The 72,089-nt window shown below is 39.5% G+C and overlaps 3 protein-coding genes and 1 long non-coding RNA gene across 5 annotated transcripts in view; all 4 read left to right on the top strand.

Moving 5' to 3' along the window:
* LOC135480745 (uncharacterized) overlaps positions 1 to 2,956 on the top strand; it is a 3,538-nt gene extending 582 nt beyond the window's left edge. Inside the window, exons 2-3 of the long non-coding RNA XR_010445959.1 lie at positions 932 to 986; positions 1,592 to 2,956. This is a non-coding gene — a long non-coding RNA (uncharacterized LOC135480745). The remainder of the gene's footprint in view (positions 1 to 931; positions 987 to 1,591) is intronic.
* Positions 2,957 to 17,169: 14,213 nt separating this feature from the next.
* On the top strand, positions 17,170 to 24,625 carry LOC135480532 (uncharacterized). The gene is made up of 2 exons (XM_064760387.1): positions 17,170 to 17,394; positions 20,699 to 24,625. The coding sequence occupies exons 1-2, from the start codon at positions 17,380 to 17,382 to the stop codon at positions 24,596 to 24,598; spliced, it is 3,915 nt and encodes a 1,304-aa protein (XP_064616457.1). The 5' UTR covers positions 17,170 to 17,379; the 3' UTR covers positions 24,599 to 24,625.
* Positions 24,626 to 24,920: 295 nt separating this feature from the next.
* LOC135480449 (uncharacterized) lies at positions 24,921 to 30,780 on the top strand. 2 transcript variants are annotated; one of them, XM_064760285.1, is made up of 6 exons: positions 24,921 to 25,586; positions 26,391 to 26,468; positions 26,665 to 26,823; positions 27,853 to 27,943; positions 28,532 to 28,566; positions 28,618 to 30,780. In XM_064760285.1, exons 1-5 carry the CDS (start codon positions 25,047 to 25,049, stop codon positions 28,552 to 28,554), a joined length of 891 nt encoding a protein of 296 aa, XP_064616355.1. In that variant the 5' UTR covers positions 24,921 to 25,046; the 3' UTR covers positions 28,555 to 28,566; positions 28,618 to 30,780. The 2 variants fall into 2 exon arrangements, with proteins under 2 accessions (XP_064616355.1, XP_064616354.1); XM_064760284.1 differs by lacking the exon at positions 28,618 to 30,780 and having other exon boundaries at positions 28,532 to 28,576.
* A 3,817-nt stretch (positions 30,781 to 34,597) lies between these two features.
* On the top strand, positions 34,598 to 56,601 carry LOC135480974 (sodium/mannose cotransporter SLC5A10-like). The gene is made up of 15 exons (XM_064760905.1): positions 34,598 to 34,681; positions 38,399 to 38,470; positions 39,684 to 39,788; positions 40,980 to 41,039; positions 41,596 to 41,700; positions 41,846 to 41,951; positions 42,324 to 42,404; positions 43,294 to 43,514; positions 45,304 to 45,439; positions 46,135 to 46,242; positions 47,836 to 47,986; positions 49,511 to 49,679; positions 52,112 to 52,327; positions 54,406 to 54,568; positions 54,962 to 56,601. Exons 1-15 carry the CDS (start codon positions 34,598 to 34,600, stop codon positions 55,171 to 55,173), a joined length of 1,989 nt encoding a protein of 662 aa, XP_064616975.1. The 3' UTR covers positions 55,174 to 56,601.
* Positions 56,602 to 72,089: the final 15,488 nt, after the last annotated feature.

Below are 72,089 nucleotides of genomic sequence, written 5' to 3' on the forward strand. Positions count from 1 at the left end.
TCAGATGGTAGAGTGTCCGCTTCAGGGGCGGTAGATCCAGGGTCAGTCCTGAGTTGGGTCACACCTAAGATTCTAAAAGAGGAAGTCGTAACTTCCTCGCTTCGTGTTCGGCATTAAGGGGATAATTAAACCAACGACTGGTTGACCGGTATCAGTGTAATGGCTTGGTCAGGGCGGCTTACTTGCCCTCGATAAGTCGGCTCATTGAAGCAGCACTAGATAGAAGAGCAGTGAAAATCCATCCTGCAACAAGAAGGCACATATTACATGCGCTCTAAGAACTCCCTTGTCGTCATATGACTGAAAAATCATTTAGTATCACGTTTAACTCTAAGCACTCAGTCACTCTTGAATGCATCTGCATGAACTTCCAGCGTGACTGCCTAGTGTATTTACCTGACATAATTAGTCATTGTTTGCTGAAGATTATGAAATAATTGATATCTACTCTAAATCTTCAACCTTTTCATCCACTGCAGCAGTTGTTTCAGTGAAATTTATGCATATAATTATTATGAAAAACTGACACTAAAAATGATTTGTTTGTGTCATTAAAGATGCAAGCTTCATAGTGGTGGGCTAATTAATTCTCTACTGCCTATAGTTCTCTCGGCCGTATGTGGGAAGGTCAGGCAGCTACCTGCAGATGGTTGTGGGTTTCTCCCGGGCTCTGCCGGGTTTCCTCCCACCATAATGTTGTCCGCCATGGTATAAGTGAAATATTCTTGAGTACTGCGTAAAACACCAATAAAATAAATAAAATAAATATAGTTCTCTCAAAATACTGGTTCCAGAGGGGATTTACAAGGTTGAAGAATTAAGGTGATTGAAATACCAAAAATGACATCACCTCAGTGTTAATTACTTGCACATATGTTGCTGTTTAAACCACATTTTGCTCTCATGCAAATATTAACAAATCTCATTTCAGAATGTCCAACAGTCAGTTAGAATTTTTCAAAATGCTGGATGAAAAAATAGAAATGGTGAGTACTAATGGTCACAAAGTGTAACTGACGCATATTTGTAAACGTCATAAAATATTAATTTTTATGCTGAAATATACATTTTTTTGAGGATATCTACCTTCCAAACAAACCTCATATCACATTTCTTTTATCAGTATGTCTTAGAATCCAGCAAAAATGGTAAACTTAGTCCTAGTTGAAGCTTAAGTACGTGTTTTAATATCTGCCTTTTGTTTTCAATCGCAATTCATACATAGTAACAATTCCATCTCAAGCTTGGATAATTCGTAGCTTCCATACTTTTACTGTTGGTACAGTGTGGGTACCTAGGTGACAATAGTCAGCTGATGACATTTGGTCGTAGAAGGTGGATTTGTCTTCCACCAGTATAGCATGTGACACGTGGGAAAGTTTGCCAAACAGTTGTCGCAGGTAGATGGATTACCGTGGCCACTCCAATTTCCTCCACCCATGTATCTGGCAATCATTGTGTTGGCGAAAAATTCTTTAGTTTTGTGTTAAACAACATTGAAAATAACATGAATGAAGTAATATCTGATCATTGTTTTTCTGTATTCTAAGCTGTATGTATTTATTTATTTTTTTTTTTTTTTCGTTTGAAGGGAAAAGACTACATTTCAGAAGAAGACAAGCTCCAGCCATGTAACTGAAGAAGGATGTTTTTATGTATGTCATATTTTCTACATTTTACAACTTTCATCATGGTGCAAGAAGCTATTTTCAAACATGTAAGGGGAGTAACTCTTTTCTTTCCAGGAAGTTTTCAAGAGTTACTTGCCCTTCACTGATATTACATTTTAGTATCAAAACAATGAGGCTTTAACATGATATGTGTGTGGCAGTGTGTTGTAGAGAAGCAAGGATTGGGTGGGTGATGATGTAATTAGGATTCCACTGGTTGGGTTTATTGGTAAAGTGAGTGAACTCTTTCTTTTTAAGAGATATGAATAAGAATCACTGGGTACCATATTTGTTATGGTGTACAGCTTGGGCCGCAGTGGTTGAATCTATTGCCTGATTTGTAAATAGGCAAAACTGCATATGTACTTTTAAACACTTTGGGGGCCTCTGTGGCTCAGTTGGTTAGCGCGCTAGCTTAGCGTAATGACCCAGGAGTCTCACCAATGCGGTCACTGTGAGTTCAAGTCCAGCTCATGCTGGCTTCCTCTCCGGCTGTACGTGGGAAGGTCTGACAGCAACCTGCGGATGGTCATGGGTTTCCCCCGGGCTCTGCTCGGTTTCCACCCACCATAATTCTGGCCGCCGTCGTATAAGTGAAATATTCTTGAGTACGGCGTAAAACACCAATCAAATAAATAAATAAATAAATAAAACACTTTGCTCTTTTTTTAAAGACTTTTGAAAGCCTTATTGGGGTTAATCACTGCATCTGTATAAGTATGAGCGAACAATGTCTCTAATGTTTGCTGTTTAAGACTGCCAGGATATGAAACCACCCCAGCGTTTTGGATTAAGATTCATTTTCATTACCCGGTCAACAGTTTAGCTACAACAATGAGTGAATGTTTCACAAACACGAATTGAGGGCATTGAAGTGGGACATCTATATATCAGTAAAGATAAAAAATATATATATATATATATTCAAAATAAGGACTTATATGTGGACGTTTGTAAACATTTTGTGTAATTTCACAGAGGTAAAGAAAATCTGTTTTACCTACTCGTCTCTTCCAACTTTTATTTTCATTTTGATGTCTTGTATTTTTTTTTTTTTTTTTTTTAACATCTTTATGTTAGAATGCACTTGTTGCAAAATCATGTTGTTTTATTTTTTTTGGTCAACCCAGATGTACAAGTTGTGTAGTTCTGATTCTAAAGACATGCAACTCCAGGGCATAGATTTACAGCAGTGAAAAACTTACAACTGTCATGTAAAAAAAAAATTAATGACATAAAATTACACAAATTTACATGTACTCATTTACGTGTACATGTAAGTATGCTACCACAGCTTGTGTACACGTACTGTATGCTGTGAGGACTTTCACAGCATACAGTACGTGTACACCATGACAATGCTATGGCTTACCTTTACACCATGGCAATGCTATGGTTTACCTGTACGCCATGGCAATGCTATGGCTTACAATATAAATGTTTGCAAAACAGTAAATGCATATAGCTTACCTGTAGCCAGGTGAAAAGTATTTTTAAGCAGCGTGAAATCATTGTGTGTTGAAGTTAATACATGTATATGCCGGAAGGTACGTGCCGTTTTGTCGAGCGCTTATAATACAGAAATCACTGGACTTTGTCACAGAAATAATACCAGTTGATAGTTATGCAGCTAAATAACATGCACCATTAGCAACTATTGGTGAAGTCCATTCAGTTTTACATACATGTTATGCTATAGTGACTGAAATAGGGAAGTTTCAAGCTGGAACTCTTTTATCACTTAAGTAAATAACGTCCTACTGTATCATGTGACTTGGTAAAAGTGTTAGGTAACTATTTTTTATTAAATCAACTATAATATGGTCTTCTGCAGCAAGTTTAACAAAAAGTTATTTAGAAAAGGTAAACTATGGAGAAATTTGAGGAGCAGAACATTTGTGAACTACTAAAGTTCCTGAAGGAAAAATGTCTGTTGTTCCTCTGGAACTCAGGACACAGGTCATCAGAAGTTGGCTAATATACTTGGTAAATCACATGTTACAGTAGGACTTCTTTGCTCACCTGTACGATGTATAAGTGAAACTTACATCATGCCCCAAGCATTGTTGCAATGTCCAATAACAGCTATAGGGAAAGCGATGTAACAGTAAATGTTAGGGGTGGTATCTTAAAAAGTACTGCATGTATGAGAGAGAGGCTCGATTGTTGATGTGTTCACGCCTTTTAGTATTCTGAATTTATGGAATCGGTGTTCAAGTGAATGTTAGGGTGGTCCATCCAAAAATACTGACGGAATTGCGCTGAAGTTATGCATACCTCAAACAAGGGAGATGTTTCAGTGTATCTGTCACCTACAAATGAGTGTTTACAGTGTAGCGGAGATGTTTCAGTGCATCTGTCGCCTACAGATGAGTGTTTACAGTGTAGCGGAGATGTTTCAGTGCGTCTGTCGCCTACAGATGAGTGTTTACAGTGTAGCAGAGATGTTTCAGCACATCTGTCGTCTACAAATGAGTGTTTACAGTGTAGCTAAGATGTTTCAGTGAATCTGTTGCCTACAGATGAGTATTTACATTGTAATGGAGATGTTTCAGTGCATGTCGCCTACAGATGAGTGCTTACAGTGTAGCAGAGATGTTTCAGCCCATCTGTCGCCTACAGATGAGTGTTTACAGTGTAGTGGAGATGTTTCAGTGCATCTGTCGCCTACAGATGAGTGTTTACAGTGTAGCAGAGATGTTTCAGCACATCTGTCGCCTACAGATGAGTGTTTACAGTGTAGCAGAGATGTTTCAGTGCATCTGTCGCCTACAGATGAGTGTTTACAGTGTAGCAGAGATGTTTCAGTGCATCTGTCGCCAACAGATGAGTGTTTACAGTGTAGCAGAGATGTTTCAGTGCATCTGTCGCCAACAGATGAGTGTTTACAGTGTAGCGAAGATGTTTCAGTGCATATGTCACCTACAGATGAGTGTTTACAGTGAAGCGGAGATGTTTCAGCCCATCTGTCGCCTACAGATGAGTACTTGCAGTGTACCTTTAGCAAAAAAACAGTTTGTATTTGAAACTTGAATACTGATATGACCTTTGTGTAATATTTCACTCATATTTCAGAAGTATACTGTATGTGTATTGTTTATTTTGAAATCCGCCATTTTTGAAACTGCTTAGGCCAGATTATCTTTTTTTTTTATTTTGATTAGATTGCTGAGATAGTGGTAAATTATTGATGACTGATTTATATGCTAGTTAGAGGGGTTTTTTTTTAATGGAATCTCTATATTTACAAGCCATATTTTTTTTTGTGGTTGTTTACTTTTTGAAAGTGTTCGTATGATTTTGTGTTTATTTCATCATGGTCAGTTTCATCTTAGTTTAATTGTACGTGGCTTTTAGTTTGCACATCATTCATGTATACATTTTTCAAGTTATCTTTCCTCGCATTGCTCACTTTTGTTTCTCTTTCTGATAAGTAAATTCAGTTAGGATTCGAATTACAATCCCCAGTTTCTGTAGATTTTTCAAAAATAATGGTGCACAATATGCTGTGGCTCGACGTTATCTGCATAAAGTAGATTTACAATTCATTTGGCTAATTATATTACAGGGTAACATGTTTTGACTGCCATATTTCTGTATAATTGGACAGAGGTAACCTTTTTTCTGTGGATTAAGTGATGCTGAAACAGTTTCGGGCGCAAAAATTGGGGCGCAAAAATTTGTAGGGTACCTGTGTCTATTTTGTAATTAGATACTGGTTTACTTTTTTGTGTTAGTATAGCAATGCATGAAAGCAATTGTCTCAGTATCAGCTTTAACTTGCCTTGGCCAGAAATGTACACACACACATGAATTTTGGCTTCTTTTAATTCATACTTGCTTTTGTTAATAAAAAGTCTCAGAATATTCTTTGCTAAAATGTACATGTATTATAAAGTAGCTTGAAGAAATAACTGTATCATATTGGGTGCACATGAAATGTAAAAAGCTGATGTACATGTACACACTAGCTGTAGCAAAGGAAATGTGGTCGGACATTTGTAACACGTTTTCTGCACTGTTCCACATGCACGCACATTTACATGTCACTTTATGAGCTTGGTCAGCCCAGGTCATAAAAATATTTATTTCTGATGATGCAGTTTTTCAGATGTTAATTGCACATCTAATACAAATAAGATTGTTGTTCGATGTGATAGATAATGGAGGGCTGTGTGGAATACTTTCAGCCTACAGCTGAGTAGTCTGTGGCCTACCCTTTACAGGGCATGTGTGGCTTGCTTTACATCACTGCCACCACTAGGAGATTTTGTAGAGAAATCCTTAACAACGCCAAGGTCACTGAGGTAACTTTGGGGAGGCAGGAAGGTCAGAAAACAACACAATTTTATTGATAAATGCTGAAAAAAAAGCTCCGTGCAAAGCCACCTGTCATAAGGCTGAGCCTAAAGAAGCCTGTTTGTGCAATGACATAGGCTCAGATTGTCAAACATGTCTAGTGGTGGCAGTGGTGTAAAGCGAACATAGAAAGTGGCAGTTAGGCTGTGAGGATTATGAGTATTGAGTGCAAACTGGCAACATATTCCTCCTTTATTGCAAGTCAGCTTGGAAACGAGTCACCATTGCATGGGAAATGTTACCCTATATTCAAATAACATTTGAAACATTTCTGTAACGGGGTCCTATTGACATCAATACGCCAGATTTGTTTTTTTTTTTATTAGTCATGACTTCCAAATACGAAATATGCAAGAATTTGGTTCACTGTATAAATCCGATTAAACATCTGAATCTCATCAAAATCATTTTTTTGGGCCAAAATTGTAATTCTGCTGGCTTACATGTATGTTAATCAATATGTCTCCACCGTTTATTACCCTAATTCTCCAACTGCCTCTGCAACCAATATTTTGTAACATTCTGAGATAACTGTATGGGGTGAGAACAAAGAAAACTATAGTTGCACAGTTTATGAAGCTTAATGACACAAACAAATCATTTTTAGTGTCATTTTCATAATAATTGTACACACAAATTCCTCTGAAAAAAAAGTGCTTAAATGGTTGAAAAGGTTGAAAATTTACAGTATGTTTGACGATTGGTATGCAAATGTGTTTTGAGGCCTAGATCAAGAGAAAAATGCTGTCTAGATAACTACAATGTACATTAACTTGATCGTGTGTTGCTGCATATGGGATATGTGCATTCTAATGTGGGCTTGGATGGACATTTTCTTGTTATGGGACGTCTTCCCTCATGTCCCTAGTGTAGCAGTATTGTACGTACTGTTCAGAGTTTTGTGACAGTGACAACATACATATTACACCCTGGGATACATGCTAGTATCATGGTAACCGCATGTGGCGGGACTGAAAACTAAAACCGAGGAGCCTCTCACCAATGGGATTGCTGTGAGTTCAAGTCCAGCCATGCTGGTATCCTCTCTGGTCATACATGGGAAGATCTACCAGCAACCCCTGGGCTTTGCCTGGTTTCCTCCCACCGCAATGCTGGCTGCCATCATATAAGTGAAATATTCTTGAAATGACCATTATAATCTCTCTGTGCCTGTCTGTCTGCGCATTCATCACGAACCAGACTTTATCCTGCCTTGTAATTATTATGAAGAGCACAAATTTTGTTAAAATGTAAGCTATTTTTTCTAGCATTAACGTACATTTGGGGAAACTGTTCTCTCAGATAACTTAAGCTTGGATGATTGCTACATGCTTCAGATCTGCCAGCAACTTACGGATGGTCGTGGGCTGTGCCCGGTTTCCACCCACCATAATGCTGGCCGCCATCGTATAAGTGAAATATTCTTGAGTACTGCGTAAAACATCAATCAAATAAATAAATAAATAAACATACTTCAGATAACTTGATTTTCGAAAAAACTTTAGATGTTCTCCATTGAGATACATGGAAGTTGAGTTTAGATGTTAGCTACATGTATGTTCTTGAATAACTTGAATTTTAGTTCGGAAATTTTGACCTTCAGTAGGCTGAGTTTGTATGTTCTTTAGCTATATGTTCTTAGATAACTTGGATGAAGGTTAAATGTGGTTGTTGGCTATGATCTCAGATAACTTGAGTTAGGATGTGAAGGTCATGTATTTTGCTAGATTATTTATACATCAGTGAAATCCCAGTCTTTCCTTCACTGATAAAAATGATATCTTCACTAGTTAGATATCACTTTTGTTATTACATTTTGCTATTACTCTGCTGGAGACCTTGACCCCTGACCCACAGTTGACCTTGCTGGGACTACATTTGTACATGCTGTCTGCTACATTCATTGTGTCACTTCATGCGGTCACCGTGAAATCTTCGTGGACAGCATCACAGGGCCGGGCATTTCCCTGCAGTATATAGTTCGCCAAAAAAAAGAGGTAGAAATTCTTCATGTGCTTAATTTTACGTAAATACCTATATTGCATTAGCATTAAACACCTTTGTAGAGTGTTTAATTACTTACAGACCGCGTTTAAAACTAAAAAGGTGTTGTGAGTGTGGACGTGAACGAAATTGCAGCGCGTATGAATAGAATCAGAAATAAGACGAAGATGTTGCTTATGCTTATTTTCTTTCACGGATGCAACAGATAAACTGATACGCATTTATATACATGTAGAGAAAATGTCAGGATATAAATAATAAATAGCATATTGCACAGTGAAGGTTGAATACCATAAATATTATTCGAGCGAGAGGGTTATCATTTCCACCTCTTACTGCAACAATATTTATGGTATTCAGCCTTCACTGCGTAAAATCCTCTATCTCCTGATCATGCAGATATTAGGTAGAGTTTGGTGGATCGCAATTGCCGCAGATAAGTTGAGTTTGGTTGTATGCTATGTATTCTCCATGATATGCAGGTTTGGCTGTGTGCCATTCTTTCAGATAAATTGAGTTTGGTTGTATGCTGTTCTCTCAAATAAGTTGAGTTTGGTTGTATGCTATGTATTCTCCATGATATGCAGGTTTGGCTGTGTGCCATTCTTTCAGATAAATTGAGTTTGGTTGTATGCTGTTCTCTCAAATAAGTTGAGTTTGGTTGTATGCTGTTCTCTCAAATAAGTTGAGTTTGGTTGTAAGCTATTCTTCATGATAAGTAGAGTTTGGTTGTGTGTTATTCCCCATGGTAAGTAGAGTTTGGTTGTGTGCTATTCTTTCAGATAAAATGAGTTTATTGCATGCTATTCTCTCAGATGGTTATACATGCTATTCTCCATGATAAGTAGAGTTTGGTTGTATGGAATTCTTGGCGATAATTTGAGTTTGGTTGTATGCTATTCTTGCAGATATGTTGAATCGACTGGTCTAGTGGCTGTTATGAATAAAACTTTGGAGGGCCGGATAGCTTGGAAAATATTTCTTTCCTTTAAGCATATGCACAAATTAAGGTAGGAATGGCAAAAATAAATGAAAATATTAAAAATTGAAGCAGCATTTGGCAGATGTATACATGTATTTGCTGCAGAACTTGCAGTTTATCAGATAATATGCAGTATTGTTTTTTTTTTTATTGTTTTATTTATGTGATTTACTGTTCAATGCCGTACTGAGGCATTTTTTTTTTTTAGGAGATGCTTGATTTTATGAATAGAGGAGGTAAGAATGACTGAGTAAACCACTGCCTTTTGGCATGTTCCTGGCAATCCTCATGACTTACAGTGATTATGTCAAACCAGCGAGATCTGAACTATCAGGGACTGATCACTTTGACAACAACAACATGCATTTTAGGTCAATCAGCCAGCTAGAGATTCTGATACACCAGAATACACGCCATGTTGGTATGCAGTGTACGCACAGGGTGTTTGTGTATATGAGATCAGGTCAATGTCAGTCCTTCTTCCAGTGATCAGCCTTTCAACACCAAAGATCATTTTGCCATATTTTATAAAGCAAATAATTCAGTCTTTAGGGTAGTCATATCATTTAGTATTACAAAGTGTATATAGGTATAAAAAAAAAATACAAGAACAGAATTCCATAGATTTTATCTGAAGCGATATTTGTTTATCGTATTTAAATACACTGTCCGCAATATAAACCAAAGCAAAATGACATTATTATTATTATTATTTTTTTTTCTTTATTTTACTTTTTTGTTAGTCATACAAGAGAGCTTTATCCAGAGTCTAACTCTATCTGTGAAGATTTAAGAAGTTGAGATGGTTTCATTTGAAACTAATCTGTGATACAAAGAAAATAAATAAAAACTTTCCATCAATTGGTATATATATATATATATATATATGCCAATATAATATACACACACACACACACATATATATATATATACACACACATATATAATTGCTCATGAAAACTTTGTAATTTATCTATGTCATATATTTTTATGTATATACAAGTCTCTGTATTCATTTGTATGTCTAGGTAGATGACTTTACGTCTGGCTTGATTTAGATTTCTTAAAAATTTTTTGCTCCAATGGATTGGAATGTGTGAATGTACAATCTCCGTTGTTTGCTTTTTGTGGTGCTTCGCATAGCTAGAATCATTGACTTACTGTATGGAGAGTTTAGCCTGTAAGACGGATTGTTCAACTTTTTCGCATGTTTGCAAGCTGTTTATCCAAGCACATTCTGAGGGCATTTTTCTGTGTAGACTGATAACATTATTCTTTTGGTGAAGACCTGAATTGGCCAATCCAGCCAAAGTAGTTTGGTCTCCAAAATCTAATTTAAAAAGTGCATCAAAATGACACTGAAAACTGCTTCACAGTAATGAAAAGAGGTTGATGAATTAGAGTGTGAAGTGCTGCTGGAACTGGAGTTTTTATTTATGTTGATCTCCTGTTGCTGAAGGGGGCCTCCGTGGCTCATTCGGTTAGCGCGCTAGCGGAGCATAATGACCCAGAAGCCTCTCACCAATGCGGTCGCTGTGAGTTCAAGTCCAGCTCATGCTGGCTTCCTCTCCGGCCGTAAGTGGGAAGGTCTGCCAGCAACCTGCGGATGGTCGTGGGTTTCCCCCGGGCTGTGCCCGGTTTCCACCCACCATAATGCTGGCCGCCGTCGTATAAGTGAAATATTCTTGAGTACGGCGTAAAACATCAATCAAAAAAAAAAAAATCCTGTTGCTGAAGTATTGTCTACTTGACTGAGGATGTTATACAGCCCTGGCTGTGAGAGGTTTTTGTGAAGTACAATGTAGACAGAGTTTATTCCCCGAATAACTTTCTGGTGTATATATACACTGAAGGCTTTCATGGGGAGGTTGAACATTTGTAGGTAAGATTAAAATGTTGAATTATATAACACACATCTGGGGGACACGAAGACTGCAATTGTTTGCTTTTTGTGCCTGGCACAAAGCTGAATTAGTCTGGCATGATTTCAGATTTTCAAAAAACATGACAGTTTTGGTATCATAACATTATGACATGGTTTGACAGCTGTTATCATATGTAAGAAAGATTTAACAAACAAATGAAGCAAAACAAAAATGATCTGGACACACCAAGTATTGGTGCGATCCAGTTTTCTGGAACAGCTGGTGAATTTGCTTTCAGTTTATGTGAGTGTGACAGTTATCATAGCAATCCGTTCTCTGGTCATTAAACCTTTCTGTTCCCTGGACAACAAAGCACAAACGCTAATAAAAGTTTTGATTTTGACATGAAGCTGCTTGATTAGATTGTCCCAAAAGTATATATACAGTTCATCTCTTAAGTATACACACCAATCATGCTGACTGCATCAATGTACTGTGTACAGCGGTGCATGTAGAAAAGGAGATTTCCTGTGAAGCCATTGGTATGTCAGCTGATGATTGGCTGTTAACCAGTGATTGTATCAACAGCATTTCACAGGGTCAAATTCGTGCCTGGCCAAATCAAGCTGTAGGGCGATAGTTGTACGCCATGAATCGTGTTCACGTGTGCGTCTTACCATTTTGAACAAATTTCATGTTGAGAAGCGGGATTTCGAATTAGAAGAACCGTATCCCAACCTCTCACTCATTGAGCATGTCACACACCCAGTGGCTGATCAATTCATATTTATTACCCGAGAACTGATTGGCCCTTATATATAATTGCTGTATATTCATTGGCTATTCTGACTCAGTGCCAGGAAAGCCGGCAATAAGTCCTTATATTAGACCTTGCGTAAAGAACAACCCAATTTTGTTGTTTTCACATAGAATGCATGTGCTAATCCCCGCAGTGTTTAGTATTTTTAGTAATTATGACTTTTACGCTTATTGGGGTACTTAGACTCAAAAAAAGTAAACTGTTAATTTTAACAGAAAGTGTGTTGTCTGATTTATGCTAGAATGTAATCTGCAATTGCAGTAGATTATTCTGTTAAATATGACAGACGTATTCTATTAATTCAACATAAAGATTGTATTAGACTAACAGGATATTCTGTTGAATACGACACAGTATTGTGTTATAACAACAGAATACATTCTGGCCTCACTCACACAACAGACTTTATGTTAAAATTAATACATGGATTTTTTTGAGTTTACTGGTAGGGTTATATAAAAGGTATTATTTATGTTTAAGCAATTTATTTTTTTTCAAGACGTAGGTTGCTTTATTTACATTGCTGATCTGAAAATACATATAATATAGTGTAACCTGTTATACATACCGTCAAATTGAGAAATATGGCCATTTAATACAGTTGTTCACATCATCCGGCTATATGTGTAATATCGGTGAGGTTTGTATATGATATAAGTTTTGCAGTGTATGGTATTTATCTTTGTTGCCATGGGCCATTGGGTGTCAGCTCATTTAAATATTTAAACACGTCTATCTTTTTAAGTTCAAGTGAAAAAAAAGGCTGTTCACAACTGGCTTTGTTCTGTTGTCATTTATATTACTGCTTCTGTTTCATTGTTAATTTGTCTTTATTATTGTGCACATATTGCTAAAATTATTTAAAATGTCCAAAGTTTTGTACATGGCTTCTCTTACCTGTAGTGCAATGAATTTTACCTAAGGTGTTAGTGAAAGGTTTCCATAGTATCTTAGCTCTGCATTTTTTTCTTATATGAAGACTAATTTTACATGCTTGTTGCTTGTCATTGTTATGTGATATTTTATTAAAGACTACATCATAAAATACCTCTTTTTTTCTGCGTTACGATCTTTCAGTGTGTTATTTAATTATCCTGAGTGGAGGCTCTCATTGATAGAGCAGGAGGTTTTGGACCAAAACGCCATATTCGCTGATCAAGTCAAGTTTTCTGTAGTTGTCAACAACATCGCAAATTATTGCCTTTTCAGCAAAAAAAAGACTTGTTTTTTTTTAACTATTTATGGTGTTAATATCATTTTGAAGTTTGAAGAAAAAATATTCGGTGGTATTATAAATATTGGGAATTAATTTTGTCACCGATTTTGAGCGTAAGCACGTGCATATACGTATGCATATCTTGTAAAAGGTAATAATTTGGTCTATTATAAAATAAAAGCAAAATTTGACAGGATTTTTTTTTTGCCAGAACTTCTGTATACACACTATGGCACACTTGCTAAAGACAATCTCTGTCTTCTGTGCATGGGATAAAGAAAAAAGAGCGTCTAAAAGGCAGAATGAGGAGATAACGTTAAATTTTGAGCCTGTGTGTGAGAATTTTGTTAAAAGTAAGTGTACTGGAAGACACTGTACAGCTACCACTGGCAATTGTGGATGATGGCGTCGCTTTTATTTGACGAAATCGTGCACAAGATATTCCTCATGTGGGACTAAAACACGTTGCATCAAGTTTCGCACTGTAACTCGAACCAAAGTTACAGTTTTGCAGTGACATAGTGACATTGACTCGACCAAAAATTAATCTGTTAAAGTTACCGGGAAGTCTGCTAAAATGTATTTGTTATTGCAGCAAATTATTCTCTGAGCATATTATCTGATACTAGTATTTAATAAATGAGAGAAAACAAGATTTATCTGATTTAAACTGCATGGGCGTGGATCGACTTGAGACAGAGAAAACTGCGCACAACTCTACGCAGTCGATCTACCCGAATAGCTCTTACGTCGAAAAGTTTGACAAAATTTTGAGCAAATTACGGCGTCTGATCAGATTCAGTTTCGGTGCGCGCAGGTCGACAACCTCTGGCGGCAACTGTGAGCAGATACTTTCAACAAGACAGTCATGGCACCTCTACATCATGGGTGGATGTATTTGAGTGAGTGAGTGCTTGGGGTTTAACGTCGTACTCAATTTTTCAGTCATTTGACGACGGAGGAATCCTTAGGGTGCATGTACGTGTAATGTGCCTCCTTGTTGCAGGACGGATTTCCACCGCTCTTTTATTTAGTGCTGCTTCACTGAGACGACTTACCGAAGGCAAGTAAGCCGCCCCGCCCGAGCCATTATACTGATACGGGTCAACCAGTCGTAGCACTATCCCCTTCATGCTGAACGCCAAGCGAGGAAGTTACAACTTCTCTCTCCCTCGTTACACCCCCCATGTTCATCATATGCTTTGTCTGTGCGTCGCAAAAGGTGTCGTACAAGCACGGCTAAGCCTCCACATATTGATGAGCATATTGTCCATCTCATCGGTCCACTCGGTGCTAACCATTTGCACACTGTAGCTCATGCATGTGATACACCACGTGATGCATCACTGAGAGCAAATGTGACCAGCTGGGCGCAAGCACGCGTAGATCGACGCAACCGGGTAGGCCTACAATTTGGTGCTTCAGGTTTTAGAAAAGTAGAAAGTGTAACTCTGAGCAACTGCTGACTCAAGGATTGTCTGTGATTGCAAGTGCGCGTAGATCGACTGAAACCAGCGTGCGATCGTTTACTCGCAGTTGTTTCCAGTTGATCCTACTTGCTCCTAGTTGCTTCCAGTTGCCAAAAACCCAGATGCTCCCATAGCAAGGTCTATCTACCGCCAACTTAATTATATTAAAATGGTAGTGACACAAGAACTCGAAAAGATTCGCGAATGGATGACTTCAAACAGGCTATCGTTAAACATTAACAAAACCAAATGTATATGGCCATTGGAACAGTATATCCTCTTTTTCCCAAGGACATTCCTCGACTTTCTATGCAAGGATCAATTATAGATTATGTTTCCGAATTTAAATTTTTGGGTATAATGTTTAACTGCAAATTTTCCTGGACATCCCATATCAGTTACATATGCAAAAAAGTATCTCGCAACATTAGCATAATTAACTATATTAAACTACTTATAAACAAACCAACTCTACTAATACTTTATAACTCCTTAATTTCCCCTTTTCTGAATTATGCTTGTGTTTTATGGGGTAACACTTATCCCTCTCACCTCAGACCCTTGAGTCTGTTACCAAAACGCGCAGTGCGTTCAGTGACCCTATCTAATCGACTCGAGCACACAGACCCTCTTCTTTAGATCTCTGAATATTTTACCGGTAAATTTCTTTTTCAGTCCTCTTTATTAATCGCTCGTGAATATATATATCAACCCTACAGGATACCCGTGAACTGCCGTAACATGTTTCGAAAACAATCATACACAATTATCCAACGAGAACACAACTCTCTTAACTTATTTAGAACCCCTCCAATCTTCCTACCTGTCTCTCTACTCAATTCGAAATAGGATCCCCAGGGAATTGAACAGGCTACGGATTTCTCTCAAATCTGTTGACTCACTTTCTCTGTCTAAGTCCAAAACAAAAAAGATTATTTGGTGAAATAATTCTGAATTATTTTCAAACATATAAAAGTCCCATAGAATTGCACCACAGCATTTCTTTTGGCAAGTTACACTGCTTTGTGTCTTTCTTAAATATGTAAAACGTTTACTCTGTTATTATTTAGGCCTACTTATAATTCACCTAAAACCAGCGCCATCTGTTATACTTGTACTTATATACTCGGGATAGATTAAGCCCTGCCTGACTTTATGCCGCCATGCTTTATTTTCTGTAAACATGTTTACTGTAAACATACTTATGGTGAATAAATACAATACAACACAATACAATAAGTTACGCTACGAAGAAACCGTGTCACCTATATATAAGTTTTGAGTTACTCGTAGGTATAAACAGAATTATACGTTACACATGAAAAAGTCGTCGTCATGCATATGGCTAAAAATTGTTAAGTATATAAAACGTAAACCCCCAAAGCATTCGTTCATATGAATGAAAAAACAAAACAAAACAAAACAAACAAAAAAAAAAAAACACAACAACAACGCATTAGGGCCTATTGGCTTTTGTTGTTGTTCTGTGGTCGTGCATCGGCGTTGGCTGTAGCATTAAAAATCAGCAGCTATACATGTTTCCAATGTTATTTATTAATTTAATTTATTTATTTCATTGGTATTTTATGCATGCCGTACTCAAGAATACTTCACTTGTACGAAGGCGGCCAGTGTTATGGCAGGAGGAAACCGGGTAGAACACGGAGAAACCCTGTTGCTGCAAGACCCTCCCACGTACGGACGAAGAGGAATCCACTGTTATTTAGGTACCCGTATACTCTGCAGTCTACATAATTGTACCTGGCAAAATTAGGTGTTTTCCTCAGTCGAAATCTGTGACTAGGGTCGATACCGTACCACGAAGCCATTTCTGACTTACATGTAGGGGCCTAAGTTAAAATTTGAAATATTGAAATTTTAGAGCCCATTTTTTGGACATTGTAGTTAAAAGTTTTACCACGTCATAAATGATATCGTAAGATAAACTTGTCAGCATTTCAACTTCCAGTTCCAAAAACTAAGCATTGTTAAAGAGGTTTTAGATTTTATCTAACCAATCAGAAATAACATATAGAATCGGCCCCGTCTGTTCTCTCCACCTAAAGTCTTATAAGAGACTAGCTGCTATACATGCATAGTACGGGTCATTAAAATATGCTTAACTTAAACGTAAATTAAACACAAATAAAATATAAAAAATATATATATTTATTTTCAGTAGGCTTTAAATGTCCTTTATAAAAGTATTTTTTCTTGTAACCATTAAGCATTTATTGTCTGACAAAACAAATTTGCATGAACATGCATGATGATAGATATTTTCTACGTGGCTTAGAAATATCAAAATTAACTAATATTGATCAACTGAGAACATAATTCCGTCCCAGTCTGCCTGACATAATGTAAGTTTGTATTCAGGGCGAAATTTAGAATGGCGAAAAGTGAAATTTTTATTCGTATTAGCGACCACGCTTTTACGCTGCCCCCTACCATGCCACGTGGTCTTGGCGCAGAGGGTGTGGCTTCATACATATTCGCTTACATGTATACATTACACAACATAACCCTTATTACATATATGGTAGTATGGTCTGATAGTAGCCATATAGGTATTTTTTACGCTAAAACGTGCGTAAAATTGAAGAACAATTTCGCTTAATAGATTTGAGCATTGAGAGTTGTTTCCCTTGCGCTACAGATATGTAAGTTAAGGTTGTCCCCCTTGGTCTGATTTCGCAAACACGAGACTTAAACACGAGCGTAAAAATCCATGTTCCGATGTTAAAGATTACAATGTCCATTTAGGCATGGATAAAGGGACATCTAGGCAAATCGACAATGTTTATGACTCGATAAAATATTTCCTATGGCGTGAAAGACAGTGTGGAATGTGATGACGTCATGGGTGACGCTGACAGTTGAGAACGAAAACGTTTGCAACGCGCAGTGGGGAATGTGTGCTACCATATGAAGGGATTTCGATGTGCGCAAAGAAAAGAAGAACATTAAGGAGCACACACAGAACTAGGAAAAATGGAGAAGAAAACTGTAAGTATTTAAGAAAGTTCTTTGTACATTGTAGTTGTTTGCATGCAAAGCGAAGGTTATTAGAGACGTTTTCAAACAACAACAACAACAACACTGTCAATTGACATATATGAATAAATTAATAATGACACCATTCCATTAAATATCAGATTATCTTTTTCATCAAAGATTGCAGCCCAGTGGTGTCTAGCCAAGATTTTTCCATTAACACAACATCATAACTGCAATGGTGGACCAGTGGCGTCTCTCATACGTCTAAGTAAAATTTTATTTATTGGTCCCACCCACACCCACTCATCCCACCGATCACCTCGTTTTTTTATTTGCGCAAGAATCAAGCAGGTCGAATTTTGTCATGAATTTTTATTTGAAAGACGCGAGGACTGTTGACTGTTATAATGGGTTTTGTCCAGAAAAACAGAAGGATGAAAGCTCTGATCCGTATTAAATTTACAAAAACAAAATGGGTACATGTGTAATTATTTTGTTAATATAGATGTACATGTACTTCTTATGTGATTTTCTGTACAACAGAAATACTTGAAATGCCTGCATGGTAATTGTCTTTAAACAATTTGTAATAATGAAATTAGTGCATCAGGGAATTTTTTTTTTTTTGCCGGTATTTGGAAGTGTCTTCTGGATAACATTTTAGTGATAAAATGAATGATGAATAACACTTTGAACAGTTTTAAGTCTTAAGTTAAATGACATGAACATTGATATAAAGTCTATACAGATTGTGTGTGTGTGTGTGTTTTTTTTTTGTTGTATGTTTTATTTGAAATTAAATGAATACATGATTGCATGTGCTATAGACCTACACATGTTTACTTAGTATGGCATGAAAATGCCATTGAAATTCAGTTCCAAGACAGTCAAGACGTGTTTCCAGTAGGATGCACCATGATATTATCTGAAAGTCAATAACTAAACTGTATTTGTGGCACTACCTTGTTTTTTTGTTTTTTTTTGTTTTTGTTTTTGCTAACTGCCTGTAAATCAAAGAGATGGTTTTGAGTAGTGTGATTTACGGGCTTTTCAGCTTTTAATCAAAATATTTTTGTTGAAATGTTGTATTAATAAATAAAATAAAATAAAAGCTAAATAAAATTTGTATTAAAACCAGAGAATTTCAATGAAATTCACATCATACCAGTCTTACAGTTTTCAATACATTATTGCTTATAAATGAAGTGTATGAATTAAAGAAAAAAATGTGCTTATGCTTAATTAAGGGTAGAATGGACATCTATTAATTGTATGAACAAAAGGATGTTATGGGTTCATATGGGTGACACTAAGTTTGGATGATGTATGTGGAATCTGATTACAGATACAATCCCCCAAACAAAAGTGACCACCCCCCTCACACCCCCAAAAAATTTCAGAACAAAATATAAAAATAAACAAATAAAAACATGAAGCAAGCAAACCATATATTTTTGAAATTGTATTCTTTGGTATCATAGGTAAGTTGGTTAATAAGTGTGATATAAAAAAGCAGGTGTGAATACTTGTAATGTCATTTGTCATTATCCGGGAAAGAAATGGATAATTGAAATGAATAAAATAACCGAAAAAATATTGAAAAAGAAAAGTTATAAGGATAAAATAAATTATTGTGGTCTGTGGTTGGTATAGATTTTTAAATTCTGTTGCAGTACATGTACTGGCATGCTTACTTAATATTTTTAGATTTTTTTTCTCAAGATTTTGAATTCACATACCATTGAAAAGTGTAATTAGTACAGTTAAGACTAAGAGAGCAGGTTTGTACAGCTTTGTCATAGGTGAGGAGGAGTTCCTATATGAGAAAGTGTACACTTCACCGATATACATAAACCAAAGAAGTACTGACACTGCCAGCTGAAAGTGCAATGTTTAGAGTAAACCAAAAGAATATGCGGCAGTCATTATTAATACAGCATCCAAGTTAGTATTATTCCAGAATAGGTTTGTTGTCTTGCTGAGCGTAGAATGAGAGGTACTTTTGTAATGATCATCATCATCATGGAGTCATAGTGAAAATGTGTAATGCCATGCTTGTACATGTAGTCCAGTTGAATCTGCACAACTAACATTTTCCACACTGAGTGAACTTTGGCCCAGCAGTTTGTTAAATGGGTATTGATTAGGCGAGAAGTAAATAAATTAAGCAACCCTAAGTGAAGGGTATAAAAAAATAATTTACCAGCGAAGTGTTGTTCAAAAGTTCAGCCAGGCTTAAATCTTAATACCTACTGTAGAAGTAGGTATTAAGATGCCTGCTTAATTAAAACAAAACTAATGAATCTTTAGTCCAGGCTAAAGTTAATACTGGGCTTAACTGTTAATACACTTTCGAACAACTAGACCCAGCTGTTGTTTGGCAGAGGAGTAAAAAAATAAAGCAACTCTTAACCAAAGGTATGAAGAAGCAAGTTCTTGTCCTGAGGTACTTAAACCAGAAATAAAAAACTTAAACAATTTCTATTTTTCAATGTAACCTCTCTGTAGTTCAGTGCAATTTTCACATTTCATATACGGGTATATGATCTAGATTCTAAAGTAAAACTATTAGAGTTGTTTAATTTAATCCAAATATGCTTCAAAAACAGATAATATCTTATGATACTTATGATATACTTATTTCTCTAATGTCTGTACGTTTGTATATATATATATATATATATATATATATATATATATATCTTTTGTTTTATGGCACGTCACTCACCATCTGTCTTAATAACATACTATCTTACATATCCTACAGCGACAATACAATCCAGTAGCACATCCAGTAGAAGGGCATTAATTTATTAAGACTGGGCATGACCCTAGTTTGTTCCTTAGTGTTATAGCCACTTAAGACCATCTTTAAAAAAAATTTGTTTTTGATAATAGGACCTTAGCAGGGAAAATAGATTCGGTTGGTTGGGATTTTGTCTTATACTGACTAATAAAATAGATAGGAAGTTTTGAAAACAGTTAGTATTCAGAGAAAAAATAAAATTAAAGTCCATCAAAATCCCAGTAAAATCTTATTGGAAGATTGTTCGTGTTATTTTTAATGATGGCCTGGTAACAATAATAATCAATATCAATATTTTAATGTAAAATTAAAATTTAAAATTTACAGGTATACAGTCTTAAAGTGTCTCAGCACTAGATGCAAATGTAATTTAGCACATGTAATATAATATAATGACATGGAGACGCCCATCTTTGCACCAAACATAAGATTAAAAAAGAAAAGCTTCTAGCAGAATTTGTTATGTAATCATGAAAAGATGTGGAAACTTGTTTACTTTTGTTTCAGACTACTGCATGTGATGTAAAACTACGGGGGCCTAAAGAGACAAATCAGCAAAGTGTGCCGCCTGCTTTGGGTGCAACAGCGACAGGGGTAAGACCCAGGTGGACCATCCCTGAGATCTACCGCAGCCTTCCCCTGTACCCGTGTTCCCTCAACAGACGGCCTGTTGTGGCCTACTCCTACAGACCAAGCCATGTCGTTCAGCATGATCGTAACACACCAAAAGAAGAAACAGTTAGAGCACAGTCAAACATTCGACCCAAAATAGCTCCAAGGCCTGCACAAATGTTGAATAAATGTGTCGCAGTGTCCACAAAGAGCTGTGATAGGAATGCCAATACACGTATTCAGGAATCATCAAGCACCTTCACAAATGCCCAAAATTGGGTTTCTCGCAGCAAAACTTTGTCTGGCATTAGTCAGCCTGAACATCCTACTCATGTGCAAATGCAACAGCTACCACAAAACGTGTTTTATATGTCACCTGTACCTGTACCTAATTTGCAGGCACCCCTAGGTCTCATGACTGTCTCTGGAACGGTACCCGGTAAACAGACATCAACTGTAAATGTCCAAAGTAATGTAGGAGACCCCAGCGTTGCATGCAAAGATTCAGGCGACAAAACTACTGTAACTTATAACCTGGCGGGTCCGTTTCAAATGCCTAAGTTCAGCAAAAGTGATAAACAGCTATTAGGTGAACAGACAAATTCCCCAAGACTTGTATTTGGAAACCAGTCCTTTCCTGTGCTTTCAGTAATCAGTACGCCCCAGAAGGTGAACAACCCAGGTAGTTCTGTAACATCCGTTAATACGCCCCATAAAGTGAATAACGCCATACCTTCAACATCAGCTATCAACCCAACTCAGAATGTGTACAACCCACTGGCTTCACTAGCACCAATCGATCCACGTCAGAAAAGGTATAACTCAGTACCGTCTGCAGCATTGAATCCGCCTGGGAAAGTCTTCTACACGGTGGACCCAGTGGCATTACCCAGTGTCCTCAATGCTACAGCAGAGACTAAAGGACAGAGCTGTAGTCAGGCTTCAGTGCCACCAACTGAGGCTTCAGTGGCACAGAGTAACCAAGGGTCCAAAAAGGAAGACAACAGTACCACCGGTGATGGCAGAGAATCTGTTGCCGAGACAGTAAATTCAACTGAGATTTACTTGAGTTCGCCAGATTCCTTACTGCCAGAAGATATTGAGAACTGGGACAAGCTTGACATTTGGAAACAAAATGGGCATAGCCCAGAAATAGAAATAGATGTGGCAGAGGATCCAATTGGAACAGTGAGTTCCTCTTCAGCCGGATTATCCAGGGGCAGTTCCAGCCATACAGGTAATGTCCTTCAGCATCCTGAACCATTCAAAGCGACGAAGAGTGTTACGCCGAGGAAGCTGTCAGTCCACAGTATCTCAACAAGAAGCTCATCATGCGTTGGCGTTTCAAAGACAACTTCTGATGTTGTGAAGTCCAAATGTGGTAGTAGAGTGATTAAAGGACGATCAAGTGATATCCCAAATGAGACCCAAACTAGGTCGGGTGCATTAAAAGGTCCGGCGCGAAGATCAAAAAGGCTCTGTTCTTCGATTTTAAGCAAAGATGATCCAAAGCAGTGTGTAGCGAAGCCTCGAGCAGCGAAACGCAACAGTAAGCTCAGGAAAACACTAAAACAGAAGTCTTCTTTGTCATCTTCTTTGCAAACGGTTGCATCAACAGAAGATATGGAAATCTTGAAGCCAACTGGGGCAACAAGCTCGTTCACTTTCCAAGATAAGCTGCAAATAGGCTCTTCTCCTGACACAAGTGTTGATCATGATTTACCTGGGGAACAACGAAAGAATAGCAGCGATTCGTCTGGTGCATGCTTAACAGAAGCAGTTTTGAAAGACCTTATTGTTGATGAAAAGTTAAAAGATCGGGTACACCAGGCCGTCATTTACGCTGAAAGTGGTCGTGGAAAGTGGAAAGATAAAAGACCTCCCCAGTGTTCAGGTGAGAAGGCCGATGATAGTGACAAGTTTCCAGTTAATGAAGAAGTTTCTGTTAACGATAATAAAAAGCAGGCAGTGGATGAAGACATGACGAGTTCTGTTGATCGTAACCAGCAAGAAAATATCCCACAGCTGACAGCTACGCCAGCCTTACTGGAGGCAGTGAACAATACTGTTGAGACAATCGAACACTCGACAGTCTATATCGAGAATGTGAGCAAACTTCTTGAAAACTTGTCTCAGGAAAAAAATACAAGCGGTGAGGATTATTTTGTGTCTGGATTGTTAGCCATTCTTGACACAGGACGTCGTTTGAATGACAACATGATTAGCTCCTTGAAACTTTTCGTCTCAAGGCACAGGAATTTGATTGAAGATGTACTTCCATGTGTCGATTCTTGTAAAGACGTTAATCTCCCTTGTCTCTCTCAAGAGTGTCCGCTGGATTTGAGAGTCATGTCTGGTGCGAGTAACCCTTCTTGTCAAAAAGGTGATGATCACTTCGAAACGTCTAGCCCAATAATGGAGAAGGGAATGGAAGCAAACCAACTAAGTGTACACGGAAATGGGGATTCTGCTTCTTCAAAGCCGGTGAAAGGGTGTGTTGTCAAACTTTGCAAACTATCCTCTGCAGAAATCTTACGGAAAAGGCCATGCCTGGAAAGTCAAAGCTGGTCCCCACTGACGACGCAAGGTGATGTCAGATCTGGATCTGGTAGAAGTAAAGAAATCAAACCTAGAGCACTGAGCAGTGTTATTAGCTCTTCGTGTGCAGCTCTTATTCCAGCGCAGAGTAAGGCAGCTTCTTCTAAATCAGGCGTTGATGTCAACGCTTCTGAAAATGTTGACACCATTCACCGCAACGTAGCTTGCATGCCTATGTCAGAAAAGCCAGAACTTCGAAGTAAAACGGAATTATCTAGATTAGTTACTGAAGCTGCACCATCTGAAAACACTGTCTCAAGTGAAACATTTGCCGTGTCAGTGTCATCTGGAATCATCACTTTAGATGAGAGAAAACCTGGTACACGCTCATCTGCTTGTAAGGAGCGTGCAACACGTATCCGGACTAGCTGTCGATCAAAGACGAAGAGAAAGAAGAATTTGTGCAAAACCGAGGAAAGTGTTGACCAAACTGTGCAAAATGGTGACAAGAGGTCTTTTTCAATTCCCAAGTTAAATATTTCCGAGGAAGAAATGTCTGTTATCAAACTACCACGGCAAACCAACTGCAGTGATATGGAAATTGTTAGTGAAAGTTCCTCAACTCTTCCTGATATCATTGGTAGCGAAGGATCCAAAAATGGCGATGGCCTTGGTGACAGCGGAAATTACCGGGATATACCATCACAAGATAAAAGCAAGATCAAATTTTCCAAAGATTTTCAGCCAACGAGAAACTCTGCTAAAAGATCGTCCACCGTAGATCTTGCCCCGAGAAGAAAGGCAAACACATCTTTAGAGCGCTGTGACGAAGACGCACTTGTCGTGCTGAATGAAGGGCTGCAAAACGAAACGCTGAGAACCACATGTCGCAGATCTAGATCAAAATTGATAGACAAGGTTTCACTCAATTCCCAGATGCAGGGGATCACCGGGAAAACGTCTGAAGGTCATCCTGATGCAATGTTATGTTCTGATGAACTATCCTTAGCTAGAGAGAACACGGCCCCTGTGGAATCGTTGCTCAACTCCTTGGGTGAGTTTGGTGAATGCACGAAGCACAGCCCACATGGTAAAATGATTGAAGGCGCCACCGAACCTTTACGCTTCGATGTTGATCAGATTTTTGGGGAGAAATATTCAAACCTGTCACCTGACTCTAGCTTGTCTGATGGTTCTTTGGAAACACAGGAGCAAAAGGCTGGTCCGAAAGGTATACTTCTACTTTTTAAGATTTAGAATCATTGCGTGTTTTGTTTTCCTAGTGAATGCGTTTTATACAAAAAATCATTTTTTTTTTCTGATTAAATCTGACATCCCCACGATGTGCTTTTAATACTGCTAATTTTCTGAAAACCATGGTAATTCCAGTTCTATTCAGACATAGTTGTATTTAAGGAAACTTTGTATTTACTGTGGGATACACTGTGGGATTAGTGCTGAGGGCAATTACCTGGAGATAATGGCTTATTAAGAAAGGAAGAAAAAAATGCGAAGATGGTGATGCTTACCAGTCATGTTTTATGTATGTTTCTTCCATTATAGTGTAAAAAAAGTTTCACTTACCTGCTGTCCTGCTTATAATGTTGGCTGTTCGCCTGGAAAGCAACATTTCTGAAGGTGATCGATTTATTCGACACATTGGTATATTTTTTTCAATTTTACCATTCCGGCAGATGATGAGTCAATGAAGGATAGTCAAAGGAAGGTTGTTTCGAAGAACACAAAGAAATCGCAGAGCGTCCGTTACAAGAGGAGTCTGGCTTTGGGAATGACGTATATGTCTGACACGACATTTCCTTCCCAAGTTGATCAGGTTGTTGAACATACGACCATGAAGGGGTCACATGAGAAGGAAATTGAAGATAATGGGGAGCAGGACAGTGTTCATATGGACCATACAGCAGTAACAAATTGTGAAAAGAGACGAGGTCGGTCTCAGGGCTTGGGACAGAAACGAAAAACGGCGACTAAAGTCTCCTTACCTGGGAAGAAACGGCGTTCGCGAGGCAAAGTCAGGAAGTCGAAATCTTTCATATCCACGTCCTCTGACGGTTCATTGTCAGAATTAGAACTGCCGCCAGCGAAGAGGACGAATGCAGAATTGGTTCCGTCTCTTCGCCCATTCATCGTGTCGACGTCCAGCGGGGATCAACCGGACGAATCGTCCTCGGAAGAGATTATCCGTCCGAGAAATAGGAGAGGACTCAGTGAAGAACGCCGTCAGGTGGGTATGCTTTGACTTTGATTTTGGATCAAAATTTTGCATGTCGTGTTCAAAGTTAAGATTACAAGGGATTCTTTTTACCAGTACAATGGTGACCCCTCCTCCGCACTATAATTACATGCTTATATTTTCGCCAGGAGTAAGGTGGAGTCAAAATTCCTTTGAAGCTTATGAGATCATAACAGCCCAGCACAGGGTGACCAAATATAACTAAAGCTTAACCCAAGCCAAAGCCATGACTTTGTATGTTTCTGTCATTTCTGTATAAACTGAAGTTGACATTTAAGTGAAATGTAATCTGGTGGAAACAGTCCTGTGCCCAGTTGTTCAAAACAGTTTTACGATTTAATACCAGATTTAACTTTAAACCTACTTTTGTACTTAGCCTGAAAAAATTGTGTAACATTATAATAAATATGAACTAACTGCTGCCGTTATACTTTAACGCTGAAGAACTGCATTGGATGCTGAGTTTGGCTAAATTTTAAATATAAAATATGATTTAATACCAGTATTAGCTAATACACTTCGAACAACTGGCCCCTGAGGGGCCATGACGTCGCATAGAGACGGCATACGCCGCCTTGGGATTTACCCTCTTGAGAAAGAGCGCCCTGATCTTATTTCTTATTAAAAATCTCAAAAGACGATAGTTTCCGTATAATCGTGCAAAGCCTGCAACAGACGTACTGATACTAGTCAAATTGCTCAGTAACCTTTGTTTTAAACACGCATGCGGAAGTAAAGTAGCTCTTCAACTACAAGTGTCTTTTAACATATATATACCTATGAGGTTCGTTTCAGGGTTGTTTCAAAGTGTTTGACCGTGTTTATAACTTCGGGTGGAGTGAGCCGTTCAGATTTGAAATTCGAAGAGACCAGGTAATACTGTTATATGTCATTAAATTCGCAGTTAAAAATAAAATCTTACGTACAATAATACACAGTTAAAAATGGAATATTTTGTAAAATAGTGTTTTTCTATTTTTTAAGATTTGGAAATACACTCAACCTCAGTAAAATGTTGAAATTTTGTAACAGTATTACCCATGTTCATTGCAAAAAACATTTGCTGCAGGTACCGGATTACTTCAGTGTGGTCAAGAATCCTATGTACTTTCGCCTCATCGCCTGCAAGCTGAGAAGGGGAGATTACTCTAGCGTTAAGGAGTTTGTGTCGGACATGAAGCTTGTTTTTGACAACTGCCGTCAATACCATAGGCCAAACCCACTACCGGTATGGCTGGCCACTATAGTTACATTTATAATACCTTACATATCGCAAATTTTCTACATATTCATCGACAGAAAGGGTCGATATCACTTATTTATTTATTTTATTTGATTGGTGTCTTATATGAAATAAAGAATATTCCACTTATACGACTGAGACCAGTGTTATGATGGGAGGAAACCGGCAGAGACCGGTTAAGCCCACGACCATCGGCAGATTGTCCATCTCACGTGCGACGGATGGGCAGACAGCATGAGCTGTACTTGAGCTCATAGCGACCGGATTCTTGAGAGTCATTTACTGGGTCCAGTTGTTCAAAACTGTTTTTAGACTTAATACCAGTTTTAACTTTAAGCCAAGTGTTCAGTTTTGTACTTGCTCCAAAACAGTTGCATAACAATATATTAAATATGAAAGAAATCAGTTGCTCTTGTACACTGGACAACTGCATTATCTGCTGAGTTTGGCAAAAATTTTGAATTTAAAATTTGACTTAATACTGGTATTAGCCAATGCACTTTCGAACAACTGGGCCCTGGAGACTGTTTCTTAAAGGGGTCGTAATGTTACGCCGCCCTAATCACCATGACGTTGCATACTGAAGGCATATGACGCCTTGGTATTTACGACTGGCATAACGTTACTACCGCTTTGAGAAACATCCTCCTGGTTCTCATTTTATAGACAGACCTACAAGTCATTCGCTGTCTAAATCACACTGCGTCTCTCTAACGCACGTTGTATGTGAATTAATTGTCTTCCCTTCACACTTACGTTAACCTAGGCTTTCTTTATTTAAGTGTTTTACAACGTGTTACAAATGTTGTTATTGTCTTTACAAAGTTTGTGTAGTGTGACAAAATTTAGATCAAACTCAGGACCGGGCGAGTTATAGCTGTTTGCATCGAGTTATTGCTGTGGAAAAAAAGACTGTTTAGAAATATCCCAATGCCTTGTATTCAGCTTTTGTGGCAGTAGGGTGCAGGAAGGGTAGGCCCCAGTATGTTAGTTACACATGTTCTTTGTTTCAAGATATCGCCCAAACTCCTTGTGGCAGCTACCATGGTTGAAGGTTACTTGGCCAAAGAACTCCGGAGCACATTCCCAGACATTGATTTCACAGGTACTGTTTCTTGATTGCTCCCAGAATGAGATTGCCTTTGTAAACCAACACGTACATAATGGGCAGGAAGATAAACCCTATTGTTGGAGCCAGAAAGGACCCTTTTGTTGTCCTATAAACTAGCAACTAGGTAGGACACAGGAAGCGATGACGTCTTATTCTAGACGAAATCATTTGTCAAAGAATACATGCAGAAAAGATGACTTCTTGCAGATGGCAGTGTGAGCATCAAGTTTGCTCCAGGTGTAGGTCTTAAATGTGGACTTACTTTTCAATGGTGTGCTGTACTGATAAATTGCTTGGCCATGTAAACTGTATTCCATTCCTAGAAATACTTAAATGTTTACACATTCTTGTATAACAAAATGCAAACCAGTTAACCTATTTGAATCGCCTGCGTGGGTGATAATCATTTGTAACAAAATACTCAAACACAAGGGATCCTTAACAAAAACGGATTTCTGTAAACAAAGATATATGAAGATCACTGTGTTTTTGAAGATAATGAAGACACAAGATAATCTGTGCATTTCACAAGAGGGACAATGTTGTGGTAGTATTGAAGTGTATGCTATGTCTTCTGTTCAGGATTGTTGGGATCACCATGCTGATGGGAGCCTCATGTTGATGGGAGCTTCGCGTTGATGGGATCACCTTGCTGATGGGAGCTTCGCGTTGATGGGATCACCTTGCTGATGGGAGCTTCGCGTTGATGGGATCACCATGCTGATGTTAATCATCTAAGACAAAACGTCCGGGAGAGTAAAGGGACACTACTGCAGGGCTATGCAATATGGAGACGTTTCAAAGATAGTATTTGACAGCCAAGTTACCATCAAGTTTTCAACCTTTGCCACCACCGGTTAGCGCACCTGCATGGATTGTTTTGGATTGTATCATGGGTCTCGTTAGAGGTGCATGTATTACATGTGCTTTGGAAGTCTCACGATTTGTTTGTATTAAGAATAACCAAGAAGGGAGGCAAACTGTATTCTGTTGTCATGATGTAGTGTGAAAAGATGTACGATATAGAGTATTAGCATGCTTGAGAAAGATACATTGCAAGATGCCGTGTGCCTCATGCAAGTTGTGCTGCGTCTTATCCAAGATATGATGTAACCTGTGCAAGATGCACTGTTGCTTAATATACAAGAAGGACCGTGCTTTAAAGAAGATGCGCTGTGTTATATATGCAGAATGAACACTTACCTAAAGAAGTTGTGTCTTAGACAACATTGAACGGGAAGCCAAAACTCACGATAGTTTAAAAGCAAAATCTTGTGAGAGAATTAAGAGAGAAAGAAGTTTCAGCACCCTTTCATAAGAAACGTTTATGCTTCCACGATACAATGAACACTTCTCTGCCACACTTTTTGAACAGCAGTAGGTGGGCATCACATTTTCGTAAACATGTTCCGAGTGTTTTCTGGCCTTTCTAATAAATCAAATTCACTGAACAAAAATGGAGTATAAACAGGTTTTTTTCTTGTTCTTTTCTTTTTTCCAAATGTAAGAAATATACCGTCGAGCTTACAACATGTTAGTTTTGAGATTGGGGTGATGCCGTCTTGTATGCACCATTTTTCATAGTCATGTTTAAATCACAACGTTTATTGTATAACTGGTTTTCCAGCAACCTGCGGATGGTCGTGGGTTTCCCCCGGGCTGTGCCCGGTTTCCTCCCACCATAATGCTGGCCGCCGTAATGTAAGTGAAATATTCTTGAGTACAGCGTAAAACACCCATCAAATAAATGAATATGTATTGTACATCTAAATGCCATTTTTGTTGTTCAGTCATTATTTATTAGACGAGACTGTTGATGCTGGTAATGCTTAAATCTGTTCTGTATTTGTAATACAGACATTCCATTATTACTTTTTATGGGGTAATTTTTACTAAGTGATTCGATCTTCATTTTCCTAAATTTTTAAGAACATCACATTTACTTTTTAACGTGGTAACTAAAAGTGTTATATAAGGGCTTTAGTCAGACTTTCAGAGTATAGGGATCTCCGATATTCATCTTGGTGTGAATTTGTCAATATTTTTAGTTTATAGTGTCTAAAATGCAGGGTTTTAATCATACTTCAAATTTTGACTTCTGTCAATATGTTTTGTGTGGTGCAAACCCAAGTGTCTTGTTTCCGTCAATATGGGCTTTGTGGTATTGACCCAAGTACCTTGTGGCCGTCAACGTGGACTTTGTGGTACTGACCCAAGTATTTTGCTGCCGTCAATATGGGGTTTTGTAGCACTGACTGAAGGATTTTGTTGCCGTCAATATCGGCTTTGTGCTAATGACCTAAGTATCTTTTCGCTGTCAATATGGATTTTGTTGCATTGAATTGTTATCGTGTTGCACAAAACCATTTAGGCTATGGTAATGTGAATTACTAATTTTGCAAATGTTGTAAGTTGTTACGGTCAAAGATCATTTTAGTTTAATAAATATCTGCAGAAGACAATGGTAATTCTTGAAGACGGCTGTTGACATAGAAATAATAATAATAGTGAAATAAAGTGTAAAAGTGAACATACACACAGTTTTGATTTTAGTGTTGTATCATGCAATTGTCATGTATTTTTAACTCCATTGCTGTGCAGGGGACGGTTTCAGGAAGCCACTTAGCTAAGTAAACCCTTAGATTGCATGTCAACGTATGTTGAGATATTAAGTACACACAGCTAAAGGCAACTTTACACTAAGTAAGCTTCATGAAACCAATCCCAGTTCTTAGAAAACACTAGAAGTTTACCCTGGCATGGATATGTAAGTACTATGCTATGTTTTATAATTCACCAAAAAGGCTATATGTTCACTGTTTCTTTCATACACTTGGGACTGCTGTAGTAGTCCCAGCATATATTAATCAAATGTTAAAGCGCTTTCTATCATCTGTTTATTCTCTTAAAATATTACTGTATCTGTTGAGTAGAGAAGGCGGTTGATTTAATGGGTATTCTGTGGATGTTTTATTGAGCAATGAAAGCAGTGCTTTAATTTCAGATCATTCGTTTTGTCTTCAGCAAGTCATAATATATATGTATGTCCTATAGGATTGCTATGAGTGTCAGGTGCTTGGTCAATTCGGTTGATGTGTTCGAATCTACCGGGCGCTGGCATCACTGCGTGCGTTAAGCTAGGATCTTTGTCAGGCACCCCGGTTTTCTCCATTCATAAACTGGACCGCCGTCATGGAGCTTTGTTGTTTTTGGATGTTGTTTCGAGTGGCCTGGATCCCTCTCTCACCTTCTCACCACGAGCCCTTGACCAGTGTGGTTGTGGCCTGTCTATATCCAACTCTCATAGGCTCAGTAGGACGTTAGTTGCGGTTGTTTATCCACGCAGGGCTTATTCAGGTGCCCCTCCCCCCTCCCAACTTAGTATAGGCTAATACAAAAGGATGGCTTTCATGAAAGCAAAACGGTTAAACTATTTATTATTTAGTAATTTTAAAAAATGAGCCAACGAGGGCTCCTTTCGTCACTTTTTAGCAAACTATTCCACCTCATGGAGATGTTTTAACACGCAGTCTTGACAAGCTCGTCGGTTGAAAGTTAGTGAAACAAAATATACAAATCGCATATTGATTACAAAGACTGCACGCAGAACAATCGCTACAAACACTGGCTTTAGAAATTATTACCAGATAACAAACTCAAAAAAGCTTGTATGTATTCCACTGGTTATGTATTTTTAAGCAACTTTCCCAAATTATCGACAGGCCTACAGGTACATATATTGGTGAATGAACGATTTACCTACTGTGACAAAACTTTTGAATTTCTTTTTCTTGCTCTATTTGACGTTTGTAAAGTATGTTAGTATTTTCCTTGCGGTAAATTAAAAAAACCATACACCACACGTACAATTCTAGTGCTGTTTGTGAGACTACATGTGTGTACTTTTGGCCGTCACGCCCAACTTTTAGCTGGATTATAGGTCGTTTTGGGAACTGGCCTTTGGATGATGGACATGGAACGTCCGTATTGGTTGACGGCTTGTACACGATTGTCTGTTTCGACGCACAGATGTAAGGATCGTGCAGCTGACTCACACCACATGTTGTTCTGATAGAAATGGCGTAAAAAGTGAAAGAACTGTAACGGAAGACTTAGATGGTGGTTATTCGCTAGCCATTTCACATACTCGTCGACTAGTCCGAATGTTGATCGTGTCAAATACAGGACCTGTAGGCCTACGACCTTGTGAGCCGAAGTACAGGTGGAGGCAGGATTTCATCTTTCAAAGTACCGGTAATCGTACGTACTGCTTGCTGGGACAGTACCGGTAATTACAAACATGTGCTTGGTCCATCTACATGATGAACTCGGGAATTTGGGCAGCTGTCACTGATCGACCACTGGTAATCCCAGGTTTTACTTCCATATGTATGTCCTTGATCTGTTCCAACCGAATCACTGTTTCACACACACCCATATATATATATATATATATATATATATATATATATATATATATATATATATATATATATATATATATATATATATATATACACTGTATATAGGTCACTTCTCCGGAACACTCCTAAACCAGTGATTCTTCTAATTTTTCTGATACCGGCCTCCTTTTTTTTTAGCAAATATACATGTAATCATAACATAAATACACAGCTTCCTTTTTCTCACATAGTTAATGAATAACACACACACACAGACACACAGACACACACACACACACACACACACACACACACATATATATATATATATATATATATATATATATAGTAATTTCTCTTATTATATGTATATTCGGGTTTAGTGCTGACTGTAGATGCGATGTACACCGGAGTACAATGGTACAATGTATATCGTTTACCTATTGTTAAGTGGAACAGAATGTGCATGACGAAGAATAAAAAGCCGCTTGTATTTTGCTCCAGTGCAAATTATACAGCTGTTCTCTTACAATGTGTCGTATAGATCAACAAGTGCATGATACACAAAGGTCTATACATACGAGTGGGGCAGCCACTTTCATGAAAAATATCAAATATGTCTCTACAGGTTACGGGGCCATAAAGCGACGTTGATTTTACGAGTAAAGTTACGAATTTTTTTTCACTTATGTGAATTTTTTTTAAGTAACCCCTGCGGTTTCTCACACAGCTGGTTGCCGCCTAACATCATTTCTCTTTTACCAATTTACACCGGTTGTAAAAGATACGTAATACGTCTGAATTAAGTCTTATACAAATGTACCCAAGAACTTCAGTCCACACTTTAAGCTATTTTGTACTATGGGCTTAGATTTTATTTTTCATAACCGAATAGTAGAGTTACGAGTTGGAGCTCTTGTATCGATAAAGCTAAAAGAAAGGTATTACTGTATCATGTGAGCTGTCAAAAATATTAAGCAATTATTATATATCGTATTCACTATAACATGGGCGTCTCAAAAAAGTTTCACAAAAAAGTTATTTAGAGTGAACGAGCGATGGAGAAAATTGAAGAGTTAAGCGCTTGTGATCTCGGGAAGTTTGTACTAGAAAGATTTATCATTTGTGCCACGGGAACATGTTGATACAGGTGATGGGTAAATTAATATCAACAAAGGTTGCGTAACATTTTTCACAAGTTACGTGATAAAGTAGGCCAGTTTTCACCTTTAACGAGAAAAGAGTTCGGACTGAAAATTTTCCTCTTGCTTCACGTAGCAAGGAATGAAATCATATTTATGTACACAATATACTGTGCAAAGAAAGGATTGTGTACACGTTTGCATATATCCACAATGACATGTTTATTAGCAGAACACATATTATGCATCACTGATACACATGTCAACGTGGATGTGTTTACACATTTACCGCTGCCCTTCATAGATATTTGATGTTTAATTTTTCTTAGCTTAGCTTTCACAATTGTGCTTATATAGTGTGAAAGTTCTAAGCTGAGAAAATGGTCAATCTGTCTTTTTGATTTTTCTTATGCGACGGCGATTAGTTTCAGTCATAAGTGGAGGAAACTGGATTAAACCACAGAGCTTTGGCAAATAACTGACGAACTTAAGCAGGCACATGTCACTCACAGACTTTAAACTACAGAGCAAGCTTCAGCCCGCTCTTTGAAGGTTAAATTCCCATGTACTTTTAAGTCGCTATTTTTCTAAGTATCGATACTGCTTGTGTACACGTGTATAAACCGGGGGTACATCGTAAAGGTCGCTTGCCTGTTAAGCGTAACTTTGCATTAAGCGACATGCGTGTGTTTGCATTTAATTATATTCAAACCAGTACGTGAATTTCCCAGCACTGGAAAGCGTAAACACCTGCGTATGGTATTATCTTTGGCTGTGCTTGTTACATAATGAGGTGACAGGACTACACAAAGACTGTGTACGCTGGCGCAGTATGAGCTGATGTAAAACACAGTGTTGGTTAAGTACTGGTGTTAGATTAACAATAGCTCTTTATTGTCTTAGGTGTATGTGTCGTTTGCCGCGTACCTAGTTGTACTTTACCTGGTGAGCTGAAGAGGCGGTGTAAAGACGAGCGGCTTGACGACCCTACCTGTGTCCCACTTCGGTGTGTAGGGGACAGATCCGTACGACAGCGGTGTAGGTGCCAGCCGTGTGAATCTATCATATACAGGCACAGAGATCTGAACCTTTACTAAGGCGCCATGGTGGAAGGAGTGCGGGCGTTAGCATGGCTCGACGTCTTGGTGATTGTGCTGTATTTTGTGCTGGTGTTGGCCATTGGTTTAGTGGTAAGTGTGTGGGAGGCGGGGGGTGGGGGATACTTCTAATCCCGCCATTTTTGACCATGCGTAGTTTTATATATGGGAACAGACAGTTAAATTCTGCACTGTTATACGTTACGCACGAGTAAGCTGGGGTCTAAACATACTGGGATAATGGTCATGGCTTTCGAGACTTAAACCTGCAGGGCAGGATTTATGTAGGCCTATTCAGCTTTATGGGCTGTTCATATATAGACGAAAGTCTCATCACACAAAAGCTCTCATGCTGGCTTCCTCTCCCGCCGTAAGTGGGAAGATCTGCCAGCAAACTGCGCTCGTGGATTTCCCCCGGGCTCTGCCCGGTTTCCTTCCACCACTATGCTGGCCGCCGTTGTATAAGTGAAATATTCTTCAGTACGGCGTAAAACGCCAATCAAATTAATAAATAAACACAAAAGCCGATTAAAATGCATGCAGTGTATCATTTTTCGAACATCTTAAGAATAGATTATCTGAACATGGCGGTCTGTTTTGATCACATTCTATACCATTCGAGATGTTCTACCGTTTCGCGGAGCTTCCCTAATCCAACCGCTTATTTACCCTGTGGGTGTCTACGGAGAGCGGCGTGTAGTATAGTGAACTGTTTGACGAGCGAATTTTAAATAAGATACCGGTACATATAATTATATAATGAATGTATTCATAAGTACTAGATTTTCGACCACTAAAAACATCGGAAATCAATGTCTGGTAAACATTCTGACAAGATCATTAATGAAAAGAAAGTTACGAAAAATAAAAGCTATGACAGGTTTGTAACAGGAACCCCTTGTTTTTAAGAGAAACACATATTTCGTGTATAGGAAAGTCGATACTCCTCATAGAAATGATGCACTACTATGTGGTTTGATTTACATTGATCGTTATTTAACGTCACGCTGATGAGCTTGTCACTTATCGCAACGGTGGCCGCCTTGCATAAAATGAGTGGAGGATTTGATTTGATTGGTGTTTCACGCCGTACCGTACTCAATATTTCACTTATACGACGGCTGCCAGCATTATGGTGGAAGGAAAGCGGGGGAAACCCACAACCATTCGCAGGTTGCTGCAAGACCTTCCCCCGCATGAACTGGATTTGAACCCGTGCCTGTGGCGGTTTATTGGAATCCAGCACTAAGCCAAGTGTATAGCTTACCTATTACAGGAAACACTGTGGATTCTACAAGCTTGTGGGCTTCTCGTCCATCTATATAACTGGTATAAATTCATTGAAGCACTGCAGCATAAAGGGAGTGAACTCTGCTTCGGTCATAACGCTTGGGGACGTATTTCACCGGTTACGTGTGACCATTTGCCAGCTATCACAGTGTTGCTCGGCTTGTTCCCTCTATGCTTTACATCTTTTATTACACTGACGAATAAAAACAACTTGGTCTCCGACATATCTTAAACAAAAATAAAGTGCGACTTAAGCATGAGCTTTAAGGGCAAGTAAATTAATACGCACGTCTGTGTAAAAAAGAAAAAGTAAAAATGGAATCAGTAATTTGCTTATAGTGATATTTAGTACTTGAGCAAAATCGTCGATAATTTGAGTATTTTTGACAACTACGTCAGACTATGTGAACGTGTACTTCTGCAAATGTAATAGGTATTTGTGAATATACAACAATTTTCCATTTTAGAAGTGTCAGTGTGGCTGACATACTTTCACGACATTTGACATTTTATAACTTTTTATACCAGGCTATGTTAGATCCCAAAGCGAACAGGTGAGATTTTTGCCTCGCGCAATCGGCTCTTAGGCCACACCAATCAAAACTTTTTTTAAAAGGCAGAATGAATTTTTTTTCATCTGCGAAAAGTTATGTAATTTGTGGGAAATGTGAACTGTCTCGGCAGTTTTGATTAACATGAAAATCATAAAATTTCGGGCGAAATGAAAACGTGGATTTTCACATTAATTTTTATCTCCTTTTTGATTTTTTGTTTTTGTTTTAGTGTTGGCTCTACCGCAAAAAACAAAACAAAATTGGACTTGCCTTGATCCCTAGTGCTCACAACAACATGGTAGTGTAGTGTATGCATTAGGGTGTGATGGAGTCCTAACCCCATAGTGTTTAATAAGGTAAAGTGCATATAGTAGGGTGTAATGGAATCGGAACCCATTGGAGTCGCGATAACCAGTAGCGACTAATATAATAAAGTGCATATAAAAAAAGTGCATAGAAGTAAAAAAGTAAAAAAAAAAAAATATTGGAAAAAGGAACAGTTGTCGGAATAATGTGGCACATAACATGATTAAGCTGTGGCTTATCAGTCCTTATTGCTAGTGCGGCTGGAAAGCCTGAACAAAGATCAAATTCAACGTCTGAAAAATAAGATTTATTTATTTATTTGATTGGTGTTTTACGCCGTACTCAAGAATATTTTACTTATACGACGGCGGCAAGCATTATGGTGGGTGGAAACCGGGCAGAGCCGGGGGAAACCCACGACCAACCGCAGGTTGCTGAAATACCTTCCCACGTGAAAAATAAGAATGCATATATAAATATATATAAATAAGAGATGTAAGCGTCATATATCGGAACAAGAATGATACGTCAGTATATTTGCTTCTGTGTAGTCAGAATCCATCTCAGAAATGACGTCGTTATGATACGTATTCCCAGGCTATTTAGGCCAGATAAACTTGTGTTGGCCATCTATGACGTCACCCGCTGAGCCGTACAGAGTTGTCGGCTTGAGATCGGCTAGGGCAGTAAATCTATTGTTTTTGGTGGATTTAAAGTCATTATTACCTTTTCAGAAGCCCTCCCGGTAACACACTGTATAAACAGGTTATAACAGTTGATTAGGACCAGTAGCTAAATCTGGACACTAATCCTTTAATATAGTATAGCGCATATATTAGAGTGTATTGGGATCCAAGCCCCACTGGAGGCGCGTTAACCGGTAGTACTTACCATAGTATAGTGCATGTATTAGGGTGTAATTGGGTCCGAATTTCATTGGAGTCGTCTTAATCGGTAGCGCTTAATATAGTATAGTGTATATGTTAGTGTGTAATGGGGTCCGAACTCCACTGGAGTCACCTTAACCGGCAGTGCTTAATATAGTATAGTGTATATGTTAGTGTGTAATGGGGTCCGAACTCCATTGGCGTCACCTTAACCGGTAGTGCTTAATATAGTATAGTGTATATGTTAGTGTATAATGGGGTCCGAACTCCACTGGAGTCGCCTTAACCGGTAGTGCTTAATATAGTATAGTGTATATGTTAGGGTGTAATGGGGTCCAAATCTCGCCCCCCCCCCCCCCTACCCCCAAAGCAATTCGGTCCTAAACTGTGATATAAGGGGTTGCGTACTAGGCCTGCTCAGCTTGTAATCAGCTTGGACCTGAGTCGCCATTGCCCGGGAAAAAGCACTCCAGCGTTTCAAATTCTTAACCAAAGTGATATATATATATATATATATATATACCCCCCCCCCCCCCCCACACACACACAGACTCATTCATCAAGAAATCATTTCAACAAAACGGCGTTAAGCCATACACCTAAAGTGATGATATTGTCCATTATTATAAGAGTACTCAAATGCAGCATGTCCTATTTTCTTTCGGTGAGAAGATACCACAAATGGCATATTATGAACGCTGCATAAAACGCCTTACACATATTTTCTTGAAATGACCAATCGTATTATTATTATTATTATTATTTTGCAGTCATCGTTTTGCGCCAACACCGGAAGTCTGAAGGGTTACTTTCTAGCGGGGAGATCAATGATCTGGCTCCCGGTAAGAACAATGGCTGAAAATGCATGCGCAGGATAGTCCACAAAACAGAACGGCCGTAAGTGGGAAGGTCTGTCAGCAACCTGCGGATGGTCGTGGGTTTACCCCGGGCTCTGCTCGGTTTCCTCCCACCATAATGCTGGCTGCCGTCGTATAAATGAAATATTCCTGATTACGGCGTTAAACATCAATCAAATAAATAAAACAAATAAACAAAACAAAACAGAAATGGATACCAGTGTTGCGATGTAATGGCAATAAAACACGTTGATGGTGCGGTTTCCTCTCACTATAATCCGCCGTCATAGAAGAGAAATATTCTGGAGTACTGCGCAAAACACCACTCAAATAAATAAATAAATAAATAAATAAATATTGACAATAATATTTTCAATGATATTTAACACAGAAAAGAATACTGTACAAAGGGTAAAAATTGAGACTTTCTTGAAGAAAGTCCAAACAATACGATGGCGCCTTCATTAAGCATTTCTTCTTTCATGCATGTCAGATCATAGTCTGGGGCTGCCACATATCAAACATGGACAAAGGCAGTAAAGGAAGTAAGACATCTAAGAATGTAAACAAAATTTATATTTTAGGGGTAATTAGAAGCGACAATTAGAATTAGAATTAGAATTCCTCGGATTTCTTGTTTGACCAGTAGAAAAACCAATAAACACATACCGGTCCGCTGGAATTTGGGGAATAAGGAAAACTGATTTTCTTTCATTAATATCCGTGCTAAATTACCCTGTTTTACCTCGGCTTATCGAATTCGTAGAAGTACGGAAAAGTAACAGCTGGGCTTATTTGTCTTTGATTTGAGCCATAGATTCTGAGTTGACTTTTTCTCATTTACCTTACCTTCTTGGAGAGTGCACTGACCAGTATATATGTTATTTTAGAAAGTGGATTAAGTAACAGTATTATAAGAAAGTGTAATCCTATTAACTATAATACTGTTAGTGTACTGACAGTTAGTTACCAGTCTTAAGACATTGGTTTGGACATTATTTGACTAAATATTTCAAAATGACCATTGAGGTATTATGTATGGCCGAGTCATTACATTCTACAACACCAATAAATCACTCGCGTTAGATAAGTGGTTACATATATGCACTTAAATACAAGCGACAAGATTCCTTTAAAATAAACGTATATCATCAAATACACATTTTCACCGATATTTTTGTAATTTTTCTTTTTTCAGGTTGGCGCTTCCATCTTTTCGTCCAATGTGGGGAGTCAGTTCTTTATCGGCATGGCTGGCACGGCTGCGGCTTCCGGTATAGCTGTAATTATATTTGAGTGGCACGTAAGTTCATTCGTTGATTCTTTGGTTTGTTACACGGGACAAGTTCACGTGTTTCCAATATGTGCGGGATCTTGCTCGAGCGTTTTGCTGAGGCATGATCTGTTTGCATTGTTTTCATGTTATTCTTTCTTAGGGGGCTTGGCGCAGCGTTATAACCCAGGAGACTCTCACCAATGCGGTCGCTCTGAGTTCAAGTTCATGCTGGCTTCCTCTCCGGCCGTACGTACGTGGGAAGGTCTGCCAACGACCTGCGTATGTTCGTGGGTTTCCCCCGGGCTCTGCCCGGTTTCCTCCCACGATTATCCTGGCCGCCATCGTATAAATATTTCGAGTACGGCGTAAAACGCCAATGAAATAAATAAATAAATCAGTGCAATTATTTTTTTAACATAATTCTGTTTAAGCCATGGTGCTGGAGGGCGTGTCCGTTGCTACAATGTATGCTTTTACATGACCAGTTAGAATGATACCCTAACTGAGGTAAAACAAGATGCCGTATTTCACCGGCTACATATGAGCATTTTACCAAATATCACACTGTTTTCGCTGCCCTTGTTTTACTTCTCATGCTGTATATTATATAATGGCAATAAGCAACAGGCTTGGCTCAACTATTTATAGAGGTGGGCTTATTGGGGACAGGGCTCTGTTGGTTAGCGCGCTAGCGCAGCGTAATAACCCAGGAGTCTCTCACCAATGCGGTCGCTGTGAGTTCAAGTCCAGCTCACGCTGGCTTCCTCTCCGGCCGTACGTGGGAAAGTCTGCCAGCAACCTGCGGATGGTCGTGGGTCCCCCCCCCCCACCACCACCACCATAATGCTGACCGCCGTCGTGTAAGTGAAATATTCTTGAGTACGGCGTAAAACACCAATGAAATAAATAAATAAATATTGGGGACACACATTGACCTCGCCTTAAGGGTGAGAATTTCTGTAACATATGGTAAAGTTAAAGTCTGTCGAGGAGGTGCAAGGATTGTTACAAGTCTGTATCCTCCTCTGTATTTAACAAATTCATCTTGATGCTTCAGGCTAACCTTTCTTTATAAATTCCGGTTCGCATTTAAATTTCCAGGCTGTGTTCATCTTAGTGCTTAGAGACATTTTTTTTTAATATTCTGGTCCACATTTAAATTTTTAAGCTTCTGGACTGACTTTAAAAAAAAATTCGGGTTCCCAATTACATTTTCAGGCTGTGTTCATCTTGATGCTTCTAGGATGGTTTTTCATTCCGGTTTATGTGTCATCGGAGGTAAGTTTTTGTTAAAAGAGTGAAAGGTTACATTCTGTAAAATGGAGTGTGCCTTGTGGCAATGATAACATCTAAGTATTATTTACAATTGTTTAAATATTATGCAGAATGTAATAATATAGATGTTGAATTTTAACAGAAAATCGTTGTATTCTTAACATAAAAATGTTTATTGCACTTAGTTTGTTGATTAATTTTAAGATCTACTCTTGGATTTGATTTAAGCGTTTACTTAAAACACACAAGCCACAGAATCTCTTGATGTGTATTTATTTATTTGATTGGCGTTTTACGCCGTACTCAAGAATATTTCACTTGTACAGCAGCATTACGTTGGGAGGAAACCGGGCTTGGCCCGGGGGAAACCCACGACCATTCGCAGGTTACTGTCAAATCCTCCCAAGTTTGACCGGAAGGACACCAGCTTGAGCTGGATCTTCTAATATGTTGTCCGGGTTTCGAAATGCCTATACAATACATCTGTTCTTGATTTGTTTCTTTAAGGAAATTCCCAAAATCTCCATTATTGTATTACATGATCGTTGCTTTTTTACAGGCCTATACGATGCCCGAATATCTGAAAAAAAGATTCGGCCGGAAAAAGCTCCGTTTCTATCTATCTGTTTTGGCGATTTTTCTTCTCATAATCCAGACAATCTCGGTAAGTACAGCAATGCCTTCAACAGAAATGTGGAAAACTGGGTGTGCCTTTGGTGGTTTATCAGCTAATTTCTGAGGCTATCATGTATATGTACGTCACATGGTAATCCGTATTTATTAAAATGTTTTTCCACCATTTCTTGTAGGTCAGTGTTTACGCAGGCGCAGTTTTCATCCAGCAAGCGACTGGTTGGGATATGTACGTTTCCATCGCGTGCGTTACCGTGATAACAGCCATCTACACTATCATAGGTAAGAAAGGGAGAAAATTCAAACTTTATTGAGTCTCTCATGACATTTGTTACCCGGGCGAAAACAGTTGTAGAGTTCACCTTTTTTTTCGCATGATACAAATAAGACACCATTGTACTCAACATGTAGACCTTTATAATAATACTCTACGGCCGTAAGTGGGAAGGTCTCTCAGCAACTTGCGGATGGTCGTGGCTTTCCCCCGGGCTCTGCCCGGTTTCCACCCACTATAATGCTGACCGCCGTCGTATAGGTGAAATATTCTTGAGTACGGCGTAAAACACCAATCAAATAAATAAATAAATTATAATAGAAACACTTTTGTTTTGCGCCATTTACAGGGTTTTAAATCTGTGTTTTTGTGATTTAAAGGAGGTCTTGCTGCAGTGATTTACACTGACACCTTACAGACTCTAATCATGTTGGGCGGATCGTTCGTCTTAATGTACTTTGGTGAGTTAAAACTGACACCTTACAGACTCTAATCATGTTGGGCGGATCGTTCTTTTTGATGTACTTTGGTGAGTTAAAACTGACACCTTACAGACTCTAATCATGTTGGGCGGATCGTTCTTTTTGATGTACTTTGTTGAGTTAAAACTGACACCTTACAGACTCTAATCATGTTGGGCGGATCGTTCGTCTTAATGTACTTTGGTGAGTTAAAACTGACACCTTACAGACTCTAATGTTGGGCGGATCGTTCTTTTTGATGTACTTTGGTGAGTTAAAACTGACACCTTACAGACTCTAATTATGTTGGGTGGATCGTTCGTCTTTGATCGATCGTTTGTACTTTGGTGAATTAAATTCGTTATTCCTTAAGGGTCATTTCGGTACCGTTTCGTTGGCCTAATGGTCAGAGCGTCCGCCTCAAAGCCGGGAGACTCGGGATCAAATCAGGGTCGAGGCATACCAAACACTTTAATAATGCTACTTGTTGCTTCCTCACCTGGCGCTCAGCGCTGAGAGGTTAAAGGAAACAGGACTGGGTGGGGTGTGATGACTGGTGTCTTAGGCATGATATGTCAGTGGCGGCAGCACTTCGGCTGCATGGATTCGCCCTGTCACAAGAAGACATAGTGTATGTTAGCACACCTAGTGAATCCTCGTCGTCATATGACTGAAAATTATTAAGTACGACGTAAAACCCAAAGCATACATATGTACATTAAGGGCTTTCGTATTTCTCCAGTTCTTGTGCCACGATTGGGTTTGGAGATTGAGTTCATAGGAAAGGGAAGTTTTTCTGCCCTATGGCGTGAATGAATAACGTTTGTTCATTTTTATGAACGCGAGTTTCGCGTTGCATGTAGCTAACGAAATGCGTTTGAACCATTTCTTTGTCCAGGAATGAGAGAAATTGGGGGAATCAACGCAATCTTTGAAAAGTACATGAAGGCGGTTCCCAGGGTCACAACGTGCCGTAACAACCTCACTGCGATATTCCCACGAGGAGACGAACTGCACATATTCCGAGATCCCATCGAGAGTGACTTCCCTTGGCCTGGCACAACGATCGGTCTGACACCCATGGCCATCCTGGCATGGTGTACTGACCAGGTTTGTGGAATTTTGTGTGGACAACGACATTGATTGGAAGTTGATTACTTATACTACACGGCTTAAAAGATTGTTAGGAATTATCAATCAACAGCACTCAGTTCACCAATCATCATCAATATAACAATGAAGGAAAGATACCCTTATTGGCTTGTCGTGTTAATCATTGCGCAGAGGCCATTGTATTTCTACGGACTCCCCTTTTCCTGAAATCTTACGGTGACTCCACAGGTACACTGAAAGAAAGTGACTCACATCAATCTGAAAGCCGGCCATCAAGGAGAAGTCAATTTGATACATGAAACATCTTAGGGTAGGACAAAGAACAAATATTATGATGAAGTTTTGCAATGTTAGTATCTGAGATATTGAACCAACTGAGATTATTTATTTATTTGATTGGTGTTTTACGCCATACTCAAGAATATTTCACTTATACGACGGCGGCCATCATTATGGTGGGAGGAAACCGGGTACAGCCCGGGGGAAACCCACGAACATCCGCAGGCTGCTGACAGACTTTCCCACGTACGTCCGGAGAGGAAGCCAGCATGACATGAACTCACATCGACCGCATTGGTGAGAGGCTCCTGGGTCAATACGCTGCGCTACCGCGCTAACAGCTTTATTCCACTCTGATGTATATATGGGAGTTTCGAGTTTGACTTTTCTATCACTTAAAGGAGAAGAAAATTTAAATATCAATCAAATACCATTGAAAAGTGTATGCATTTCCTCGCAGGTGGATGCCATAAAAATGTACCTCAAGTTCATAAATTATAAACAAAGTCAGCGCCAAAATCCGCTGTGGGCGACTCCATTTTGCCTAAGAGCTAGTCCTGAAGTCTTTTGTGTTAGGAGGATGAATTGCTGCCGGAAACCGCCAAAGTGCAGTTTGTACATTTCCAGTAGAACTCTTCTTCCCAGAAGGTAGCGAACAGTACAGTTCGTTTTCCGTTTGACAGTCGGGAAACCGGAATGTTGGACGTAGGTTCTGAGTTTACACAAGCCATTAGTTTTAAGGACTCTCAATGGCTGAGAGGCAACACACCCCCTGCAAAAATTACTGGGTGTTAAAGATGGGGGACGCGATGAACTCAGCGATTTATGCCAGCTATGCCGTTTCAGGATTTACGTGTATGGCGAGTAAAATCGCCAAATTATGCAGCAGGCAACACCAGATAGAAAAAAATGTTCTCTTTTCTGCGTATAGTGTAATTTTTTAAGTTTTCTTCTCCTTTGAGGTAAAAAAAGTCCTACTGTACCATGTGACCTGTAAGAAATGTAAAGCAACTATTTTTACTAGAACGTGAACGTCTGCAAAAAACTCACGTCAACTTATTTGGAGTACATGAACGGTGGGAAAAAGGTAAGGAGCTGAGTGTTTGTGAACGCAAGAATTTATTGAACTAAAGGGGTGTCATTTGTGCCTCCGGAACACAGCCAAACAGGTGATCGGTAAATTAATGTCACACAAAGTTGCCCAACAGTTTTGACAAGTCTCATTGCACAGTGGGGCTTTTTTTTTACCTTTTGCGACAAAAGTGATGATCTCAAAACTCCTCTATTAGAATGACCTCTGCAGTCGCGGGGCCTCCACAGAACGATAGTTAAATGTCCAAATCTGTGTTTTCCAGGCGTGAAGTCTGAATACTTGGGTTACTTCTATTTAATACACCTACGACCTTAACATCGAGTTTCAAAACAATGAAAACAAGCAAGAGCCAATAAAAACAGGTAAAATTGTTTGAGCAAACCTAATTGGTTGTTGAATTAAACATTATTTCAGGTTATCGTCCAGCGCGCCCTGGCGGCGAAGACTCTGAACCACGCCAAAGGGGGAGTAATACTGGCTGGTTATCTCAAAATCCTTCCGTTTTTCATCATCGTACTTCCTGGTATGATGAGTAGGATACTTTTTCCCGGTGAGTAGACCGTTGTGTTGACATGGCTGTATACAAATATATTGCATGTAGTTACATTCCATGGTGACTCTGCCCCTAGACTAGCATTCCACGTATTAACATTCTTCCAGTTGCAAGAATCAGTAAGAAATCTTTTCCCCGTTGAGTATTCCGTTGTACACAGCTAATGTTCGTACAGTCTACGATGATTCTTTTCCTGGGTGGTTATTCCGTTGTATGGACATGTGTGTACACAGTCACATTTGCCACAATCAACAAGACCTGTTCCGTGATGAGTTTTCCGTTTTTGTAATACATTTGTATTCGTCCACATTTGCTATAATCAAGGATTTTATTCACTGATGAGTATACATGTTGTATACACCACTACATTTGCTATAAACAACAAAGGTTCCGTTCTTTGATGAGTATTCCGTTGTGTGGACATGCATATATACGTATGTGCACAACTACCTTTGCTACAATCTAATTCTGTCCCTTGTATGAAGATATATAAAAGAGAACAGTTACACTCATAATGTGTTACTTTATTCTATTACTCAACTCTTTTGATAATATGGGATCGACATATGTTTGCGGAACTGCAAGACCTTCTGAGAGTTTAATTTAACTTGTTTTTAAGGGAGCTCAGTGTCATGAACCAAAGTCTCCTTTCAGAATTCACTCATGATTCTTCATACTTTTGCTTTCCGTAGACACGGTCGGTTGTGTTAACCCGGATATTTGCATGAAAGTGTGCCAAGACCCAAACGGATGTTCGAATATCGCCTACCCTAAACTTGTCCTTGAGCTTCTACCGCAGGGTAAGTTCTTCTCTTCTTTGCAAACAGCAGTGAAATTGACCGCATAATTCCGTATGAAAGTGTGCCAAGGCCCTAAGGAATGTTCGAGCTTTGCCTATCCTAAACTAGTCCTTGAGCTGCTACCGCAAGGTAAGTTCTTCTCTTCTTTGCAAACAGCGGTGAAATTGACCGCATAATTCCGTATGAAAGTGTACCAAGACCCTAAGGAATGTTCGAGCATTGCCTATCCTAAACTAGTCCTTGAGCCTCTACCGCAAAGTCAGTTCTTCTCGTCTTTGCAAACAGCGGTGAAATTGACCGCATAATTCCGTATGAAAGTTATGCCAAGACCCTAAGGAATGTTCGAGCATTGCCTATCCTAAACTAGTCCTTGAGCTGCTACCGCAAGGTAAGTTCTTCTCTTCTTTGCAAACAGCGGTGAAATTGACCGTATAATTCCGTATGAAAGTGTACCAAGACCCTAAGGAATGTTCGAGCATTGCCTATCCTAAACTAGTCCTTGAGCCTCTACCGCAAAGTCAGTTCTTCTCGTCTTTGCAAACAGCGGTGAAATTGACCGCATAATTCCGTATGAAAGTTATGCCAAGACCCTAAGGAACGTTCGAGCATTGCCTATCCTAAACTAGTCCATGAGCCTCTACCGCAAAGTCAGTTCTTCTTGTCTTTGCAAACAGCAGTGAAATTGACCGCATAATTCCGTATGAAAGTGTGCCAAGACCCAAACCGATGTTCGGATATCGCCTACCCTAAACTAGTCCTTGAGCTTCTACCGCAAGGTAATTTCTTCTCTTCTTTGCAAACAGCGGTGAAATTGACCGCATAATTCCGTATGAAACTGTGCCAAGACCCAAACCGATGTTCGAATATCGCCTACCCTAAACTAGTCCTTGAGCTTCTACCGCAAGGTAAGTTCTTCTCTTCTTTGCAAACAGCGGTGAAATTGACCGCATAATTCCGTATGAAAGTGTGCCAAGACCCAAACCGGTGTTCGAATATCGCCTACCCTAAACTAGTCCATGAGTTTCTACCGCAAAGTCAGTTCTTCTCGTCTTGGCAAACAGCAGTGAGAGTGACTCATAAGTCTGTACGAAGTGTTGGAAGACCCTAACGGATGTTTGAACATAGCATATCCTAAACTACTCCGCGAACTTTTACCACAAGGTAAGTTTTTCTTGCCAACTTTATATTTGTTTGTTCACTGTGAACAATTTTAAGCCTGAAAGAAGTTTCGAGTGAGCACCAGTACGCAGGCGCAGACCGGGTCATACAGTACACAAAAAAGCTCATGACGGCTTAGGCCTATACTATATACCAACGCAGACTGGCCAGAACCCAATTCAGCTCAGGTCTGTTTCTTTTTATCTGTATTTCATTTTCAACTGAGAATCTTTGGTTGAGGCCAAGAAAAGGTGTCCACCAAGAATGACTTATGATGCATGTATGTGACTGTCCAGGGTTACAGTGCTGTAACCAGGCTTCTTGTGGTTTGTCTACCAAAGACCCGGCTGGGACCCGCGCACTTAAATCCACTGCCTGACCTTTTCCCTATAATCAGTCACTGCATGGACGGAATCTTGGTCATTTCTATTTCAGGTGGTCGCGGACTGATGCTGGCTGTGATGTTATCAGCCCTGATGAGCACGCTGACGTCCGTGTTTAACAGTGCCAGCAGTATCTTCACTATCGACATTTACAGCAAGATAAAGAAATCTTGTTCTGAGAGAGAGCTCATGATAGTGGGTCGGTAAGTGGCGATAACGATCCCTAACGCCTTAATTTTGAAATCTTGCGATTAAAACAAAAAAAAAAAAAAACAAAAAAAAAAAAACAAAACATGAAAAGCTCTGAACCCCTCTCAGGATAAATCGTATTATGAACCAACACATTCCGCTAACCTGCGAGAAGACGAATTTCGGAAAATCCCCTGAATTTGCTGATTTGGCTCTGTACAAAAATTACACAATGCCCTCTTGTAACTCACAATATCACAATACAGTATCAACTCGCTGTCAAGTGGATAAGACGCGTTTCTTCGATCACAGAACTGTATTGATTCTATTCCCGGCCTCCAACGGAGTCTCCATGGCAATTCAGGTATATATAAATGTAAGTTCGTCAATTCCTCAAGTGAAAGATAACTATGGCATCAAGGTGAGTATCAGTCGTACCCAAAGCACACCGAAGAAATGGTTGATATCGAACTACCTTCCGTGTCACAAACTTCCCTTGGTCCCATTAATGTATGCCACGTGCTAAGAGTCCAGTACTGTGGCCTTCAGACAAGGTGACCTCCAAGGCAAGGTGAAATTGGGGACAAAAGTATGTCACAGTACAGAGAGACGACGAACTCTTATAAGCTTAGAACAGAAATCTGAAACATCAGAATAGTGGACGATGAGACGCTCACTCGATGTTTGATCGTACCATAAAGGTAGAACTTTCAAAATGCGTTAAAAAGCACTAATGCTTAATTGCTCTCAAAACCCTTAAACTTTCAAAATATATTAACACTTGCGAGCTGGGCTATATTTATGCTCGAACAACATACATATCCTCTAGTTTCGATGGAATGAAATAGTATACATGTTTACAACAATTTATAGTTGGTTGTCGAAATGACGATCTAGGTCAAACGTTGACTCGGTTAGCACCAAGCCGGTCAAGTTCATTCATAAAGCATTACAATGAAATCAACATAACGTGTTACAAACGGGGTCACAACAATATAAATCAGGTCCAACGCAAAACTATTGCTCGCCATTGAGATTGTTATTGTTGAGGTCGCGTAAAGTCGTCTTCATTCATTTAAGTCTATTTCCGTTTCAGTCTGTTAGCTCTAGCCTTGCACGTGAGCGACCAATAACCACGAGGCGGGCGCGGGTTCAATCCCGGCCTAGGACGAGGAATTTGTCCTTCCCCCAGGCTAGTGGCAATAAGCCGTCGATAGAGAAGTTAGGTCCAAGTGTGAAGTCTAACGTTCGTTGAAGATCATCTGTCACCTATTTTTCCACTAATATGGCGTACAAGTTTCATGTGGGGAAGTTCGCCGATAACTTGCTGAATGTGGGGTAGTTTATCTTGAGAGTTTCTACTGTTTCCAGCCATAAAGCTGTTCGCCATTTGTAAATGTAGAGGTGAAAAGTTCGTGAGTATGACGTTAAACAACAGTGAATCAGTCAATCAATCAATCAATTAATCAATCAGTCACTCGGTCAATGGTTGATCAATCAGCTGTACCTGTCCATGCATTTATTGTTATTTGTTTTAGGTTATTTATTCTAGTTCTTGTAGCCGTAAGTATAGGCTGGATTCCTATTCTGAACGCTGCTCAAGGGGGAAAACTCTGGGACTATCTCCAGTCCATGCAGGCGTACTTAGCCCCGCCCATTTGCGTTGTGTTCGTGCTCGGCGTTGGGTGGACTCGAACAACGGAACCGGTATGAAAATGATTGACATATATAGCATGCAAATGAATGACATGTATTTGAATGACTGACTTCCATATATCAAACATCCTTCAGTGAAATCAACATGATACGGCTGAAATACTGCCGATGTGGCGTTAAACCATAATCATTCATTCATTCCTTCGGTTAGAGAATTCCACCGCTGTTCTTGATGTAGAAAAGGGTAATGTTAAAGCTGATTATCCTTGAGCTCGTTTTGAAGGGTCAAATCCGTGTGTTACTCGAGTGAAAATTCATGTTTATGACGTCACTGTCCCAAGTGCGCATGCGTTATGGACTACTCAAACGTGGTTAGCACCGCGATATTGGCCTCGTAGCCATCTTTCAACAAATTTGACAAATGGCAGATTGATAGCTTCTTCGAGGGAATATTACGAAAACAAACTGATATGTGTCATGTTGAAGCAGCGTAAGGTATTACCAGGAAAGTAACACATCGACTGTGTGTAATCAGCACTCAAAAGGTGGGAATAAACATTGATTTTTTGTACTTATTTTGTCTCAGGCTTAAAACAGACAATATCTCCTGGTGGAAAACCGAGATTGCAAACGATTATGTATTATTATGACAACAGTAACTTTAACAACAGCAACAACAACAACACGAATATAAAGTTGTAACTAACCCCCCAACAAAGGCCGCATGCATCTCCACTTAGGTTGAACTCTGAACGCCTTTGACAATAATGTTTCGGTGCGTTTTTCTCCCAAGTTACCTCCACACATATTTCCTGTGTAATGCGAGCCCTTCGGACATGTTGCAAACAACCAAAAACCCTATACTCGTGCACAATCACATGACCAGTTAAATTGCTCATAGCCCTAATACTCGGCCTACAACTGTCATACTAACTGAAAAGCCTGGCTTAGCTTGTTCTAGTCCGAGAATTCTGCCCATAACCGCCATACTAACTTACCGCCTGAGGGCTTGGCTGGCTGTAGTTCGAGTACCCTTTGGGGAACCGCCCTGCTAACGTACTGCCTCACGGCTTGACTTGTTCCAGTCCGAGTACTTTGTCTAGAACTTAGCTTAGCTTCTTCTGGACAGAGTACTCTGCTTATAGTCTACTCCTTTAAGCGAGTCGTCTATATTCATTTGCCTGTAAAATCAGTCATACTGGCTACCAAAATTGCCTTTAGTCAGTGACACATAATAACGCAATGTCTACACATTTATGTGTTTTACGTCTATGTTAATGTAAGGAAAATACAGTTAGAATACGTTCTCTATATCATAATGTTTAGCTCCCTAAGCCTGATTTCTACACCAAGATCTCATTACCTCGGGTGACACCATAATTATTCAGAAACAAGTGGCATGCTGGGCAGTGGGCGTGGAGAGTGATTTGTTCCACAGTAGCTCGACCAGTGGCTGTTAGTACCACAGCGACACTACTGTCTCAGCGAATAGACTACATTGCTTTTTTTAATTTTTATAACAGAATTTCCAAACATGCAACTCTAAAACCATACCGCTGTAGTTGATAGCAGTTCAGGTAACTGGTGTCGCCGCTCGTCAAGACATATTGAACTCCGCCCAATATCAAGCATGCCACTGGTTTCTGAATAATTATGACGTCCCCCGAGGCAATGACTTCTTGGTGTGAAACCAAGGCTTATGGTGTTTAACATTACAAATTAGAAAGTGTTCTAACTTCATGTTCTTTGCAAGAATACGGACTTGTAACATATCGATGTGTAGAGCTAGTGTTGTTACGTGTCACTGATTAAAGCCAATTTTCGTTGCGAGTATGACCGATATAACAGACATCTGAATATAGGCGACTCGCTAAAGAAACAGACTATAGAACTGTCATACTGACGTACCTTGTGGCTCGGCTTGTCCGAGTGCTCTGACTAGACCTGCCGGCTGGCCTTTCTAGTCCAAGTTTCTTGCATCCAAAAACGTTCAAACCTAAGTCACATTTTCACAACGTTTTGAATGGAGCTTGTGGACCTGCTATGCCTTAATTCAACAACAGAACGCTGACGGCGATCTCCATTAATTGTTACTTTCCCCTAGAGTTGTTGTTCTGTCAAACTCTGTATAAAATATAACCCCCCCACCCACCCCCCAACAGTCCTTCTCAGTATTAAACCCTTTCAAATACAGGCTCTCTTCCAGAACAGACAAAGCCGTTAGGCGGTACATTAGAACGGCAGCTGTAGACAGGCTATTTCGGACTACTTTATTCATGGACAGTTTGTTTATTTGTGACGTCATAATTCCGTCAGTGTGTTTGTTTAAGTAATAATGATTGTTTATGTAGTCTTTGTTGTTGATTTTAGACCAGTAAATATGGAAGGATGGACATTTGATAATTTCAGTAATTCCACATTTCTGGTCTAAAATCAGATCGATTTGGGAAGTCACCATTTTTCATGTTATATTTTCCATTTAGGGGGCCTTTTTCGGCATGCTGTCTGGCCACGGCCTCGGCGTGACGCGCATGATCCTTGACCTTGTGTACCAGAAACCAGCCTGCGGTTCCCCAGATTTCAGACCACCTATTCTCTCCCGAATTCACTACCTCTATTTTTCCATAATACTGACTGCCGTCACGGCTATCGTGGTGGTCGTCATCAGTCTGCTGACACCCAAGAGACCGGAAGCGAAGGTGAGACGAGATTTTAATATCTACGGTGCCATAGTCTATTTCTTTTAGCCAGTCGCCTATATTCAGCTGTCTGTACAATCAGTCATACTTTAGTCAGGGAAACGTAACAGCACAAGCTCTACGCAAGCTCGGGAAATGTTGGAAATCCATACTCTTGTACAGAAAATGAAGTTAGAGCACATTTTCTAGTTCATAATGTTAAACTGCATCAGCTCGGTTTCGACAGCAAGAACTAGTTGCTCAGATGACGTCAAAATTATTAAAAAAAAAGAAAAAGAAAAGAAAAACAACAACAGTGGCATGCTGGATATGTTTTGACTATATTTTCACGAATTTAGGGTGACATCAGTGACGGCTATCGACTACAATCTAAACCCTGTTTCTGACACTGCCGTCTTTGACAATGTTCGCACATTTCAGTATAATATAATCTTTATAACTAAATTTTAATTTATCTCTTATAGTAGATTGTCTCATGGCAGTATGTTTTTAGAGTTGGATGTTGGAAAATTCTGTTATAAAAACAATGCAGTTTGCTAGTATTTGCTGAGCTGGGGCTGTATTACTACGTGGAATTTGTTCTGACCGCATGTTGATGCAGCTATTGTAAAACAAATTACTCTCCAAGCCCATTGCCCTGCATGTCATTTGTTTTTGAATGATTATGGCTTCACTCGAGGCAGTGACTTATTGGCGATGAATCCAGTCTTATGGAGAAAAGGTATTCCAACTGCATTATCCTTGCAATTATATAGACGTACAACATATCAGTATGTAGAGCTTATGTTGTTACGTGTCACTAACGAAAGGAAATTTTGGTGGCGAGTATGACTGATTTTATAGACAGGTGAATATAGGCGACTGGTTAAAGGAAACAGACCATGCCCCATAACGAGAAAGGGGCTTGGTGCAAGCCGTCATGATTTTTCTAATGACGAGAGAAAGCTTATTTTCTTAAAGGTTTTCTTCCGTAGAGGTCGATGCCAGAAGAAAAATAATTCTTCTCGTTTTATTCTCTTTGATCATATATGCCTGTGAATCTCCCTGTATTGCAGCGCTGTATTTATGTATTTATTTATTTGATTGGTGTTTTACGCCGTACTCAAGAATATTTCACTTATACGACGGCGCGAGCATTATGGTGGGTGGAAACCGGGTAGAGCCCGGGGGAAACCCACGACCATCTGCAGGGTGCTGGAAAACCTTCCCACGTACTGCCGAAGCGAACATGAGCTGGACTTGAACTTACAGCGACAGCATTGGTAATAGGCATCTGGGTCATTACGCTACGCTAGCGCGCTAACCAACTGAGCTACGGAGGCCCCCTGTAGACAGCATTACTTGTATGCTTGGTTTTTGTTACGTCGTACTTAACAAGTTTTTATATTTGTCATATGACGACGCGGATTTAATAGGTACATGCACTGTGTACTAAAACTGATTAAAACTGCATTAATGATACCATTCGAACGACAACATTTATTTTATTTTCACCTGAATGTTGCTTCACGCCAACTCATTAGATTTTTACATATATAATGGTGACCGAGGGTGTTTTATGGGTTGAGAAACCCGGGCGATGTCCCAGGAGGCTCTCACCAATGTGATGGCTTCCTGTCCAATTATGGGAGAAGGTCTGCTAGCCACCTGGGGTTTTCACTGGATTCTGCATGCCCGGTTTCCTCCCACCACAATGTTGGCCACCGTCGTATAAGTAGAATATTCTTAAACAAAATTCCAGTGAAGTAAATAAACAAACAAATTAAGAAAACCCATAATCTCGCCTTGAAAGGACACAAAACTGACGCTTATTGGCTGACAGTGGAGATAGGATTTCATGGTTTAAAGTCTCCATCCTTTATCAAGCTATCAAGCCTGTCTATCGCACCATACGATAAACGATTTTATTTATTTATTTACTTTATTGGTGTTTTACGCCGAACTCAACAATGCTTCACTTATACGACAGCGGGAGGAAACCACGAAGATCCTGTTTCCTGATTCAAGTTGTAGTGATTTCTGTTGGACTCTTAGAATCAAAGTCGCCCGATATAAATCAATTTCTTGGACGCTTACAGCTACGCAGAGTCACATGGTGGACAAAATACAGCCGGGAGCGCCAAGAACCGGACTCTGACGATGAGGAAGTGCAACAACAACCGCCGCCAGGTGACGGCATCGAGCCGGGTGACATGGCGTCAAGCACAATGCAGATAGCAGAAGGAGTTGAGTCAGGGAGATGTAAGTTATTACGAAACTGTTATTTATAAAGCAATCATCATGTAAGGAATGTGATGAATATCAGTAAAATCATGTGGAAAACTTGTTAAAAAGTGACGTGCCAAACATTGCTGGTTTACCCCGGGTCACACCATTTTTTTTCCATCCATAAAACTGACCTGCATCTTAATACTGAAAAAACCTAAGTATGCTGATAGAGAGCAAAACCAAGTCTACACGGGATGGTTTGACCTTAAAGTTGCTCGATTGAGACTAATGCAATCAGAATAGAGCAGACTTTAAGGGAAAGAAGAGAAATAAATGAAAAGGGATGAGCTATCGGGGTAACGGGATACGCTATGTATCATTTTTGTATTTGCCCCCACCTATTTGTGCTTCCTTTTGTGTCAACAGGCTCGAGAGTGCAGCTCAAGAGGCGGCTCTACAATATCGTCTGCTGCTATTCCACCTTCACCCCAGCTAAGCAGGACCTAACGCTGATGAAGGAGGCTGAACAGGTGAAATTCCGGGGGGATACGGAGAAACCGTTACACACGTGGCTTCTCAACATAAACGCCGTCGTTCTCATGACGGTCGCCGTGTTTCTGTTGGCTTTTTACGGATGAGAAGACGAAGTGGAACGGAGTTCTAATACCAAAGAAACACTAAAGCGATCTTTTAATTCACTGTGATGTCATCATGCGCACATGTGAGCGGAAGTGATAAGGACTCTAGTGTCGGGAAACTTCGTACTGTCTCGCGTGACCAGGCATCTAGTGGACACTCTTGTATCGAAATTATGAAAATGTGGAATAAAGCACCCCCTCAACCTAACCAGTCGAAGCTGCCATGGAATTAATTTGACTGAATCTTCAGAGAGGTATTCACACACCCTGTATACCATAAGGCAGCACTAGCTGCGAATTTGTAATCAGTGTAAAGATATGCCTTTAAACTATACGCGGAGAACTTCATTATGATATATCCAATACCTTTAGAGTTTATGTGAACACCATATTTATCTCAGATCAAACAACGATCAGGAACTGGTAATACACGAGGTGCGAGTTCAAACCTGGACTTAGGAAAAACATATGTAGCATACATGTTTTCTGTAGCTAACAAGTTTATGTAGCGTACAGCTTTCACATGATGATGCCAGCACACTAAGTTCCAAGTTAATGAATGGAAGAGTACAGATCTGTATTTCTGAAAGCTAAGCTGGAAAGAATGAATCAGATCTCTGATCAAGGACGTCATGCAGAAAATAACATCAGAACTTTCTCCGCTAACAACTGGAATTGTGAACATAGCCTGAAGAAACTCTGGGCTTTCTCTTTGGTTTTGATTTCTTTTTTAGGCGGAATTTACTTCGTTTTCCATGTGATAGATATCTTCTTTGTAAAACTGTATAGTTTCCGTATGCAAGCCAAAGCGTTAATGTGTGTAAGCCACAAAAATGCTTAATCTGTGGTATTACTTTATCATAGGCACACGTAATAATTACCTTAGTGAACAATTTCAAGTCACTTGTGGGGGAAGTAAATTGATCACAGATCCTCAAATTTTAAAATATTCTTTCACATGTGTCATTTTAGATATGCATTACATTTGCAGTAGGCCTCTGTACATGTGGACAACCGGTTAGGAGATCTGTATCGTTGTAGTGAAGCCTTGATTTATGTATTATTTAAAGCCTTAAGACGTTTTCACATACACGCCGGTGGGCAGTTGTATGGCTGGAACAAACAGGATTTCCCGGGGCGAAAACAGCCACTTTTGGCAAGTCACTGACAAACTTTCCCACTTTTGGGTAAAATTCAAGGGAAATATATATTTGGTAAATTTAAACAAAATTGTATATAGCTGTGTGATATTTACACACAACGGAAACAGCTGTAAAACAACCCTAAACTTTGTGAATAAAATTCACATTTGGCACATAAAATGTCAAAACATTGTATGAATTTATACAGTGGTAAAATATTATAATTTACAAATTCAGTGTATATTCTGTAAAAGTGTTTGAAAAAAGAAATGACTAAAACTGCTCCTAGCACTTAGTTCAATATTTGATTGTATCTCCAGCTCAACCTTTAACTTCTATTATTATTTGATTTTTTATTCGTGTTCTCAGAATGGCATTTCCTCCTCGCCATTCAGGGTCCCACGTGTGCCCAGCTCACCGTTCTTTATTTCCCGCTGACACACCCAGGTACTTGTTCCCAGTGAGCTGTATGTATGCCCTGAATGTGAGAGTGGCCCCGATACACCTTCCGCAGGGGTTTTACGGGCAACCCAATGCCGCAACAGGGACCCCCAAGGCTCCTCTCTCTCTCTCTCTCTCTCTCTCTCTCTCTCTCTCTCTCTCTCTCACACACACACACACACACACACACACACACACACACACACACACACACACACATATCAAGACATACAACAACCCAACAGATCTAAGGAACTAAGTATACAGAATGGTCAATCAGTGAAAAGAACGGATAGCTGAGACTTTGGTACCTGTGAATATGGAGTCACAGGGGAGGAATTGTCACGGGGACCAGGAAAAGGAATTTATAGTCCAAAACGGGGACTTAAATAGCGTGTCGAAACTTTGAAGATTCCAGAAATTAAAAAAATTACAAAGTTATAATTGCTTCCTGCGAGCTGGCAGCAGGGGCAAGAACTGGGAGACAACTTTAACATAGTTTGGAGTGGGATGAATCTTTCAAAGGCTCAAAGAATGATGACTTTGGCTCAATGGCAATGAGGGTGTCTGTAAATGATAAAAGTGAAAATTAACATTAGCAATTAGGTCTTCTTGACATTCTGGTTGTTGTAATTCATTCAATAATATCTAGACAAATTTTTATATGAAAATAAATTATTTTATACCCCCTAGCCGCCCCCCCCACCACCCACCAACACACACCTTCCCTAACAAGTGCATAGGAGGCCGAGTGATTAGCCTGCCAGCGGAGCACAATGGAACAGAATCCTCTCACCCATACGATCGCCTTGAGTTCAAGTCCAGCTCATACTGGCTTCCTCTCCGGTTGTCCGTGGAGAGACCTGACATCAGCTTGCGGGTAGTCGTGGGTTTCCTCCGGACTCCGCGCGGTTTTCTCCCCCATAAAGTTGGCTGCCGTTGTTAAAGTGAAATATTCTTGAGTACGGCGTAAAAAAAAACAATCATATAAATAAATAAATAAATTATACTTAAGTGACGTCTATTGACGAGGTCGATAGGTCGGCCAAAGACGATAATATAGACATGTCCAATTAAACATTCACTGCATGTTTTACAGACTCGTACATTTACCTGATGACTTTGACTCGTCCTCAACATGGACGGACGGTGGTGAGTGTGTTTCGTCCATCTGAAAATTGCAAACAATGTTTTGGTCATGAAAATACATCACTCAAGAATACAAACAACTCTGGGGCAGAACATACTGGATGTTGTCTGCTGCATTCTTCTGAAACTTATATACACCATTTCAGGTTGGAATGAGTTCACTTAACAAAAGAAAGCAGCAAACCCAGTTAGGGTTCCCAGCTTAGGCATTGACATTTCCTTTAGGTAATGTCCTCTTCGGGAGCGGTTGATCCAAAATCAATCCTGGGTCGAGTCACACCTAAGACCTCAAAAGAGGAAGTTGTAACTTCAGCATGAAGGGGATAGTGCAACGACTGGTTGACCCGTATCAGTATAATGGCTCGGGCGGGTCAGCTTACTTGCCTACAATAAGGCGTTTCAGTGAAGCAGCACTGGATAAAAGAGCGGTGAAAATCCGTCCTGTAACAAGGAGGCACATTACATGCAAAACCCCAAGCACTCACTCACACTCTCCTTTAGGTAATGCGCGAGACATTGCGTCAGAGTGCGTCATAGCAGGTGATCAATTTGTCACGTCATGATTCCTTTTGTGACGTCAGTACTAATAAAATGATTTCTTACTCTTGTATACGATGGGATAAAAGATAACTGCCAGACAGGATTTTATTTACTCTAGATTTTACATCAGCAACCCCCTCCCCCCACCTCTCCACATACCAGCGTTACCTACATCATACAAAATAAAACATATCACCTTACTGACCATATTCCCTCGAGCCCCACGTCCCCGTAGGCTTGGGAAAAGAGATGCTCTGTGCTTTCACAAAATTTTGTTGAATAACACACTCACCCACAGTCAGCCGAAATCAAGATTGTCAGACATTGTGAGCAGAAGTCCTATATTGTTTAAAACGGCTTTTGTGAACACGATCCTTTTTCCTTTTTTCCTTTTTTAATACATTCAGCCATTGCTCTGTCTGTCAGACATAAAGCCCAGAATAAGTAATATTAGAAAGTATTTGAAACTTCCTGACTAACCATTAGGGTGTGTTTAATGTTATGTGATAAATCATCGCCAGCAGTTCGAGGTTGAGAAAAGAAAACCTCATAAATACCGAACAATGCTCACCTTCAGTCAGTGAGCTAGACTCGATGCAGAGGACGCTGTCGGGAAGGGGAGAGAACTGTGGTGTTCTCCAGATAGTGATGTCGGGGTTGACTAGGCCTTCGGCAGGTAACTAAGGAACAAGTGAACAAAACAACATACTGTAAATTATCGATCCGATCAGGTTATTCGAATACAGCTTTACAAAACGAAACATAAAGGAAGTATATTTGTTCAACGTACAGGCCTAAACCAAGCTTCTTAAAGGAGAAGAAAACTTAAAACAATGAAACTATAGGCTGACAAGAGAACATTTTTTTCTATCCGGTGGTGCCTGCAGCATTATTTTGCGATTTTTCCTCGCCATACACGTAAAGTCTGAAAACGGCAAAGCTGGCGTAAATTGCTGAGTTCATCGCGTCCTCCATCCTTAACACCCTGTAATTTATGCTGGGGGTGTGTTGCCTTCCAGCCAGTGAGTCTTTAAAACTGGTTTGTTCGTGTAAACTCGGAACCTACGTCCAACATTTCGGTTTCCCGATCGTCAAACGGAAAACGAACTGTACTGTTCGCTGCCCTCTGGGAAGAAGAGTTCTACCGGAAATGTACGAACTGCACTTCGGCGGTTTCCGACGACAGTTCTCCTCCTAGCACAGAAGACTTCAGGACTAGTTCTTACGCAAAATGGAGTCGCCCACAGTGGATGTTGGGCTGACTTTATTTATAATTTATCAGCTTGAGGTACATATTAGAATTTTGTTTATGGTATGCACTTGAGAGGAAATGCATACTCTTTTCAATGGTATTTGACTGATATTTAAATTTTCTTCTCATTTAAGCTTAGTGTTTTATTTTGTAAATATGAAATGCTGTCTACAATATCTATGTTCACCTGATACTCTGATTAGTAATTTTACTGATATGTTGAAGTTTTTTGCTAGTAACCTGAACTGTTTACTAACGATATTTACTGTCTGTCTCCTCTCCCACCTGGCGGAGAGAGAGAAAGAGGTCCTTGTGGAAAGGGCTGCAGAGAAATAAGACAGAGAGACATAACGATATGATCGTTTAACGTACATATAAATAAATAAAATAAGAAGTTTTTTTTCTTATTGCAAACTTTGTCTGCACCATATTTTAAATATTTACCAACATTTGTTCATCCAGTTACATGGCAGATTTTTATAGTTACAATTTGATGATATATCCATACTTACAATGTGATATAAGAAGACGGATTTTACCTGTGAACTACAGATTAATGATTTACTGACAGATTATTTACACTAATTTCAGATGTGACATGCCGGAAGTTTCCCACTGGTTGGCTTGGGGTAAATACGGATGTGGGCAGCACACCTTCAGGGTGGAAGTCCCGGCCCCTCAGGGCCCAGCCCAGACCAAAGCCGAGGCCATCCAGGCACTTCAGCCAGGGGCCACCAACCACGATCTCATAAACCTCTAAGGGGTGGGAGGGGATAACATTCTATTCTTCCATCTCAACCTTTATATCTGAAGATAACATTTAACACTGGCAAAAACACAATTTCCAGTACCAGGTACATGTAACATTATTGTTTTAGTTTTAAACATGGTTCTGAAATATTGTACGTAACTTTTCCGTGACTGTTTCATGACTGCTAAGTTATCTCCCTTCGAGCCATGCCCAACAACTCAATAACACTGCTAACCATGCTTATACGCTGGTTCTCTTACACCACATTTTCTGAGTCTCTTCGGCCTTTCCATTCATGTGATTGTATGTTAAAGGTGATGACAACATTGACCACAGACGTGTAGTAAATTGCAATTAACATCACTGTACCCCACCCCTCCCGAATTCTGCTTAAGCCATGGTTCAAGGAAATGTGCACTGTTCGAATAAAAAAATCTGACTAAGGCAATATGACAAAAAGTTATCCATTTTCAACCTCGTGTGCACCTTTAAATGGACATGAAGTTTTTTCTTCTTACACCACGTCGCTATTGGTACGATCGGGTGTGACGTTTCGCAGTCATTATCTCTTTGTTATAACGTATCTACAAAATATACCTTCACACAAGCAACTCAGTTGGTTAACGCGCTAGCGCAGCGTAATGACCCAGATGCCTCTCACCATTGAGGTCGATGAGAGTTCAAGTCTAGCTCATGCTGTCTTTCTCTCCGACCGTAAGTGGGAAGGTCCTCCAGCAACCTGCGGATGGTCAAGGGTTTCCCCCGGGCTCTGCCCAGTTTTCCCCCACCATAGTTTTGGCCTCCATCACATAAGTGAAATGTTTTTGAGTACGGCGCAAAACACCAATCAAATAAATAAATAAATTCACACAGGCACAGTCGCCATCTCATCCATTTATTTCCACCCGAGTCTCACGTTTGCATGCCCTTAAAATACAATATTATACTAACACTCGTGGGTTGCGAGTCCACGATTCTACCGCTAGGAACATCAGCCAGTCTCCCCCCCCCCCCCCCCACCCCGGTCCCGCAGATAGATAAAGCTCAAATTCCACGTTATTGCAATTCATACACATGAAGTTACATTTGTCTGTTCTGTCCTATTTCCTGTTACCTATGTTATGAGCTATATCTATAGCCATTGCCTAACTATTCTCCCTATAATCTGTATAAACTGTTAAGACTTCAAACTTACAGATCTATAGTACTCTTCTTCATGTAGGCGTCTTCAAGCCAAAGCTGACGTGTGCAAACAAAAGAGAAATAACGTTGCTATAGGCAATACTAGTACAGAAGCATGCGCAGTAGAACGTATATGCGAAAAATGACGTCACAGTTTGCTGACGTCACAGTTTTAGATACACAAAAGAAGAAGCGCCAATATAGACCGTCTGTTTACAGATTGGGATTTGTCCGGTTTCCTTCGCCCACAGACCCGGCTTTGTCCGGTTTCCTTTGCCAGAGCGCGGATTTCTCATGGTTTCTCTGCCAATTGCATGTAGCCGAACTTCATGAATTTCCTTTTATTACGTTTTTAACAATTACGCGTGTTAAGCTGGTTAGTATATGCAAATTATTGTAAGCATACATTTGTTAAAGCCAAAAGGCATTTTCAATAGTCACAGTAATCATTGCAAAACTGCATGGGTTTTCTTTTATCAGGTTTCAAGATACAGCAGTGATAAACAACCCGACAGTTATAAAATTCAAGGTGATTAAAATGCAAAGATAGACCCATTAAAGACCAAGAAGGCAACTCTGCAAACTTTCCTTTGAATAGATTCAGACGTGGCGGTCAAAAAGATGGGGACGGATATATTCTTTATTTATTTATTCATTTATTTATTTAATTGGAGTTTTAAGTCGTACTCGGGAATATTTTACTTATTTACTCTAGTGCTCAAAAAATCAAAATGTGGAGGCCTCCTTACTTGCACGGCTTATGCCTCCAGAGAATTGTTTTTGCCATAGGCTCTCGGCTTTCTGGTCACTGGTGTCACCTATAATGCGTTCCATTAGTTCACGGGTGGCCACTGATGTGTTGTTTCATTGTCCACTGGAGGAGACCCGTAGCACCACTTTCTCAACTGAGTCTGATGTTGGTCGAGAAGGTGGCGTGCGTTGTAGCGTCTTAGCTCATACGATCACTTGACTTCCGGAACAATAAAGATCTGAGAGCGAACTTTTTGTCGTTAAAAGTGAAAGTAATAGTACTGTATCACCTGACATACGAAAAAAGCTAGGCAACTTTCATTGACATGAATTTACTGTTACCTGTCTCCCCGTGTTCCTCAGAACTTCTAAGAATCACACACGTTCTGCTCTTCAGTATTCTGCGTCGTTCGACTTCAGAAAATAAACTTTTTTTCAGACGCCTATGTTATAGTAAATGTAACCAAAAATTGTTGCTTAAAATTTATCACAGTTCACATCAGTCTCCTTACAGCACATGCGTCGCTCTCTACCTTTCGCTTTACATGACTGCCACCAAAAGCAAATTTTGTACACAAATCTTGAAAACGCCGAGGTGAAGAGGGCACGGTGATGAGGCAGGAAGTGATGTCAGAAAACACAAACAATCCGTATCAAGGTTTGTCTCTAATAACACTTTATACATTTCCATTCTCTTAATCTAGATTTCAAATCCATTCTCTTGATCTAAATATCATGTACAACATGATTCTAACCAAACCTGAAACAATTTTATTGAAAAGTGCTGACTAAATAGTTCCGCGGGAGGAGACAAGTGATGAGACTAAGCTTAAACATGCCTACATGCGTCTCGCAGGCTCTATGGGCCAAGCTTGCCTATGGGTGGCAGTGATGTAAAGCGCAAGGTAGAGACCAACGCATGCGCTTTAAGGAGTATGAGGTTACATGGTACAGTAGGACTTCTTTTACCTTCACCGATTAAAGAATTCAAACTTGAAACTCCTATATTGGAAGTCACACCGTATGCGGTAGCCTTGAATCTGCCACCGGTGGCGAACAGGTTGACGAATGGAATGCACCCCGAGAGCAGGTTCCATAGCTGTGTGAATGAATGACTACGTTTTAAAGTCACGTCGGGAGTATGTCAGCCATATCGTGAGGAAAAATATGTTAGAACCAAGAAACAGTTATTTTTAACATAAGGATGACAACATCCAAAATCAGAACTAATGGTAATCAGAAGCTTTTATTTATTTATTTTATTTATTCGATTGGTGTTTTACGCCGTACACTACAATATTTCACTTATACGACGGCGGCCAGCATTATGGTGGGAGGAAACCCACGACCATCCGCAGGTTGCTGGAAGACCTTCCCACGTACTGTCCGAGAGGAAGCCAACATGAGTTGGACAGCGACCGTATTGGTTCCCGATTTGGCATTGTGCCGCACATGGCGTGCTAATCACCTCAGCCACAGAAGCTTTTGAAACCAATACAAGTGAACAAAATTTCGGTTTAAACTAAAACAAATCATTTCAAAATACAGTGGCTGTAATAAAATATCCGTATATGTTACCTACAGCCTCACACGCTACACTTTCGATTTGAAAGAGGCAGGTTTTTTTGCATACAAAACACATTTCAAGCCGAAATTCTGTTTTAAACTGAATACATTCTTAACTTCAATCACAAATATGTCAATCGAAATGGATGATTGTATGGAAAACACAATATATGTAGTGAAATAATGCTGTATTTCACTGTGAAACACACAACTGTTACAGATTACAATATGTTTTGCATTGTGTAAGTATACCATGGAGATTTAACAAGGGCACATATTCACAAAATTGGACAAAAACAAAAAAAAGGAACCACTTGAACTACTCGTATGCAATGACAGCCCCAACTTGGAAGACCCAAACCAGACATTTAAAAGTAGTCTGTCCGGTTCCTTCCCACCGTACTGCTGACCACCATCGTCATCCATATCTTTTCAGTGTCCACATGGCATCAAGCTCTTAACTGGTGGTCTATATACTAACGCGTCATGTGAAGAAATGTTTAAATGTAATATTTATTTTTACTCAGGCTATCGCTTACCCCGTGGGAAAAGATTAACAATTGAAGCAGTTGCGAGACAGGAAGTTGACACTCGTGAAGGACTTGCCTTCACACTCATTATCGTCACTGAACAACACCGGATTATTAAATTGAGATCAAAGGTATTTAGACAGGAACCCACAATTACTGGGGCTTTTCACGAGGTAAATGGAAGTTGGGGTTTAGAAGGGGGGGGGGGGGGAGATGAATCAAGAAGGTGATCAATATCGGTTTATACCTTTTACTTTGGGTGATTGATCTTGTGTTGAAAATACATTTTTATTGAGCATATTACCTCCCCCAAAATGCGTGTAGCGAAGCTTTGAAACACAGTTGTCCCGTGCCGTTCCAACAAGACATGCTTTGTCGTCGTAACGGACCGTAGTGTAAACAGCGCTCCTCGTGTTTGAAAGAATAGACGTTTCACCTCAGTCGGAGTCCCGTTATGCAAAGAGATGGTTGCTTGTTGTGTAGCTCATGTATCTTTGTCTCAGAGTATATATAAATAATAAATGACATTCATGTAGCGTTCGGTGATAGTGCGACACCTGTTCTGCGGACGTGCCGTTTACTGGCGTCATCGGTAGATGCAACTTGTGATCGCGGACTTTACACAGGCGTAAACATTTTGTCTGCTCTTTTACATTGTTGACACAACAAATAAGTTTGCTTTGGTAGCAATGGAACCATACAGGTCATACGTGCGACCTACGTCATCTGCAAACATGCCCTTTACACGCTTCTAGACTGGAGACTTAAAGCCGTTGTTTTGTTAAGTAGGTCATGAATAATTCCTACAAGGCGAGTTAAATGAATTTGGCGTAAGGTAGCAACATAACATTCAACCCCAGACTTAGAGTTTAAGCGAATGTGGTGTTGAATGTTAAGCTGGAATCTTTAGTGCACTTAGCAACTCTTGGCCTTTTGATTCTTTCCCACTAGGATTCCTTCGTCGTCTTATGACTGAAAAATTGTTAAGTACGACGTTAAACCCAAGCACTCACCCACTCTTGATTCTTTCAAGGATTTTAAGGTACCTCGTTACGTTCTACTGTCTGAGCCATGGCACTTTAATAAAGGTCTGCTTGCAACTGATTAGATCTGAGGAAATCTGCAAGTTATATATTGATTTATTTACTTACTTATTTATAAATGTAACTGTTGTTTAATGCTAAACCGGTACTTACGATCACTCGCAATGGTAGTCAGTTTTTAGTAGTAGAAGAAACTGAGTTCTGGGCAAGTTGCATGCAAATATTCGTAAGTGTGGCATACAGATATGTACACCATATTGGTGAAGGACAGTTTTCTTTGATGCGCAACCGCGTACTATATATAGTAAATAAAAAATACTGCATTGTGATTTATATTTCGCTTCATTTCAATTTAACTCGTTTTAATATAACTACCATCCCAATAAGTAAAAATCTCCTCTTCAATTGTCCTTCGTCACAACGCCGTCATTTCTCACTACCATCTACGTATGTGTATTTATGCATTTTAAATGAAGTTATAAAATAAATAAATAGATAAATAAATAAAAAATCAGATGAGCTTGGTAAGTCCACTAAGGGCTAGTTCTCACAGGTTACGTGTGACCATTTGTCAACTATTGCCCTGTGGTTGCTGCTCTGTGCATATGGTTTTACTCGCTATGCTGTACTCGCTATACTGGATTTGGCCAACCGTCCACCATACGGAAGCCGATCAAGCTATACCAGTTCTTCAGTCGTCCCAGTGAAACAATAACGTCTTTGTCAGTCGTCTGGTGGGTCTGTTGTCCCTTCGTCGGTGGATTAAACCGCATTGTTCAGGCAGACACAGACAAAACATTGGGAAACTCCAATTTTATCATCAATATCCGAATTACAATTATCTTAGCCGAGCGCATCAAGAGAGTGGTATTTTGTCCATTAGCGAATTTCCTGGATGGATTAAGCGCTATCACGGGTGATAAGAATAAAACCTATCCTCTATTAAGAAGCCTATCGATTGATGGTATTCAAGATACGGTGGCTTGTTCTCAAGGGCACGGGGGCAAAGAGATTCCACCCAGGGTATTTAAGGCTGTATTGTATCTGTCTAATAAAAGCCTGGTCCGGATCACACCAGTTTAAAACTGTTTTCACTATAGGCAATGATGACAAAGTCAAAAAAAAAACTTTGTAATTTGCTCATCTCTTCCCATTCTGGATTCAGAGTGAAAAACAGTTGCTTCCACTCTGCTGTTCTAATATCCATACACCGATTATAAATTTGCACTCACAATCTGTGGTTGGTCGTGGGTTTCCCCCGGGTTCTGCCGGTTTCCTCCCACCATACTGTTGGCCTCCTCGTATAAGTGATATATTCTTGAATACGGCATGAAACGCCAATCGAATACATAAATAAATTAAATCGCACTCTTAAAACGTCACCAATTGCTCATCTTATTTTATTACTCTTATTTTCTCCCACCATAATGCTGTCCACCGTTGGTATAAACAGAAATATTCCTGAGTGATGCGTAAAACACCAATCCAATAAATAAACAAATAAATAAACTTTTTGTTACTAATTCCCCCCACAGTGATGGCTGTCAATTCGAAAATTGGTTTCGCTATCGTTGAAAAGGAGGAAAGTACTTCGTACTCCTGAACACACACTTGTGTGTATATTTCAAAGAAAATACAAAAAATATTTTTTTCAGATTTATATTTCATACAGATGGAATAAAATCGCAGATCAGAATATCAGAATAAGCACCATTGTATTTAATTTATGCTATACTTTCAGCACCCTAGCTAGATGTCGTGCGGATTTCCCTGGCTCATTAAAAAACGTTCCGATATTCAGCGAGAGATCTGGTAAAGCACAAGCTTGCCCTTTCGAGTATACAAGGGCATTTGTACTGGAATACACTTTGCACACTAATAGATTTCAAACGTTTTAGCAGTGAAGAGGATATCCTTTGATACAAAGTAATTCAATATCTAAGAAATCAATAAATCTATAATAGTGGACGAGTACAAAAGACTTATTTCTTTCTCCGAAACAATGGCTTCTTTACGGTGAGTACTCTGTGAGACACATTTCAGAAGCTCTTGACGGCCAAAGAGAATTCCTCAACCCAGCTTTTATGTGGAAGGCACCAATGATAGCTTAGTTTACGCGTTGATATAGTACGTTTTAATTAGGATTTGGTTTAAAATGGTATAAAAAAGGTAACCACCAATCAAGAAAGTCGGAATGAGCAACAGGCCGTTCTTTAAGGATACCGTCATCGTTTTTCGCATGCATACATGTAATTGCTACTCCGTAGACAGGCAACAGCCTAAGTATTGCAGTGGGAAATTTCTGTGAATTTTTCCATTAGCCAACCCCAGCAATGATGTGATTTTCTTGGAGATACCCTAGATGATATTTACAAAGCTCATTATATAAACCTAAAGTTAAAGGTAAGTAAACAATCTTAAGATTTTACTTTTGTTATTTACACTCAAAAAAATTAATCTGTTAATTTTAACAGAAAGTCTGTTGTCTAAGTGATGCTAGAATGTATTCTGCAATTGCAGCAGATTACTATTTTAAATAAAACACATGTATTCCATTAATTCCGCACAAATATTCTATTAGATTAACAGGATATTATGTTGAATATGAAAGAATATTGTGTTATAATAATAGAATACATTCTTGAATCACTTTGTTAAATTTAACAGATCAATTTTTTTGTTCAATTATACGACGGAGGCCAGGTTTATTGGTAAAGGAATCCGAGGGTGCGCAGAGCTAACCACGACCTTATCCAGGTACTTGCACAAATCTCCGGACTTAAAGACGCAACCAAATCGATAAAAGCTGAATTCTAGTCTACGATTTTATTTTGTCAGAGGCCATTTATCTGCCCCGAAAGGATTCAGATGAAAAAAAAAACCAGTACTGCGAATTCTGTAACACAACATATCAGGTAAAGAGAATGGAATTGCGTCTTTCCAACATCACTGGAGACTGTGGACTGTTTCTCTTTGTATGATTCCGGCTTACTTTTGTATTTTTTTTGTTCTTGGTTGTTTGTGTTAAACGTCGTTTTGGGGATTTGCCTTGCGTCCATCTCGGTTGGCGGATGATATACGAATGTATGTTTAGACGCATAGAACCAGTTTCGAGTTTGTTGTTTTGCAATCAAAGGTAAGTTGTTTAAATATCAGGGAATTGTGTCACAGCTTATACAAACGATATCTGTAAAGTGCTGGCGACTAAGGCCTTGTTTAGTAAATCTCAGCCAACCAGCCTTTGGTCATGTTGAAGTGAGCACTGGGAGATATACATGTACATGTTTAAACGATGCGAAAAAAGCAAGGACACTGGCGCTAGAGCAATGGGTTTAAACCACAGCCATTGGGGACAAAGGGCTCGTTAAGTGCTATATTGTCCACACTTAACCACTCATGGCAATATGGTCATTAGTAGCTGGTCACATTCAACCTATAGTGATGCACCGGAGTTAAATAGAACTCCTGTGTCATATAAACCACTGCAATGAAAACGTGAAAAAAAAAAACCCTAGAGAAAAAATCAACTTTCGAGACTAAGGAATGTATGCATTGCAAGCTTCTGGGTGAAACCATGTGTCTGTTTTCTGTCAGAATTCCATGTATTGATTAGTCCAGTCAGACCAGGCTATTGTCACAACAACAATGCCGAACAACGATTTGTCACTTCGCTCGACACAGCCAAACAACGATGGCTTTAAATATTCCATTTCCACACATGAACGACGCATGTTTTTGATTTTTGTCGATTTTCACCGTGCTTGGGGAGTCAGGATAAACCCACAGCGTTTAGTCATTTGTATTCACAAACGGAGTCAATCCGTTGTCAGTTTACAAATCTCTGTTTTGTAAGTATGATGTCTACCAGCGCTGTGTATTGGCTCTAAATGCGATGGCATAGGTTTATCCATTTTTTTACCATCTTGAATTGTTTAAACATTTACCTGGGTTTCGCATTTACGGCGAGTACATGTAAGGCCTGTGGAAGCATACAATGAGCAGAGATGTCACTGTGGTAAATACGCTTGGAGTAACATTATGACTGCTTTTTATGACGGGCCCTAATATTGTTATGTAAAGCCCTGCAAAGTGACAAAAATCAATTGGGCTCTGTACTGAATGTATAACGCATAGAAAACCCAGCGCTAAGTGACAACATATGACAGTGCAATGTATAATTAATGAACAAAAAAATCAGTTGTGCATTTCGTGATGTAATCGAATCATGGTTGCCAGTCACAGTTTATGAGAAAGAAACTGTTTTTGATCCATTTCTCTGTAGGAGTACAGGTAAGTGGGACAATTTCAGTGCAAATCTCAACCCTCATATCTCAAGAGAACAAAAGCTACACACGCAACCAAGGATCGTTGAGACTGCCGTGAACATAAGGCGAATCCAGAAAATATTGGATTTCAAAGGTCACTTGCGAGATGCGAAAACACATTACCACAATTAGCCGAAATCCACAAAAGCATTCATAGAGACAATTGTATAGGTATCACCAACACCGCGTTTACGCGATGCGATTTGGAATGGAAACCGGACAAGTCTATTTTATAAGCTGAGTTCAGGCGATAACACTTTATTGAGTGCTTCAATGCAGTCGATCAGACGAATTCGACGGGTGGACTCGACCATCGCACCGTGTGAGCGCGGCTTTAGAGAGCAGCAATGTCACGAAGTATCTTGTCTAATGGAAAATGGTGCTGTTCATACTAAGTTCTAGTGCAGATTGTAGTCGTCGATTCGATTGTCTTTTTCAGTGAACATCGACATTTTGACCTGTTAAAACGCTTACCACGGATAGTAGGCAGCGAGAACCGAATCATCGTCAAATGCTGCCCATGTAAGCCTGCGCATGCCATGTTAAGCAACTGCATAGTCCGGCATTAAGAACATGGCTTCAACGTTTTGGCGTGTATATTTTTGAGCAAATCAATGACCACATAAGGAATGACCATCTCTTTTGATTTATTTCTTTTATTCTTTCGTTGTTGTCCCACGCCCTATACTCAAGAACTCCTGTCCCTCTGCGGGGACATAAAGAACTGTTCTGATTCACTCTGGACCAAGAAAACCGGAAATATAAGGTGAGTATGATAAACCCGGTGTTTAGGTTAAACTTGGATAAGTTAGGTAAACAGAAAAAATACCGCATTTTACGGCTTACATGTGACCGTTTGCCAACTATCACGCTAACGTCACTGCTCTGCTTTTATTCTCAATGATGTATCGTCTTTTACATAATATTTACTGTCTCTATCCTATGATAGTGTTCTACTAAGTAAAGGCAGAATGCAGTATCTGGAGTGGTCATTTTTTTTCGCCCATTTGAGCCATAATCGGACGCGAGGAATCGAAGACTTTTTCGGAGAGCGCTAGCTTTGAGATTGATATCACATGAACAACCGTTGTGCGTCGCCAGTGTTGTGGAAATTACAATTTTGATATGAGGATGTTGTGTTTATAATGTGATATAAGGATGTGTTTATAACGTGATATGAGAATGTTGTGTTTATAACGTGATATGAGGATGTTGTGTTTATAACATGATATAAGGATGTTGTGTATATAACACAATATAAGGATGTTGTGTTTATAGCGTGAGGTGAGGATGCTGTGTTTATAACGTGATATAAGGATGTGTTTATAGCGTGATATGAGGATGTTGTGGTCATAACGTGATATGAGCATGTGTTTATAAGGTGATATGAGGATGGTGTAGTTAGAGCGTGATATAAGGATGTTGTGGTCATAACGTGATATGAGGATGTTGTGTTTAAACTGTGACATGAGGATGTTGTGTTAAAACGTATTATGACGATGTTGTAGTTATAATGTAATTGGAGGATGTTGTGGGTATAACGTGATATGGCGATGTTGTGGTTGCATCGTGATATGAGGATGTGGTGATTATAAAGTCATATGAGAATGTTGTGTTTACAACTTGGTATGAGGTTATTGTGGTTATAAAATAGCATGACGATGTTGACGTTATAACGTGATATGAGAATGTTGAGGTCATAACGTGATATGAGGATGTGGTGACTATAACGTGATATAAGAATGTTGAGGTCATAACGTGATATGAGGATGTGGTAACTATAACGTGATATGAGGATGTTGTGAGCTGAGGATATTGTGGCTATACTGCTATATGGGAATGTTGAAGTTATAACCTGATATGAAAATGTTGAGATTATAATGTGATATGAGAACGTTTTGGCTATATCGTGATATGAAGATGTTGTGGCTATAAAATGGTGTGAGGATGTTGTGTTTATAGGTTGATATGAGGATGTTTTGTTTATAGCGTGATATGAGGATGTTGTGGTTATCACGTAGTATGACGATGTTGTGGTCATCATGTGATGTGAGGATGTTGTGACTGTAGCGTGATATGAGGATGTTGTGGTTATAACCTCATATGAGGATTTTGTGGTAATAATGTTATGATGTGATAAGGCGACGTTGTGGCGATTATGTGAACATGGCGTTGTTGTGGTGATTGTAACGTGATATAATGATATCGTGATCTGAGGATGTTGTTGCAATTAAGCCGTGATATG

The sequence above is a fragment of the Liolophura sinensis genome, chromosome 13 (assembly GCF_032854445.1).
Source record: "Liolophura sinensis isolate JHLJ2023 chromosome 13, CUHK_Ljap_v2, whole genome shotgun sequence".
Classification (NCBI taxonomy): Eukaryota; Metazoa; Mollusca; class Polyplacophora; order Chitonida; family Chitonidae; genus Liolophura; species Liolophura sinensis.

Excerpts from the sequence above, each read along its gene's own strand:
- LOC135480449 (XM_064760285.1), top strand. The coding sequence starts at position 25,047 with ATGAAGGATAGTCAAAGGAAGGTTGTTTCGAAGAACACAAAGAAATCG. Across the intron at positions 25,587-26,390 it reads TCAGTGAAGAACGCCGTCAG|GGTTGTTTCAAAGTGTTTGA; the intron begins GTGGGTATGCTT and ends GGTTCGTTTCAG. Across the intron at positions 26,824-27,852 it reads ATAGGCCAAACCCACTACCG|ATATCGCCCAAACTCCTTGT; the intron begins GTATGGCTGGCC and ends CTTTGTTTCAAG.
- LOC135480974 (XM_064760905.1), top strand. The coding sequence starts at position 34,598 with ATGGTGGAAGGAGTGCGGGCGTTAGCATGGCTCGACGTCTTGGTGATT. Across the intron at positions 38,471-39,683 it reads GATCAATGATCTGGCTCCCG|GTTGGCGCTTCCATCTTTTC; the intron begins GTAAGAACAATG and ends TTCTTTTTTCAG. Across the intron at positions 42,405-43,293 it reads GTTCGTCTTAATGTACTTTG|TTTGTCCAGGAATGAGAGAA; the intron begins GTGAGTTAAAAC and ends TTGAACCATTTC.